Here is a 60,948-nt window from a genome sequence, read left to right as displayed (position 1 = left end):
CTCACATCCTGATACATCTTCGTGGTGTCTGGATGCAAAAAGTAAGGTGTAGTATGAGATTCATCTAGAATCTCTCGCCTCAAAGCAGTGTCCAGCGGAACACATATCCACCCCTTGTATCTCAACAAGCCTATCTCAGACACTGTATAATCTCTGGATGCTCCAGCCAGAACATCCTCTCTGATCTTGATCAGTTGTGGATCACTCAGCTGACCTTCCTTGATCCTCTTCAACAGTGTAGACTGTAGCGTAATGTTAGCCAACTGGCCCACCAACAAATCTATACCAACTCTGGTCATATCATCTGCTAACTCTCTAGCTTTCAGCCTCATACCATAAATCTATCCCGGACCCTTCCGGCTTAAAGCATCAGCTACCATGTTGGCTTTTCCTGGATGATACATAATCTCACAATCATAATCTTTTACTAACTCCAGCCAACGTCTTTGCCTCATATTAAGATCTTTCTAGGTGAAGAAGTATTTCAGGCTCTTGTGGTCTGTATAGATCTCACACTTCTCTCCATAGAGATAATGCCTCCATATCTTTAAAGCAAAGACCACAACCGCCAACTCTAAATCATGAGTATGATATCTCTTTTCATACTCCTTCAACTGACGAGAAGCATAAGTGATTACCTTCTCTGCTTGCATCAGAACACAACCCAAACCCTGATGAGAAGCATCACAGTAAATCACAAACTTCTCCTGATCTGTCGGAAGACTCAGAATCGGAGGTGTAATCAACTTCTGCTTCAGTTCCTGGAAGCTGTTCTCACATTTATTTGACCACACAAATTTCTGGCTCTTGCGTGTCAGCTCAGTCAAAGCACTAGCTATCTTTGAGAACCCTTCCACGCAACACCTATAATAACCTGCCAACCCAAGGAAACTTCTAACCTCAGAAGCATTCTTTGGCCTTGGCCAATCTCTGACCGTTTCAATCTTTGCTGGATCTACCTTAATCCCCTTCTTACTGACAATATGCCCAAGAAAGGATACCTGAGACAACCAGAACTCACATTTGTTGAACTTAGCAAACAATCTGTGTTCTCTCAGTCTCTGTAGAACCAACCTCAGTTGCTGCTCATGTTCTGACTCAGTCTGAGAATATACCAGAATATCATCGATGAAGACGATCACAAACTGGTCCAGATAATCCTTGAACACTCGGTTCATCAGATCCATAAAAGCAGCAGGGGCATTAGTCAATCCAAATGACATGACTAAAAACTCATAATGCCCATACCTGGTACGAAAAGTAGTCTTCGGTATGTCTCCCTCCTTGACCCTCAACTGATGATAACCAGAACGAAGGTCGATCTTAGATAATACCTTCTTACCTTGCAACTGATCAAATAGATCATCTATCCTTGACAAAGGATACTTATTCTTAATTGTCAGCTTATTCAGTTCTCTGTAATCAATACACATTCTCAGAGAACCATCATTCTTCTTCACAAACATAACTGGCGCACCCCAAAGTGAGAAACTAGGTCTGATAAAACCCTAATCTAACAGCTCTTGCAACTATACTTTTAATTCTTTTAACTTAGCTGGGGCCATTCTGTAAGGTGCTCTAGACACTGGCTCCGTCCCTGGTGCCAGTTCTATAACAAACTCAATTTCTCTGTGTGGTGGCAACCCTAGCAAATCTTCTGGAAACACATCCAGAAATTCACAAACAAGTCTGGTCTCTTCTGGTCTCACTGGCATGACCTGAGTGGTATCAACCACACTGGCTAAGAACCCAATGCAACCTCCTTGCAATAAATTCCTAGCCCTCAACGCAGAAATCATAGGGATAAGAGGTCCATGCACAGCACCAATAAACACAAAAGGATCCTCACCTTCAGGCTCAAAGGTGACCATCTTTGTAATGCCCTGGATAGCCAAGACCGTTACACTGTGTGTTTATAAAAGTGTTAGACTTGCTAATCAAGTCATTTAATTAAGAACCTGTTATTAAAACTATAATGGAACTAGGATTAAAAGATTTTGGTCTTAAAAGTCACATTTCTCATAAAGAAACATTCCCTGTTTACATGGGATCCCAAAAATATTAAGGTTAAAATCATTTACAAAAGATTCAAGAACTAAATATAGTATTAGCCATATTAAGGCAAAACAGACAATTAGGCAATCACTGTCTTGATCCACTCCTCGGCCATGGCGACCGAACAGCTGACTATGTACATTCAATCCCGCATCTCTCCATCTCAGGATTGGTCCAACTTTCCTTTGCCTTTACCTGCTGTTGCTAAATTTTAATACACGCAAGTGCACGTATCATACAAGTAGTACTCACACAGGTGAGGTCGAACCCAAGGGAATTGCAGCCAAGTACTAACCAAATTGGATTTATATTTCTATTTGGCGACAATAAAAATTGGTTTTTAAATTAAATTGCAGAAAACACAATGATATCGCCCAATAAACTCCTAAGCGATCGCAGTAGTAATCAGGCTATGTCGTATCCACAGAGAGGTAAAATACAAAATTAAAAGAAAGATTAGTAAATTAAAAATCATAAACTTTGGAAAAATGTGAATTTGAAAAAGAATATAAACATTAAATGAATAAAATCGAGGAATTAGAATCAGAAAGAAAGTATGGAAGGCATAAGTTTCATTCATGCGAACATATATATATTTTAAAAATTGATTCATAATACTCAACTATAATTCTACACCATTAATTATAGTTGGAAAATATATATATTAAAGCCCACCTTAAAATATGTTCTTTAATTAAATTATACTAACTTCTAATTTTAAAACCTATCATATTATATACTTTAGAGCGACAAAATACCAATGGCAGAATGCACTAAAAAGCATATAATATAACAAATATTCTAAATTAAATTAAAAACCTAAATTACATAAGAAGAGCATGACTAGACTTATGTAAAAGATAATAATAAATTTAGAACAAAAATTAGAAGAAAATAAATTTAATTGTAACAAATATATAGAAATGAAGAACAAAATAAAGAATCAATATATTAAAAATATAATGTAACACATGAACTCCACTCTAGCCTTTCCACAAGAAAATTTAGCCTAAAATAGGCATTGTTTTCACTCAAGAAAATGTAAAAGAAAAATAGAAAAAGTAAGTGTTTTTCTCTCCAATACTCTCTACACTCTCCTTACACAATCTGATATTTTACACTGGCTTTGGTTCTCTATTTATAGAGAAAATAGGACCAAAAACGTGTAAAAATCGTGTACAAAATAGTGGGGGAAGTGGCTCAAAAAGCTGGTGAAAGTGGGGAAAATGTGTTGAGCCGTGGGGAACAAGTGCTGACCGTGACAGGCGGCTGGTCGGGTTCATGGGGAGCATGGGCTGACGAGTGGGATGCGTGGCGGGCTGTGGTTCGCTGCTGGGCTGAAGGCGTCAGTCGTGGTCGGCCAGTGGGGAAACATGGGAGGCGCGTCAGGCGCGCGCGTCAGGTCGTGTCAGTCCGTGCAGGGACAGGTGGCGACTTCTGACTGGTTCCGCAGGCTGGCGCGTCAGGCGGTGTGGGACCGTGGCAGGCGTCAGGTGTGCCAGCGGCTGGCTTCGGCGCGGCTTGACTTCGGCGCGGCTTGGCTCGGATGGAGTGCTGACGGCTCGCTTCAGGCGGCTGGGCTAATGGCCTGCTGCCACGTGGCAGCGTGCAGCTGCTAAAAGCTTGGGCTGGGCTCCGTTTTTGGGCCATTTCATCTTCAAAAATGCCATTTTCTTCATGATTTCTTCAATTTTAATTCTTTCTTTTTCTTTGTGTCAAAAATATATTTTATTTCCTGAAAATTAAACACAAATTAAATTAAAATTAATATTTTTAAATATAAAATATATGACAATATATCCATAAAAATATTAATTAAAACTTAATTAATTTTACACTTTAAGACTAATAAAATGATATTTTTGAGCACTAATCACACAACAAGCAAAACAACAAATAAAAAAAATTAAGGGTTTAACAATGGATGTGAAGATAGGAATATGATTTCAATTGCTTTGATTACCCAATTGTTAACACTAGTCAACTATTCTTCTTCTTTCAATGAGATGACAGATTATAAAATCACCTAAACTCTTTTCAGATCATTTAGGTACTAAATTGCATTGTCAACTATTGCATTTCTGAGATAGTACAACAATCAATTCGCATTAAGCAATAATCTACAAGTCACATAAGCTATGCGAATACTCTCGTTTCGCATCAAAACCTATGTTCATTCATTTAGAGCATTCCTAATATTCACTTTTCAGATTTCACATTAGGATCATGAATCATGCTTAAGGTGATCAATCTCAAACATACATTAAGCACAAAGATGAACAAATCACATAAACAAGGAAGAAGAAATAATCAAATAGCATTAACCATGGGATAATCTCAGTCAATATCCATCAAATCCCTAAATAGGAGTTTAGCTCATATTCTCAATATTCATATCCATAATCAAACTAAACATAAACAATAACATAGGAAATTAAAGAAAAGAGAATGAAACTAGTTTGGGAATTGTCACAGATCGCCCGCGCTCGCTCCAAGCTTCGTCTTCTCTTGTTTTTCCCATTTTGTTTTCTGTCCCTTCTGTCAAAATCGCGATCCCCTTTTAAAAAATGAAGACCTAATTCTATATCTTTCCCAAAATGACAAAATTGCCCTTAAAATTCTAAAGTGTACGGACGCCAGCGCCGCGGCGCCAATTCCTGCGCCGCGGCCCTACTCGGAAATTACGAAATCTTGAGTTTCTGGAAAAGGGCTCGCCGCGGCTCTAACTCGCACTATCGTCGCAGCCCTAATACAATTTCAGCAAAACTTGAATAACCCTTCAGTGTAGCATATTTTCTCCACAATCCACTCCAAAAACACATAAACCATTAAAAAGACAATGATCAAGACACTTAAAAAGGTAGGCTAAAATTAGCCTAACACCTGCACCACGTAGCACCCGTGAGCCAAGGCCCAGCAAGAAAACACATTAATAGAGCATAAGCAATCAACATACAATCCAATATCTCATATTGCATGACATATTCTCAACCATATAATCATTCAGAATAATCAAGTATTCAGTATACTAAACATATCAACACATATCACACATAAATTCACAAATGATAACTAGGGTTAGCGCCCTCAGGCCGCACCCTCTGTTATCCCACTGACTCTGGCCCGCTTAAACCGTGCTCAGTGAATATTAAGCTGTCCTTGGCTACTAGTGGCCAAGCCACGCCTTGTGCGCAATTATTGTGTACGGCACCCTTAGGCCGCTATCACATGTCTCATGGCATAATACCATCATTGACATTATACAGATATCGGGAGCTCTTAGTCCCATCACATCACAAACATATAACCGGGTGCAATTTTCTTACCTTTAGATTCACTAGCTTTGATCACTTGACTCCTTAAGCACGATCCCTCTCGAGCCCTAGCGCTCACCTAATCACAACCATAGGTTAAAGTCATCAACAAACCTCAAGTCCAAAACCTAGCCTCGGGACCAATCCCGAGCCCCCGGGAAGTCCTAATTCCACCAAACAGGGTGGTGGAATCGAACCCCGAACCCTTGGTCAAAACCCCTTGTAAATAACCCTAAAATCCCTTTCTGGAAACAGGGCAACGCTACAACGCTCTAAGGAGGGCGCTACAGCGCTACAAGCAGAAAAAAAATCCCCCAGAAAGCATGGCCTAGCGCTACAACGCCCAAAGGCTAGCGCTGTAGTGCTAGTCACAGACAACCGACACCACATTTCCATTCCTGTGATTTCCTCGAGCCCAACTTAACCAAAACTTCTCCAAACCTTCACCAAATTCAAAATCAAGCTCACTAACATGTCTAACTCATTCCAAGCATCATAACCACATAAAATCTAATCACATGCACCTCTAATCCCAAAATTCACCATAGTCACTTCTAGACTTCAAAACTCAGTAGAACACAGCCAAAACTTCAAAGTTAAGAGTTCAGAATTTATACCTTTAATGAAAATTTGACCTTAAGATGCCTCTAGACCTCCTTAGCTTGCTCTTCCTCAATCCTTGGCTCCAACTTCCCTATAATTCCCCATCAACTCAGCTTAGATACCTTAGTTAAAAATCAAAACCAGAACTGAAGAAACTTCAAGGTCTTACCTCAAGCAAATGGCTTATACTTGCTAAACCCTTGCCAAATCTTCAAGCTTAGCTCAAAATCCTTGTTGCTCAGCCTAAACTAGCTCCCCTCTGAGTTTTGCTCCAAGAAAACACAAAGAAATGGTGAAGGAGATCACCAACCGACCCTTAGAAAAACAGCTATGTTTTCCTCCCCTTTCTCTTTTCTTTCTTTTCCTTCTTTTCTTTCTTTCCTCAGACTTCTATAGTATTCTACCACTTCCACTAACATAAAGCCTCAGTAATACCTATCTCTAAAAAGCCAAATGACCTTAATGCCCTCCCTTTTAATTCTAAATCCTTTAATCCACTTAGGGGCATTTTAGTCATTTTACCCAATTCTCGCTAATTCCTCAAGTGTCCCTAATATTTCCCCGTTACTTCTCGATACCTAATTATTCACCAATTATATTCCTCGATGTCAAAATAGATTCCAATATACTCACTAAATTCCCATTTATACCCCTAGGCTCACCCCGAGCCGGGTATAAATCCCCGCCATGAATTTTTCACTAATCTGCTCACTAGGATCGTCTCGAGTCACAGATCACAGATATATCCACATAATAATGTGGTCTCAACAATTATCACATATATATACACATTTATGCCCGCAACGGGCCAAAATTACGATTATGCCCTTCTAACCTAATCAGGGCCTACATGCATACTAATACACATAGTCATGCATCTCAAATATCAAATAGTCATACAACATGCTTTAAATCATTAAATCACATAGATTCCAATTATGCCCTCCCGACACACTAATCAAGGCCCTTAAGCCTTATTAGTAAATTTGGGTCGTTACAATCTTCCTTATGCAATCAATGGTTGCCCCATACTTTGCCAACCAATCCATACCCAATATCATGTCGAAGTCAGTCATAACCAACTCTATCAAGTCCACTGAAAACTCTCTGCCCTCCACTGTCACTGGAAAAGATCTAACCCATCTCCTGGATACCACTAACTCTTCAGTGGGTAATAGAGTACCAAACCCCACATCATAAAAATCACAGGGTCTACACAGTCTATCAATAACACTACTAGCAACAAAAGAGTGTGTAGCACCAGAATCAATCAAAACATTATAAGGGGTTCCAGCACTAAGAAGCTGACCTGTAACAACTGAGGGAGAAGCCTTAGCTTCCGCTTGAGTGAATGCGAACACTTAAGCTGGGGCTGAGCTGTCCGCTTTTCTGGGTTCTTCTTTTCTTGCCTTAGGGCAATCCTTTTTAAAATGACCCACTGCTCCACATGAGAAGCAGGCCTTTGCCCTACACTCTCCCAAGTGATGCCTCTTGCATCTTGGGCACTCAAGATAAGACTTCCAGGCTTCACTACCACCTGGACGACCCATAGAAATACCACGGGGCCGCCTTTCAGGACCTGGAACTGGGAAGGTGTCAAGAACCTTCCTCTTCTGATCACTAGGGCCAACACCCCTACCTGAACCCACAAATGGAGGACCTGTCTTCCTGAAATCCTTTCTGGCTGCGCTGTCACGCCAGATCCTGTTCTCTGCACTCTCAGCTGTGAGTGCCTTCTCAACCACTTGTGCATAGGTAGTAACCCCAGCCACAGTGGTGATACGTACATCATGGGCTAATATGGGCTGTAGCCTCTGAAGGAATCTCTCTCTCCTGGTCCCATTAGTGAGCACCAATTCCATGGCAAACTTTGCCAAACGATCAAACTTTAAGGCATACTCAGTGGCTGATAAATTCCCCTGAAGTAGCCTAATGAATTCCTCAGCTTTAGCTGCCCTGACAACATCATTATAATACTTTTCATTAAACAGAGTTTGAAACTCCTCCCAACTCAGGGCATTTACATTCTTGGTCTGGGTAATCACCTCCCACCAAATCCGGGCATCCTCTCGAAACATATAGGTGGCACAGCCCACTCTCTCATTACCAGATACCCTCATGAAATCAAGGATAGTGGTAATCATACTCATCCATTGTTCAGCCTTGGCAGGATCTGCACTGCCCTAAAAAACTGGAAGTTGTTGCTTCCTGAACCTTTCATAGAGAGGTTCCCATTTATTTCCAACCTCAGACAGCTGCCCAGCTGCTGGCACCGACACAGGAGGTGCCTCTGATACACTGGCCACTGCAGGCGCTTACTGCTGTTTCAGGAGACGAAGCTCTTCTCCCTGTCTTAATATTGTAGCCTGCAGATCACTTACTATCTGCTGCCAGTTTACAGGAGCTGGCTGTGGAATCTGAGACTGGTCATTTTCCTGACCCTGACTGTTATTATTATTCTGGCCCTGATCACTCTGGCCAGCTGAAGTATCTGTCTGCCCTGGATTCATTCTTATCTGACACCTTGCTGAAATAATGATCAATACGGCCAGTCAGGTAGTAATAACTAAACCTCTTGTCGCCTTACGATCGAAGAACAAGCAGACAATTATCATATTCCACAGTCGTACAATACACAAGCAGATGCATGTTTATAACATTTAACACTTAGCATGTATCACATAATAATTCATAATCAACCATACTTATAGGTATGTTCCAACAATCTCAGTACTAATTAGCACACATTTGCTGAGGATATAATATTTCAGGGCACAGGTTTAACATGGTATCTCATGCATACAGGTAAAGCATATATACTATATTTAAGCAGTTATACATATAACTACATAAATAGTTGCCAAACCATGAGTCGAGCTTGACTTCAGTGATGTGTGTACATACCCAGCCAGTCTACAGGAACCTTAACCTTGGCATGCTCTGATACCAAGTTGTAACCCCTAGTTACCCCAGAACAGTTACGGTGAACCGGAAATTTGACCCGCTATCCAAGTCCTTTGGTTAAAAATGTGTTCTAAGTGTTATTAACAGGTTAAGGTGGAAAAAAAATCAATAAAAAGGGAAGGATGTATTTTATTAAATACATAAAACTGTTCTTGGGCCCACAAGAACATTTACAAGTTATTTACAACTCAAAATGGTCATTACTGTTTCAAAATTACAATCCCGCTGACCTAAGCGGCAAAAATAGGGTAAACCCCCTAGTTCCTCTGAGAACTCCTTGGCCGTGGTGGTCAAGCGGCCGCATATGTACACATCACCACCTAAGCTCTCCACTCAAGGCTGGGTGAGCTTTTCTTTCCCTTTACCTGCACCACATAGCACCCATGAGCCAAGGCCCAGCAAGAAAACACAATAAAGCATGATATAATATCAACAATGATCATAATAATCATTCAGGACTATCAGTCCAAACAAATAGGTGACAGTCGCAAAAGTCACTAAGTTGGGTCTAGCTCCCTTTAGCCTTGTGACGATAGGGTCACCGAGGCTTAATAGATAGGTGAACCTTTTATAAGCTTAAACATGATAGGTGCATGGTGACTAGTCACCAACATAACCCTCCTCATGACCATAGAGTCATAACCTTAGAACATTGTTGTAACGACCCGAATTTGCTAATCAGGCTTAGGGCCTTGATTAGTGTGCCTGGAGGGCAATAAGTGGTTTAATATGCTTATATGTGAATTTATGTGTATATATGATTATGATGCATGTTTAATTGAGTTAAATGTGCATGTGGGCCCCGTCTGGATATTAGGGGCATAAATGTGATAAATGAGATGTATGTTGTATATGTGTGATATGTCTGTACAGCACGATCCGAGACAGTCTTGGGGAGCGGTTAGCCAGAGAGTCACAACGGGGTTGAGATTCGGACTCGGGGCGAGTTGAGGGGTAATCTGGGTAGTAGATAAGTTATGGGGTTATTGGGACGTGAAAATATATATTTGGAGATATATTTGAGGATAGAATGTCCAGGTGAGAATATTTGGGAAATTTACCATTTTGCCCTCGGGGACGTTTTGGTACCCCGAGCCTTGAAGTAACCATATAGATTTAAGCTGAATAAAACAAAATAGAGGAATTGTTTAGAAACTTAGGGAACCGACTCATATTTTCCTTGAACTGGAGAATAGCTCTTGTCTTTCTCCCTTTCACTCTCTAAGGCTAAACTTGAAGGGAACTCAAAGGAAATTGGCTAGGAAGTTAGGAGGATTTCAACTGGGATACTCTAGGGACTTGAAGCTTGAGGATTAAGGTTCAACATCAGGGGTTTAAATTCAGCAAGAGGTAAGCTTTTTCATGGAAGTTATGTTCAAGTTTCAGCTGTGTTTTCAAGCTTTGCATGTGGGTAGAATCTAGGCTGCTTTTGGGTGTTCTAGTTGTATTTTTGGAGTAGGTTTCTGTTGGGTTTTGGTGTTGAAATTGAGCTGGAGTGATGGTGTTATTAACTAGGATTGTTGGCTTGGTTTTGGTGGGAATTGGCTTGAAGGAAGGATGGAAAACTGGTGTAGAAATCTGGGTTCGCTGTATAGCGCCGCGACCCTAGGAGGGGTGCGCGCGCGGCCGTGGGAGGCCGAGAGATTCATGCGCACCGCGGCGCCTACTGGGCGCGCCGCGGCCCGTGAAGGGGTCAGTGAAGGGCTAGCCTCTGTTTCGAGGCTAGTCGCGGCTCTAGTGGGTGGGGCCGCGACCCTTAGTGTCAGATTGGGTTTTAATGGTATTTTAGGCTTGGGAACTCAAGGGGTAAGGCTCGGGATGGATTTTATCATCCGGATTGATATAATTCAAGGTCTCGGAGGTTAGGGATTGTGGCTCGGAGTTATTTATTGGGTTAGAATTTGATGGACGGGTATTGTTATGTGTTGTGACTAGGATTTCGGCGAGGCTCATGTTAGCGGACTGTGCTCGGGGCATCGGTGCTCAGGAAGCTCGGAACTCAGGTAAGAAAACCCCTGTTTCCATAGAGCTTGTGTGCAGGGCTGAGCCCAGTGTGTTGAATGGAAATGATATGTAGGGCCGAGCCCTATATGTTAGAATTGTAAAGCGTAGCTCTTTAACTGTTTATGCTTGAATTCTGTACTTGTTGATATATCATGTTTGATATTATATGTGTGATCGGCGAGAGCTGGGAACGGTGTAGACCGGGAACGGCGTGGGGCCGGGAACGGCATCAGGCACGTTGAGTGCAAGGCCGAGAACGGCAAAAGGCCGGGAGCAGCGTTGAGCACGTGGGGTGTAAGTTGCCAGGGCGAGTCCCCAAAAGGATACCTGGGATATTCTCACGGTGTGGTCCGCGAACCCAGGGCTTGGTAAACGCCTGGGACGACTAGGCTGTATGTGTTTAGCCATTGGTGGCCTGTTATATGTTTGACTTGTGTATTGCATATGTTATCTGTTATGGGTTTTCTTGTTGGGCTTCGGCTCACAGATGCTCTGTGGTGCAGGTAAGGGTAAAGAGAAGATCAACCAACCATGAGTGCAGCAGGCGTGAGGCAGCGTGTACATGTTCGGCCAGCCTGGCTGCCACAGCTAGGGGATTTTGGGAGATGCTTGTAAATGAACTTAGACTTTGTCGTTTAGTTGGCTCAGAACAGTTTTGTGTTGTAAATATTTTCTAAACTATGTTTTGGGATCCCAGGTGTAAACTTTTATGATTTGCTATGAAAAACTACTTTCTCTAATGTTTTCCTTTTAATAATGGCTTAGTTACACGGTTTGAATTAAAACCTCGATTAGCGAGTTGAAAGCATGATTTTAAACACACTTGGTAACGGCTCTAAGGAAGTAGGGCGTTACAACTTGGTATCAGAGCGAGCCAAGGTTATTGGTTCTGGAGATTGACTGAACATGTACACACGCAGTCAGTGACAGGCTTAACTCAGGGTTGGTTGGTAAGATTGGTTGGTATGTCTGAATATGTGTTTAAATGCCCTGTATGCCTGTTTATTTTGTATAGAGCATGATGAATTAGTTAACATATGCATGATGTTAGGGCATGGCCCGTTGTGTGTTATATGTTATATGAGTTGTTATGTGTGGGTTACTGTTGTGCCTGGGAGGTGGTTTTGGATGTTGTTATCATGCCTAATGAGCGGCGTCATTGGTTGCAGGAATATTTGTTGAGATGCCTCGTCAATCAGATAGACTCCGTGGCAGTAGGGTCGAGGATGACAATCAGGGTCAGGACCTTCCACCTGCCCCACAGAACTAGCAACAGATATTGGCCGAAATGGAGGCCAGACTGCAGAGAACAGAGGAAGAGCTGCGACAGATGAGGCAGCAGGCCCCGCCTCAGGTTACTGGGCTGCCAATGCAGCAGGCTGCAGTGCCAGTGCTTGTTCAGTCTACTTTGGAGAATAAGTGGGAACCTTTGTATGAAAGCTTCAGGAAGCAGCAACCTCCTACCTTTGAGGGTGGTTCGGACCCACTACTGGGGGAGCAGTGGATGAACATGATTTCCTTGATCTTGGATTTTATGAGGGTCGAAGGACATGAAAGGGTTGCTTGTGCAAGCTATATGCTTAGGGCTGATGCTCGCATCTGGTGGGATGTGGTGAGCCAGCGGAGGAATGTTGCGGTCATGACATGGGAGGAGTTTAAGAGTGCCTTTAACGAGAAATACTACAGTGTGGCAGTACGAGCCGCGAAGGTTGATGAGTTCATCAACCTGACTCAGAATCGATCGACAGTAACAGAGTATGCTATAAAGTTTGATAGATTGGCGAAGTTTGCGCCAGATCTAGTGTCGACAGATGTGGCCAGGAGGGATAGGTTTGTGAGGGGGTTGAATGTTATGATTGCCCGCGATGTGAATATTACTTTGGATCCAGCGACTACCACTTATAGCCAAGCGGTGGATAAAGCCCTTACTGCAGAGAGGGCTGAGGATCAAATATGGAAGGACAGCGCTGTTAGGCGCAATGCCAGGAGGATGGTGCCTCCTTTTGTTGGGTCCAGTCGGGGCAGTGGCCCCAGTGAGCAGAAAAGAAGAGTTCCAGATTCATTTACTCCTCCTAGTTCTGATAGGAGAGTGCGTGGTGCTACCACCGGCCGACAGGGTGGCAGTGATAATTAGAGGAGTTTCCCTATGTGTCCACGGTGCAGGCGTCGACACCAGGGTGAGTGCAGGATCAGGGCCTGCTTTGTTTGTGGGAGTGCCAGCCATTTGAAGAGGGATTGCCCTCAAGTTAAGAAGGAGGAGCAGAAGCAGAGTGACAGTCTTGCTCCTGCCAGGGTATTCACTTTGACACAGACTGAGGCAGAGGCTAGCCCCTCAGTGGTGACATGTCAGATTTGTAGTGCTGGTTCTTTGTATACTGCATTGTTTGATTCAGGGGCTACCCATTCATTTGTATCTGCTAGGGTGATAGATCAGATTTGTAGACCTAGTGGTGTGTATGCTAGGGGATTTCAGACTTTGTTGCCAACAGGAGAATTGGTAGTCTCTAGGAAGTGGATTAGGGCATTGCCAGTGGAGGTAGATGGTAGGAAGTTGTTTGTGGATTTGATTGAGCTAGAGATGGATGATTTTGACATGATCTTGGGTATGGATTGGCTATCCAAGTATGGGGCAACGATTGACTGCAGGCGTAGAATGGTGACTTTTGAACCAGAAGGGGAGGTACCCTTTGTGTTTGTGGGGTCGGTTAGTGGACCACGTGTACCAATGATTTCAGCCTTAAGGGCTAGGGACCTGATGCAGGGAGGTTGCATAGGATTCCTGGCAAGCGTTGTGGATACTTCTAGGGTGGTGTGTGAGTTTCCGGAGTTGTTTCCAGCGGATTTTCCAGGGTTTCCGCCTCAGAGGGAGATTGACTTTGTTATAGAGTTGATACCAGGAGCGGAGCCGGTATCTAGGACACCTTATAGATGGCTCTGGCGGAATTAAAGGAGTTGAAGATTCAGTTGCAGGAGTTACTTGATTTGGGGTTCATTAGACCGAGTTTCTCGCCATGGGGTGCTCCAGTGTTGTTCGTTAAGAAGAAGGATGGGTCCCTCAGGATGTGTATTGATTACAGGGAGCTGAATAAGTTAACCATTAAGAATAAGTATCCATTTCCTAGAATCGATGATTTGTTTGATCAGCTATAGGGAAGAACAGTGTTTTCCAAGATAAATCTCCGATTAGGATACCATCAATTAAGGATTAAAGAGGAGGACATACCAAAGACCACTTTCCGAACGAGGTATGGACACTATGAATTCCTGGTTATGTCCTTTGGATTAACCAATGCCCCAGCAACTTTTATGGACATGATGAATAGGGTTTTCAAGGACTATCTGGACAAGTTTGTGATCGTATTCATTGACGATATCTTGGTGTACTCTCAGTCAGAGATGGAGCATGAGCAGCATCTGCGATTGGTACTACAACGGTTAAGGGAGCATAAGTTGTATGCTAAGTTCAGTAAGTGTGAGTTTTGGTTGCCACAAGTTACATTTCCGGGCCACATTGTCAGTAAGGAGGGGATTCTGGTTGACCCAAGCAAGATTGAGGCGGCCAGAGATTGGCCTAGACCGAGCAATGTTCCTGAGGTGAGAAGCTTTATGGGTTTTGCAGGGTACTATCGGCGATTTGTTGAGGGGTTCTCCAGAATAGCTACGCCATTGACAGAGTTGACAAAGAAGAAGACCAGGTACGTCTGGACGGACAGATGTGAGAACAGTTTTAAGGAACTTAAGCGGTGGTTGATTACTGCGCCAGTACTTAGCTTGCCAACAGAGAATGAAAAGTTTGTGGTCTACTGTGATGCATCCAGGCAGGGTTTGGGGTGTGTGTTGATGCAAGCTGGCAAGGTGATAGCCTATGCATCGAGACAGTTAAAGGAGTATGAGCAGAGGTATCCTACACATGACCTAGAGTTGGCAGCAGTGGTGTTTGCACTTAAGATTTGGAGGCATTATCTTTATGGTGAGAAGTGCGAGATATACACCGACCATAAGAGCCTAAAGTATTTCTTTACCCAGAAGGACTTGAATATGTGCCAGAGGCGGTGGCTGGAGTTGGTTAAGGATTATGATTGTGATATCCTTTACCATCCTGGGAAGGCTAATGTCGTGGCTGATGCATTGAGTCGGAAGGGCCCAGGACAGTTGTTTAGCTCGAGGCAGATATCTGATAAGTTAGCTGAGGAGATGACCAGAGCGGGTATAGAGTTGGTGGTTGGTCAGTTAGCCAACATCACTCTTCAGTCTTCACTCCTTGAGAGAATCAAGGAAGCACAGGAGAAGGATTCTCTGTTGCGAGGTCATAGGGAGAGTGCTTTAGTCGGAGCGACAAAGGACTTCTCCATTTCAGAGATGGGATTACTGAGGTATAAGGGTCGGATCCGTGTTCTGATGGATTCTGATCTCCGGCGAGAGATCTTGGATGAATCGCATACCACTCCCTATTCTTTGCACCCGGGTACGACGAAGATGTACCAGGACTTGAAAGCTTTATATTGGTGGTCGGGCATGAAGAGGGATGTGGTGGATTATGTGGCTAAGTGCTTAACTTGTCAGCAAGTTAAGGCTGAGCACCAGAGGCCAGCGGGGTTATTGCAGCCTTTAGGGATCCCAGAATGGAAGTGGGAAGATATTACTATGGATTTCGTGGTTGGTTTACCGAGAACTGTGGGACAGCATGACTCTGTGTGGGTAATTGTGGATAGGTATACCAAGTCCGCCCACTTTTTTCCTATTAAGACAACTTATACTGTGGAGCAGTACGCTGAGTTGTATGTGAAGGAGATTGTTCGACTTCATGGGACTCCGAGGTCGATAGTATCGGACAGAGACCCCACCTTCACTTCCAAGTTCTGGGAGAGTTTACAGAAGGCTATGGGCACGCAGTTACGGTTTAGTACCGCTTATCATCCTCAGACGGATGGGCAGTCTGAGAGGACGATTCAGATATTGGAGGATCTGCTGCGGGCCTGTGTGCTTGACTTTGGGGGATCGTGGAGTAGGTATTTTCCTTTGATCGAATTCTCGTACAACAACAGTTATCAGGCGACCATTGGTGTGGCTCCGTACGAGATGCTTTATGGAAGGAAGTGTAGATCACCTATTCATTGGGATGAAACAGGTGAGAGAAGGTATTTGGGTCCAGAGATGGTTCAGAGGACCAATGAGGCAGTTGAGAAAATTAGAGCGCGTATGCTCGCCTCCCAGAGTCGACAGAAAAGTTATTCAGACCTGAGACGCAGGAGCGTGGAGTTTCAGGTAGGTGATCATGTGTTCCTTAGGGTTTCACCCATGAGGGGTGTGAAACGGTTTGGTGTTCGGGGTAAGTTGAGCCCCAGGTTTGTCGGCCCCTTCGAGATTCTGGAACGAGTTGGAGAGGTAGCTTACAGATTGGCGATGCCTCTAGCTTTATCGGGAGTTCATGATGTGTTCCATATATCTATGCTCCGAAAGTATATGTCAGATTCAACGCATGTCTTAAGTTTTGAGAATTTGGAGCTTGATCAGGATTTATCCTATGAAGAAAAGCCGGTTCAGATTCTTGACCGAAAAGATAAGGTCTTGAGGAGTAAGACCATCACCTTAGTGAAAGTGCTGTGGAGAAACAGCAAGATTGAGGAGGCGACGTGGGAACTTGAGTCAGAGATGAGGGAGCGGTACCCCGAGTTGTTCAGGTAATTTCGAGGACGAAATTTCTATAAGGAGGGGATAGTTGTAACGACCCGAATTTGCTAATCAGGCTTAGGGCCTTGATTAGTGTGCCTGGAGGGCAATAAGTGGTTTAATATGCTTATATGTGAATTTATGTGTATATATGATTATGATGCATGTTTAATTGAGTTAAATGTGCATGTGGGCCCCGTCTGGATATTAGGGGCATAAATGTGATAAATGAGATGTATGTTGTATATGTGTGATATGTCTGTACAGCACGATCCGAGACAGTCTTGGGGAGCGGTTAGCCAGAGAGTCACAACGGGGTTGAGATTCGGACTCGGGGCGAGTTGAGGGGTAATCTGGGTAGTAGATAAGTTATGGGGTTATTGAGACGTGAAAATATATATTTGGAGATATATTTGAGGATAGAATGTCCAGGTGAGAATATTTGGGAAATTTACCATTTTGCCCTCGAGGACGTTTTGGTACCCCGAGCCTTGAAGTAACCATATAGATTTAAGCTGAATAAAACAAAATAGAGGAATTGTTTAGAAACTTAGGGAACCGACTCATATTTTCCTTGAACTGGAGAATAGCTCTTGTCTCTCTCCCTTTCACTCTCTAAGGCTAAACTTGAAGGGAACTCAAAGGAAATTGGCTAGGAAGTTAGGAGGATTTCAACTGGGATACTCTAGGGACTTGAAGCTTGAGGATTAAGGTTCAACATCAGGGGTTTAAATTCAGCAAGAGGTAAGCTTTTTCATGGAAGTTATGTTCAAGTTTCAGCTGTGTTTTCAAGCTTTGCATGTGGGTAGAATCTAGGCTGTTTTTGGGTGTTCTAGTTGTATTTTTGGAGTAGGTTTCTGTTGGGTTTTGGTGTTGAAATTGAGCTGGAGTGATGGTGTTATTAACTAGGATTGTTGGCTTGGTTTTGGTGGGAATTGGCTTGAAGGAAGGATGGAAAACTGGTGTAGAAATCTGGGTTCGCTGTATAGCGCCGCGGCCCTAGGAGGGGTGCGCCGCGGCCCGCGTGCGCGCGCAGCCGTGGGAGGCCGAGAGATTCATGCGCGCCACGGCCCGTGAGGGGGTCAGTGAAGAGCTAGCCTCTGTTTCGAGGCTAGCCGCGGCTCTAGTGGGTGGGGTCGCGGCCCTTAGTGTCAGATTGGGTTTTAATGGTATTTTAGGCTTGGGAACTCAAGGGGTAAGGCTCGGGATGGATTTTATCATCCGGATTGATAGAATTCAAGGTCCCGGAGGTTAGGGATTGTGGCTCGGAGTTATTTATTGGGTTAGAATTTGATGGACGGGTATTGTTATGTGTTGTGACTAGGATTTCGGCGAGGCTCACGTTAGCGGACTGTGCTCGGGGCATCGGTGCTCAGGAAGCTCGGAACTCAGGTAAGAAAACCCCTGTTTCCATAGAGCTTGTGTGCAGGGCTGAGCCCAGTGTGTTGAATGGAAATGATATGCAGGGCCGAGCCCTATATGTTAGAATTGCAGAGCGTAGCCCTTTAACTATTTATGCTTGAATTCTGTACTTGTTGATATATCATGTTTGATATTATATGTGTGATCGGCGAGAGCCGGGAACGGTGTAGACCGAGAACGGCGTGAGGCCGGGAACGACATCAGGCACGTTGAGTGCAAGCCGAGAACGGCAAGAGGCCAGGAGCAGCGTTGAGCACGTGGGGTGCAAGTTGCCAGGGAGAGTCCCCAAAAGGATACCTGGGATATCCTCACGGCGTGGTCCGCGAACCCAGGGCTTGGTAAACGCCTGGGACGGCTAGGCTGTATGTGTTTAGCCATTGGTGGCCTGTTATATGTTTGACTTGTGTATTGCATATGTTATCTGTTATGGGTTTTCTTGCTGGGCTTCGGCTCACAGATGCTCTGTGGTGCAGGTAAGGGTAAAGAGAAGATCAACCAACCATGAGTGCAGCAGGCGTGAGGCGGCGTGTACATGTTCGGCCAGCCTGGCTGCCACAGCTAGGGGATTTTGGGAGATGCTTGTAAATGAACTTAGACTTTGTTGTTTAGTTGGCTCAGAACAGTTTTGTGTTGTAAATATTTTCTAAACTATGTTTTGGGACCCCAGGTGTAAAGTTTTATGATTTGCTATGAAAAACTACTTTCTCTAATGTTTTCCTTTTAATTATGGCTTAGTTACACAGTTTGAATTAAAACCTCGATTAGCGAGTTGAAAGCACGATTTTAAACACACTTGGTAACGACTCTAAGGAAGTAGGGCGTTACAATTGTTCCCTAGCCATGTGACAAACGGTCACCTGGGCCTTAGGCCCTGGCTCTAGTAACTAGTCTTAGACTAGCCAAGCGCTTATAAGTTCATCGACCTTAGGGTCGGTCCAGCGTTAATGCCTTAGAGCCATTCAACGCTGATATCGATTAGATCTAATCTTCATTTGGCCCCGCGTTCATGACCCTATGCCATTTCTGACTCTTAGGTCAGTGTCCCTGACTAGTCAGTACATATACAAGTAAACAACATTCGCTAGCATTTAATAGGCAATCCATGTCCACATTTATCAATCAACATGCCTCAATAACAATCACGCATGTCATATATTCACGGGGTGCAGTTTTCTTACCTCAGGTTCGAGCGAGAATTAATATAAGAATGACCCCTGAGAACGATCAACCTTTTGGTCCCTTAGCGGTTACCTCAAACTCAGGTTGTGATGCTCTTCAATGGTAGAACACTCTCCCAAACTCCCAAGGTCTACTTCCCAAGCTTGAATCCTCAACAAGTGCTCAAAAATCACAAAGAAGATGAATGAGAAGGAAGGTACGGGTAAGCTCAAGAACTTGCTCTATTTTCCCTCTGTTTCACAGCCAAAGGTAGTTTATATCTATCCTAGGGGTAAAATGACCATTATACCCCTAGGTCAATTAAGGGTTTCTAAAGGCTCCCAAGGGAAAATTTGTCCTTTCCAACCTATCTCATTAATCATAATTAACGCTCTCCAATTCCCGCTATTCTCGATAATCTCAAACACTAATAATTCACATCCCGTTACCCCTTAACTCCCGGTAACGCTCTAATCATTATAATCACCCCGAGACTCATCCCGAGCCCCAAACTTAAACCTGTTATGACTAGACCGCTAATCAATATTCCAAGATCGTCTCATGCCGAATAACTCGAACAAACCCACATTATAATGTGGTCTCAACAATATATCACCGACATGCATACAAATATACAATTATACCCTCAACGGGCCAAATTATCATCACACCCCTGTAATTTAAAATGTGGACCCACATGCATGCATTTAACATCATATTATAATATAATTCACATATACATGCATTCTATCAATTAATGACATAATTAAGCAAGTATGGCCCTCCCGGCCTACTAATCCTGCCATTAAACCACATCGGAGAATTTGGGGCATTACAGTTACACATGCCAGTAGTACATAATTAAATAAATGAATTCTTACATAATTTTACTTCATTAATTTTCATAATTAACACATTGCTTCCCTTACAATGTTTCAAAAAATACAAAAAGCTTTGTAGGAGGTACTGCACAGGGAAAATTATCCCCTCTGGCATTTAGAATCGCGTTGCGATCACCACCACTGGACCACAGGGTTATGATGGATGGAGTAGATGCGGTATACTACACAAAAGGAAGCTTATACTTATTCGACTCACGAAGTCCAACCATTAAAGTTATTCACTTACCCAAACAAATTCAAGATGTTTTCAGCATCAGCCTTAACAAAGAATTAGTCCTCCTTGGAGCACAAACTTCCGCTACGTCAAAATATTTTCCTAACCAAGACAAAGTTGTCGATATCAACATAAGGGGAGGTAGTTCAATGACGACGTACATGCTTCCAGCATCCCCACAACACTTACAGTTAGATACAAGAATGATGCAACTTTGGTCAAATGGTCAAAGAGTATTAATTAGCGCTAAACCAGATGGGCGTCTTCGTTTTCAATCATCACAATTTAAGATTACACTAGCGTAATATGGGACTTTCTACTGCCCCCAATTCGATACACGCGTAATATCGACACTTCACAGTTGGTTGACCCGATCTTCCACCCAGTCTGTGATAAAATAATAATTTCCTCATCAAATAAACTATCAATGTTCTCTCAATTTTAAACCTATGTATCTTACAAGCAATTTCACCTAAAGTTTGAAAAATGTAGTACAAATATTTTTTCAATTATGTATCTTCAAATACTAGCATCTTTTACTTTTATTAAAAAATATTAAAAAAATCCATAAATGAATCAATTAACAAATTTAATCAATGTTAAACATTCTATCATTTATAGAAAAAAATTGTTAAATAAACATCTAATTAATGTTATTATCACTTATATTAGCAAAATTAATTAATGCTTAACATTATACCATCTATAAAACTCATTTTTTTTTATAAAAATCTCCAATTAATCTTATTGTAAAAAATAATTGAAGCCAAACATTCTACTGTCTATTTTTTTATTAAAAAATTTAATTAATATTATTTGAATTCTTGGCCACTCTAATACACTATAAAACCAACCATAAAAAAAATTAACGGAAGCAAAAATAAATGCAAATTACTGCTAATTTCGCCAAAAAAATATAACAAGCAAAAATTGATAATGCAAATAATATCTCTTTTTCATTCAACGATTTACTTAATGGAATCTAATATCATATTCTGCTCATGCCTCCAGTAATCTATTAGTCAAAGAAATAAACCTCAACATTGAAACTTAATAAATAAATTCATATAAAAATAATTCAAAGGTATCAGTTTTTGTTATGTTACACTATAACAGTTTTCTGCAAAATCTTGTATTAATTATTTACCAGCGCCCAACACATTACATAGCCAATTTCCTAAATAACTCTAATTCATACTAATTTATGTAAAAAATGAAAATAACAGGCAAAATTTAAAAATGCAAAGAATGACTCTTGATCATTCAATGATTGACTTAATATACTATAATACTATATTATATTATGCTCATACTTCACTAATTCATCAGGGAAAGAAATAAACCTCACTATTGAAACACTTAATAAACACATTGATATAATAATACTTCATAAGTATAAATGTTTGTTACATTCGACTATAATAGTGTTCCACAAATTGAATTATTAAATTACTTATTAACATTCAATTTATTACGTAGCCAATATCGTAAATAACTACAACTTCTTACCAAAATTACTGTAATATCCTCACCTATACAATAAAATGCACATTCAATTACCTTAATGCTCTTATTTTTCACTGCCACCTCCTCACACATTTTTCACCCGGTTAACATCACTGACTACTATAGGTCAAAAACAATATTTCACACTTGCAAAATTAGTGGGACCCACAGGTGGACCAAGTTCTGTGAGGGACCACAGAAAAAACATTTTTTTAAAATTTGGGATTTTTTTTTTATGTAAAAGTTAATATTTTTTTAAAATTGAGGTTCTAAGTATGGACCTAGCCTGTCTATACCTACTGACACATGACCCTACTTTAGGAAGTAAAGGACCACTAACACTTTTTTATTTTTTATTTTTATATATATCTTATTAATTGTTTTGTTCATATGTTATTTGGATTATGTGAAATGTAAAATTCTAATAATAATAATTTATAATATAATTAAAAAAAAATCATATTTGAGTTGAGTTATATAAATGTGAGTCAGAAAGAATCTGTGTAAGTATTTCGTTATTATCTAACAAATAATTATATTCCCACATACCCTACGTATCACGTGAATACTCAAATCAATACTAGAGCCAAATATATACATATATAAATTTGTTTTATTATTTGTAATTGTAATGCTAGCTCTGTCTAACTCAATTGACCTCTATATATTCACTATATCAAGCAAAATGAGTTTAATACATGATATGCCATAAATATATGGTCACAACAATATTGACATTTTCGCATATATAATATTTTATAAAATTTAAAAATTACTTGTTCTTATTTAAATTTAGGTTAGTTGTAATATTATACTACACATATGTGACCCAATAAGCAAACATTCATTTGAGTAATTATTTAGTTTTTTTTTTTCATTTTCTATTCATGAGATCTGGAAGTGAATCAGCGAGAGAGATATGAGTGTGTGAGCTGTGAGAGGGAACAATTTGTTATCAGGTTAGGTAGTTTGGATACAATGGTATTCACCAAATGATTTTTTTTTAGCAAAATTAAATAAAATAAGTTAATAAAGAGCATATTAAAAACTTAGTGTGACTAAATATTAAAACTAGAACAATAAATTACTTTTTTGAAGAAAAAAATTGAAACTATAAGATACCCCCACAATGTTAATATCTCTTTATAATATAACTAAAATAAGAAAAATATTTTAGTTGAATTATATATAAAATTGAATAAGAAAAAATATATATATATATATATATATCCGTAGTATTTCTTTATTTATAAATAATTATCCCTCAACATGCCCTACATATATATCACGTGTTAAATATGTACATATAATTGCTTCTATTTTAAAATGTTATTGCTCTCTCTATCTACCTAGCTCATATTTGACATCTATAAATAGACATTCATATATCACTATAAATCATCAAGCAAAAATGAGCTGAGTGTCTCTCTTTCACTCTTCCTCCATTTTCATCTCTCTCTATATATATATATACAAAAAAAATGGAAAAGAGTACTAGTTTGGAGTTTGTAGGGAAAATAAGACATGTTCTTAGGGCTTATTCAGTGCTGTATTTTGTGTTGTTTTTGGGGATGAGTGTGTGTGGATATGGAGATGATGATTATAAGCACCCGTTGTCCATAATAGCCATACACAAAACCCAGTTGGCTCTTCACATCTCTGCCTCTGTTGAAGCTTCCCCAAATCTTCTTGGCTTGAAGGTACCCCCCACGTGACCACTCACGTGCTAGCTACAACCATCTCTTATATAAATAAATATCTCTGTCTCTGTCTTCATAATAAATAATGATATTGTCTCACTACCAACCATGCACACATATTACTTACTAACTATAAATTGATACTACTTTTATAACCTACAAAATTTCTATTTATATAGACCTTTGTATTATGGAAGCACGTGCCAAAGGATATAAATACAAAATTCCTTTCTATAATGTATCTCCACTTGGTCTAAAAAAGATATAACTGCAGTAGAAATAAAGGAAAATTTTGTTTTGGCCCGATATTTTTCTCAAATATGCATTTGACTCCTGGGTCTTGTTAAATAACAATTTAAATTTTGTATTTTACAAAATGAATCAAAATAGTATCCTAGATCTGATTTCGGTCAAAATATTTTCAATTATAAGATCAATTATCATGTCGTTAATGATACGATGAGTTTATAGAAGTGGAGAAAGTGACCGAAGAGTTGAGAATGAAAGATTATATTTGAAATTTCTTTGACCAAAATTGAGTATAAAAGACTATTTTGATCTATTTTGTAAAGCACATGGTCCGATTTATCATTTAACAAAATACAAGAATCAATCGTATATTTGGAAAATACACGGGTCAAATTAATATTTTTCCTAAAAATAATAATAATAATAATTAAATGGGGAAGAATGAAAACACAATACATATAGAGAGAGAACATTTTAAAAGATTGTTTTTTTATTGTATATTATGCGAATGATTCCTTAAAATGTTAATTTATTTGATTTGTTCGTGTGTTGCTTTCTTATGATTCATTAAAATATTAAAATGTTATTTTTATTTAATTTTATAGCGTATATTTGACCAATTATTATTTTTACAATATATTAATATTTTGTCGTTTTCTATATTATTTGAATTGAAAACTTCAGAATAGATGTTGTACAGCTGTACTTCTGTCAGACTGCATTTTGTTTTCATGATTTGTCGTTTGAAAACCATCGTCGGTTATTAAACTTTATTTCGTTTTAAAATAATATTGTCGTTTACTATACGTTACGTCGTTTTCAGAACCATTGTCGTTGCTTAAAATTTATGTCGTTTTTAAATAATATTGTCGTTTACTACACATTACGACGTTTTCAGAACTATTGTCGTTTCTAAAACTTTATGTCGTTTTAAAATAATTTTTTCGTTTACTACACGTTACGTCGTTTTCAGGACCATTGTCGTTGCTTACTTAGTATGTCGTTTTTGAGTAATATTGTCGTTTATTAACTTTACGTCGTTTTCAGGTTTCTTACATTTTATGTCGTTTTGTAATAATATTGTCGTTTACTACACATTACTTTGTTTTCAGAACATTGTTGTTGCTTACACTTTTATGTCATTGTCGTTTTGTGTGTTTTTCTCTGTCGCCCCTCCCCAATTTCAAAACTGCACATCCTGTGTTCGAAAAAAAATAGGGTCAACATAAGCAAAAGACGTTTGTGATAGGAGCAATATGTTCAATAAACGACAACAACAGTGAAAACAAGTTCTTAGCAAACGACAGTAAATTAGACGAGTACGACAAAACATTAACAATTTTGAGCTGCATGTTTCTAATAATCTGACGATGATTTATGATAGGGGGAAGATACCCAATGGGTAACAGTGACTGTAGAACACCCTGAACCATCTTCTGGTGATTGGATTGGAGTTTTCTCTCCTGCAAATTTCAAGTAAGTATATATATGCCAATACATCACACAAAGTCGACAAAGATCTCATTATATATTAAGCCATTTATGTAAATATATATTTATATTAATGTTTATATACGCACATGCAGCTCATCAACTTGCCCACCCATCGACCCAGATAATTGGAAAATCGGAAAACCATACATGTGTACTGCCCCAATCAAGGTTGATCTCTTTGCTCTATCAACTCAAGTTTTCTATAAAAACTTCTCTTTTGAAACTAACTTTGATTTTTTTTTTGTTATTATATTTTTTAGTTCAAGTATGCGAATAATTCCAACCCAAATTATGCAAATACTGGGAAATCTTCTTTGAAGTTCCGGCTCATAAATCAGCGGGCAGACTTTTCTTTTGCTCTGTTTTCAGGCGGTGTTTCAAATGTGTGTTTCTTTGGTTATTATTTATGTTTATATATATAACACTAAAATTTACACTAACATAAATGTTCAATATATTGGTGCAGCCAAAACTGGTGGCCATTTCAAATCACATAGCATTTTCCAATCCAAAGGCACCTCTCTATCCACGCCTTGCTCTTGGGAAGGCTTGGGATGAAGTAAGTAAACCAAAAGGTCCTTCTAAACTAAATCTAGCTATGTTTATTTTGTCTGCTTTTGAGCCTAAAATATTTCAATTTTTTGGTTTTCATTAGATGACAGTAACTTGGACAAGTGGATACAACATAGACGAGGCTGTTCCATTTGTTGAGTGGGGTCTTAAGGGAGAATCCAAAGTGAGATCTCCAGCTGGGACATTGACATATGATAGGAGCAGCATGTGTGGTAATATACAAATATGATCTTTTGACTACTAATCCATTTCATTTCATTTCATTTCTTTTCTTTGATTATGATTATGATTATGATTATGATTTTTTAGGTGAACCTGCAAGAACTGTTGGCTGGCGTGATCCTGGTTTCACACACACAAGTTTCCTCAAAGACTTGTGGCCAAACTCTCAGTATGCGTCTCAAGAGAATTTAAGCTTTTCAATCATCACTAATTAATAGTGCTGTTGTGATATATATGCAAATCTCTATTCTCTATGCAGGTACACATATAGATTGGGTCATCGTTTATTCAATGGAACATATATATGGAGCAAGAAGAACTTTTCCTTCAGAGGCTCCCCATATCCTGGACAAGACTCTTTACAGCGTGTTATTATATTTGGCGACATGGGAAAGGTAAATATAGAAAAGTAGAGATTTTGAGGCATATCTGTTAACAGTCAACGTCATGTGCTGTGGTGGTTTTCATGGTTTTTTTCTTTTCATTATGTGTATTCAGGCAGAGCGTGATGGTTCTAATGAGTACTCAGTGGAGCCTGGTTCACTTAACACCACTGACCAACTCGTCAAAGACTTGAAAAACTATGACATAGTTTTCCACATTGGAGATATGGCCTACGCAGATGGATACCTTGCCGAGTGGGACCAATTCACTGAACAGGTTGAGCCTATTGCATCAGCTGTGCCTTACATGGTTGCAAGGTTGGTTGGTTTATTGTAATTACAAACAAATGCATGCTCATCCAATTAATCCCATAATGCTTTGGTTGCTGAATCTTTTGGCTTGGTTTCTGCAGTGGTAATCATGAACGAGATTGGCCCAATTCAGGTTCCTTCTTCACACCTTTGGATTCAGGTGGGGAATGTGGTGTTGTAGCTGAGACAATGTACTATGTCCCAGCTGAAAACCGAGCTAAGTTTTGGTAAGCTTTTGAACTTTCCCATCAGGTTAAGATTGTTATGTATGTGCAGTTTGAACAAAGTAGATTTGTCTTGTTTTAGGTACTCGGCGGATTATGGGATGTTTAAATTTTGCATAGCTGACACTGAACATGACTGGAAGAAAGGCTCAGAACAGTACAAGTGGATTGAGAAATGCCTTGCCTCAGCAGATAGACGCAAACAGCCATGGTTGATCTTTGCAGCTCATCGTGTACTTGGATATTCCTCCAACTCTTGGTACGGCAGGGAGGGCTCGTTTTCGGAGCCCGAAGGAAAGGATGACCTCCAAAAGCTTTGGCAGAAATACAGGGTGGACATTGCCTTCTTTGGACATGTCCATAACTATGAAAGGATTTGCCCCATTTACCAGGTATGCACATTTTGTTTATATTGTTTCTCATCATGACAATTAATACCAGGAGGAGCGTTTTGGCTGCATGTATATATATTCTGCTCTTCAATGATACAAGCAACAAAACGAAAAGCAAAGAAATGTTAAGACTTGAGAATCTTGGGCCATTTCATTCCTAGCGAATTGGTTTTGAATTGGAATCTCATTGAATCTTAACACAGCTGGCAACAAGAGTTGATTACAGTCTCTCTTTTCAAAATGGTACATTAATTCAGTCTCACTACTAATCTTGGTAATGTTGGTGTTGCAGAGCCAATGTGTAAACACAGAAAGATCTCAGTATTCCGGTGTTCAAAATGGAACAATCCACGTCGTGGTTGGCGGCGGAGGACGCAGCTTATCAGACTACAGCTCACTCATCCCAGTTTGGAGTTTGTACAGAGACCATGACTTTGGCTTTGTCAAACTCACGGCGTTCAATCACTCCTCACTTCTGTTCGAGTACAAGAAAAGCCGTGATGGTGAAGTCTACGACTCTTTCACCATTTACAGAGAGTATAAGGATGTCTTGGCTTGTGTCCATGATAGTTGTGAGCCTACCACTATGGCAAATTAAATAATTTTAGTTTCTCTAACTTATCACCATTAGCAAGTACCACAATTATGATGGTGTAAGTTTTTGCCATTGTCTCAAGGGTCATATATATGTATGAACGAAGTGTGATCTTAAGGTGCATTTTATCACCTTGTTAGCAATGAGAAAAATCATTGTGCTTTTTATCTTTATATTCATTTTTATGTTTATTACGAAAACATAATCCCAGCCAAAATTAGAATTATTTTACCATGTGAAAAGGATAACTACAAATGATTTATAAGTAGTGCCAATAAAATTCATGATCCCTGGTTCACACTCAAATCAAATAATAAACACAAATTCACTCACGTACGCCTGACTCCATTTCTTTCTCACCCCAAGTTCAACCAACTCTATTCCCTTCTTCCCTTTGTTCATTTCTCTCTCTCTCTTTCATTTTTCTTTAATTATTATCATATTTTCCTCTGTTCCACTTTTTTCTTTTTCCATTTCTCATTTATTCTCTGTAAAGGCCATTTAGACAATTGCCCAAGGGCTAAGGCCCAGTCAGTGGTTATTATAGTGACAGTATATTGATTTTAGTTGTGATTAAATTAGATTTTTTTTTAAATACACATTTAAATCTTTTTTTTATTATTTTACAGTTCCTATTTTCTAAAAAATATGCACTTAAGTTTTTAAAAATACTATTTTCAAAGTTTCATAATTACAAAAATACGGTCTTTAAAGAAAAACAACTAAAAAACAACTTGAAAACAACTCACTAGACCAACTAAACATCAAAAAAAAAAAAAAAACCTAAAAACAATGTGAAAACAACTTGAAAAAACACAAAAAATGAAAAAAGAAAAAATCGTAAAAATATAAAAATTTCTTCAAAACCGTAAAATTAAAAAAAAAATGTTTGACTGTAAAAACATTACTTTTTTAATAAAAAATTAGTATTTTATGTAAAAATCTCTTTTTTAGGGAAGTTTGCATATACACCGTAAGTTAACAAAAAAGTCTAAAATATACGGTAAGTGAAATTAATTACAAATATACGACACCTAGATCTATTGGTAAATACGACACCCAAGCCCACTTAATAAGACATATATAATTTTGGGGCCTGGTGCAAAATGACCCTTAATGTTGTGTGAAAGTAAGTAAATGTCCATGTTTTTAATTTTGTAGTAAAATAGCCTAATCATTTATTTAATATCACATATTACCAAATACACCCTTTAACAAATTACTATTTTATTCTAAATATTTTAATATTATGGTATATGTATATTAGTTTTGTTTAATTAATTTTTATTTTAAAGTTATTTTGATTTTTTTTCATTTTTTATGAGTTGTTGAATGATATACCATACCACAAAATATATATACTGAGTTGAGAAATAATATAGCATCAAAACTTACAAAATTATTACTCAAAAATGTATATACTATGCTAACAAAGTTATATACTACCATTAAAATGTATATACCATAATACAAAATTATATACTACCACTATGTATAATAAAATATAAATTAAATATCACAAAAAAAAAATGATATACCATACCACAAAAAATATATACACTAATTGAAAAATAATATACCAACAACCTATAAAAACTTAAAAAATCAATATAACTTTAAAATAAAAACTAATTAAACAAAACTAATATACATATACCACTATATTAAAGTCATACAGTCCTAAATAAATAAATAAATTATAAAAAATGGCAATTTAGGTAATCAACAATGTAAAAGGGTAATTTATCTACAATTTAAAAAATGAGGACATTAGCTTCTTAATGGCTTTATTTTGGGTCATTTCCTATAATTTCTCTATAATTTTTCCTAATAATAAATTAATAATATTTTTAGAAACTAATAATTATTAGTGTAATAAAGATAGTTCTAATAATTTGAATACTATTTACTTAATTATATTGGGGAATTTTTTACTTTTACATAAATTGAAAATTTATAATGCAAAAATTCAGTCCATCGAAACTTTATTCAATTATACGACTTACTATAAATTTTAAATATTTTTTTTGCAAAATTACGGTTTGCTCTAAGAATGGGTCTTACGAAAATTTTGGAGTAATCTTCTCCTCCAGCTTCGGTGACGGTCATTGGCGAAGCAACTAACCATCGTAAAGCAACCAAAAATTGATCCTGATAATGATGACGACCAATGGCGGAGTCCTTGCGGGACAACCTTGCTGGGGTTTGTTGATCTCCCCAACCAAACAGTGGCCATTGGCGATAGCAGGTACCGTCGTTGAAGTTACATCCAACATAACGTTCTCAGAGGATTATCACAACCTTGTTATACTTCTAAGAACATATCATCGTTTTCACCATGCACTTCTCTTTCTTTGGGCGAGTCTCTCACATACTTTATCTCTATCTTTCTCTATCTCTCTTTGTCTCTAGATTTGGCCTTCGTATTGTTAACTAAAAATATAAAACTCAAATCAACTGCAAAGTATAAATCAATTATCAGTTCAATTTTCTTTCAATTTCCTCTCAACTCCAGTTTTCAATCTACTCCCTCTCAACACATTATATTTATATATATATATATATATATATATAGTAGAGGACAAACAATTTCACTCTCTCCTACCACTTTCATTGTCCCTATAAGGCTATCAGGGAATTATTGAGAAAAGTTTGAACTCACTTTATCAAGAAAAGTGTGAACTCACTCTACTTGTATAACATCAACGAAATCCTTGTCAAATTTTATTTATTTATTTATTTATTTTTTGTGTGGATATATTAGAGTGTGAAAGATTGTACATGCTCTAAGGACAGAAGAGAATGAGAGATGGTAGGAATTGCATATGTTTGAACCCAAATTAATTTTATCTTTCCTCTATTAAAGTGCACTATGTATGAATAATACGTTATAGTTCACATGACTTTCCTCTATAAATGGTGTTCACATGTCTTATGTATGAGGTTGCATTGGATTGCATGGCAGTTGCATTGGGTTGCATTTTGCAATTTGAAAAAGAGGTTGTTTTAGATTGCAATTACTTGCATTTGAGATTGCAGTGTGTTGCTTTAGGTTGCATTCTGCTTGCATTTCAGGTTGCATTAATTGCATAAGGATGAAATTTCAAAATGAGTTTTTAAAGTTGCTTTAGGTTGCATGGGGTTACATTTGAGGTTGGAGTGAGTTCCATGAGAATAGAATATTAGTTTTTTAAAGTTGATTTAGGTTGCATGAAGTTGCATTAAGCTTTCATTTGAGATTGCAGTAGGTTGCTTAAGTTGCATACAAATGAAATTAGCATGAGTTTCTTTTTTTTTTAAATTGTCATGGTTTGCATTGAGTTGCATATGAGCTTTCATGAGTTCTTTTAAGTTGCAATGAATTGCACTAGGTTGCAGTTAGTTGCATGGACTTGCATTTGAGGTTGAAATGGGTTGCTAAATTTTTCAAAAGTGCATCTGGGTTGCTTTAAGTTGCTTTTGAAATTACATTCAGTTGCATTCAGTTGCATTTGACATAAGAATTGGGTTACATTGTTTTGCATGTGTTAGTTTAGCTTGTGTGAGTTGCAGTGGGTTGCTTTAGGTTACGTTGGGTTCTTTAAGTTGCTTTATGTTGCATTGAGTTGTTTGGGGTTGCATATGACTTTTTAGATTGGGAACAATGGGTTAAATTGAGGTTGTATGGGGTTGTTGCAACGTATTCAACCTCTTCAATCTTTGTTGCAACTACTTTTGAAACATTTGCAACTTCTCTCGCCACATTTGCAACCTCTGTCGCAATATCTACAACCATTGAGGTTGTATAGGGATGCATGGACTTGCATGTGAGGTTGTTTTAGGTTTCATTGGGCTTGCATTTAAGGTTACAATGAGTTAGATGAGTTTGGTTCTTTTAGGTTGCATTTGAAATTGCATGGGTTGCATTGGAAATGCATAGGCTTGCATGTGTGGCCATGTGTTGTTTTAGGTTGTATGGGCTTGCATTTGAGGTTGCAGGGAGTTGATTTATAGTAGGTTGCATGAGTTGCATAATAATGATATTAGAATATGAGTTTTTATGTTGCCATGAGTTGCATGGGCTTACATTTGAGGTTGCGGTGGGTTCCTTCAGAATGCTTTAAGTTGCATCGGGCTTGCATTTTAAGGTTGATTTATGATGCATTTGACTTGCATTTAAAGTTGCAGTGGGTTGCATGTGCTTCTATTTGAGATTGCAACATTTTCAAAACTATGCAACCTCTTTTAAAATATCTACAACCTATGCAACTTCTTTTGAAACCTATATATCCTTTGAGGTAGCTATTGATATGCAACCAATGGAACTGTTGTTACAACCTCTTTTAAAATATTTTCTGTTTAAGGTAGCTATTGGTATGCAACATTTGTTGCAATGTAATATCTACAACCTTCATTGTAACCTCTGCAATCTTTGTTGATCCTTTGAAACCTAATGTGCAACCTTTGTAATCTTAATTTGGAAAGAATATTTTATAAGTTGCTTTAATTGCATACAAAGTTGCTTAAGCTGCTTTTTTTTTATTATTATTGTTTTAGTTGCATTTGAGGTGCATGGGTTGCATTAGGCTTGTATTTGACATATGAATGGGTTGGATTGGATTGCATGTGTTGACTTGTGTAAATTTAGGTTGCATTGGACTGCATTTGATGTTGTAGTAGATTAAATGCGTTGCAAAATGATAAAATTAGCTTATAACTTTTTTAAGCGGTCATGGTTGCATAGGGTTGCCTTTAGTTGCATATCATATTTCAGATTGTTAATATTGATTTAAAAGTATCATAAATGCAACTTAATTTACCCAAATGAACTTCTTGCTGCAGAGACGAAGCTTAATGACCCTATCTTTAAGCTTATACATGTCGTGGATGATGGGTGAGGAAATGGTAAGAGAATAGAGAGTGTGACAAAGGAAATAGGAAGAGAAGAGGGTTTGTGAGAAAGAGAAAACAAGAGAGAGAAGTGAGAACGTGATAGATAAAACTAGAAGAAGAGGAGAAAAAATAGACTGGATTGAAGAGAGAAGAGAGAAACATGGACTAGATTGAAGAGAAAAGAGAGAAACAGAGAGAAGAAAGAAAGACCTTAAAATTGAGATAAAATTTATTTTAACGTAAAAGTAAAAAAGAACAAAATATAAAAATGAGAGAAAAATATAAAGCCGTAAAACTGAAAAAAAATATAAATTTTGTTTGTTGGTTTGACTCTTTTCTTTTGATGTATTCTCTTAAAACTAAATTTGAAAAAGATAATCAAAAGAAGAAAATAATCACAAAGTAAAATGTTACTCATGAAAGCGAATCCAAATAAAGATGGATTTTTTTTGACAAATAAATATATATAAATTTTAATGCTTAAAAATTTGATAACCATTAATTTACTAATTTGAAAATTTATTATCACCAAATGGTAACACACTCTTTTCTTTTGTTGACATGTTTGTCAACAATTTTTCTATAAGGGCTTCACTTTAAGCTCTACTGGTGGGGCTCTTAGTGTTTCTCGACCCGTGAACAGTTTTCGACGCGATTTTTTTATGACCGTGTATATTGTAGCTATTTAGAGCATTCTGCAAATTTTCAGAAAATTCCAAATAGTTTACAGTACAAAAAACTAGGTTCAAACATATTGATTTCCACGCGCATAAAAAAAAATTAGTCACGCGTGCAACCACATGTTTGAACCTAGTTTTTGGTACCGTAAACTATTTAGAATTTTCTGAAAATTTGCAGGATGCTCTAAATAACTACAATATACACGGTCATAAAAAAAAAATCACGCCGAAAACTGTTAACGGGTCAAGAACACTGAGAGCCTTACCGATAGGGCTTAAAATGAAGCCCTATAGGAGAATTCCCCTACATATATATATAGATTTATGTCTTAAAACACCTTATATCAAAATTTAAACCATAAATTTGGCATGCATCGTGATGTCCGTAATTTTTCTTTTTTTTTTATTCAATAGTTGAGATCAATATTTAGAAGTTGGCTAAAAAATTTAAATCATACCAACTCAATATCTAAAACTAGTGGTAATATTTTTATATTTTTAATATACTGCTACAAGAAGAAATAATCATTAAAAGCTTTCATATATAATTAGAAATTTATTTATACGCTTCTGTATTCTTTTATTTTTGTCTCCATTGCCTTTTTTTTTTTACATTCGAAGAGGGGATTCGAAATTGGAACCTCCTCTTTATGAGAAAATGTGTAATATCACTAAATTATGTTAGACTATTCTCTCTAGTTTTGGTCATTTTAAAATAGAGAATTTTTTAAAAATATGGCTTTTACATTATTGTGCAAAAATATAGAAATTATACTTTTTCTAATTTGTATAAAAAAAATTATTAAAGAAAAAAATAAAGTATAAGAAATACAATCACTAGCTAACTAAAATATGGAAGCTAAATTTAAAACCAAAACACATCAACCAAACAAGGGTACTATTGTAAATTAGCATTCCACTCTTCTCTTTCTCAATCCTCAGCCATACAAACTCTTTCTCTCTCCAAACCCAGCTTCACGATTCTCTCTCTCCTATCTCTCTTCTCTTTCCTTTTGCCCTAGTCGCCACCTCCCTTGTCTTCCATTCGCATGCCTCACCATCTCCACCATCAACTCCGGCCACCCACCCTCACCACCTGCGATTCACCTTAGGCGTGCACCTCTGCGAAACCAAGGCCAGAACACCCAACTGCACCATCGACTAACCCAACCCCAATTCACGCATCTCTGTGCGATTCAATTCGCGAACCCCCAAATCCAAAACGACAGGGCTAGGCTGAGGCAAGGGATGTGTTGGTGGTGGTCAAAGGAAAGGGAGAAGGGTGGTGTCTGGGCTGAGTGCGATCTGTGGTGCTCGGAGCTACGCAAAATGAAGGGATGGCTGGGGTTGCGACGGGGTTTTGTGCGCAGGGGATGGGGGAAGAGGGTGGTTCGTAGTCAGATCTGTTTTTTTTTTCTATCTTCAAGTCAGTGGTAACTGGTTACCTTCACGTTCTTTGTGTGTATATTTCTGGGGGTAACTGGTTACCTTCATGTTTTGATGTGTGCGTATATTTCTGGGTTCTTTATGATAAATGGTTACCTATACTACTAAAATCATACTTACTTCTTCTTCATTTTTTTTTTCATGAAGTGTTATTCCTCTTTTTTCTTCAAATTTGATGTTTGTTTTCATTTCTATTATGAGTGACCTGCCACCCCTCTTATGGTAACTAGTTACCCCTCTTATGGCAGAAGATTACTCATCTTAGGGTAGCTGGTTACCCCTCCTGATACATGTTATTTAACCTAGCTCTAGGATTTTTCTTTACATACCTATGCAAAATTAATCAAGTAACTGGTTACCTTACCCAGACTTTGAAAAAAAATGTACAATATAAAAAAAGGAAAAAAAATGTTTATAATAAATAAAAAAAATAATAAAAACAATTTATATTACTAAAAAAATTGCAAAACAACTAAAAGAAATTTAATATAAAAATAGCTTTATAAAATTAATATAAAAAAAATCAAATAAGCTAAAAAAATAATCAAATTACAAACATACCCTTCCAAAATTAATAAAACTTGATTAAAAGTAAAACTATGCCATAAACAAACTCTTATACAAAAATATGGGAAACTAAACCCATAAAAGTGAAAATTCTTAAAAAAAGCCATAAATTAACTTTTCTTGAAAAATGCATATTTTTGCAAACTCTATTAAAAATCTCATATAAAATGTAATTTCTTCTTTAAATTATTTTTATAAAAAAATAACTAGTTTACCAAAACAGTATTCGGTATATATAATCATAGGTAAAGTGTCATGATTAATCCTCTCATATATGAAATCTGTAGCACCCACATTATTTTGATATAATATAACCAATAATCACATGATTGCATTGCATTGCATTACATTACATTACATATCATACAATATGTATAAATTGAGCATATGCATATTCTTATAAGTATTTTTCATGTACAAGTATAAAAGTTATGTATATGATGTTTATGTGTATGTTCAATATTATTAACTTTGTGGCGTTTGAGTTGTCTTTTATGGGTGTTTGATGTGCTCAAGATATAAGAAAGTATGAAAAATATGGACAAGACATGAAATCAAGTGAGAAAAGTGAGATATAGAAGGCAAAAGATGTTAAGCGGTGAAAAATAGTACAATGTCGATTACTAGTATTTTGGTGTAAAATTAAGTATTAGTGGATTTACCAAATATAATTAAGGTATGGTTAAGGTCTCATTGATGAAATAAAATGGTTTTAGAACCATTAGGTCAAGTCTTGATGGGAGGTATACATAATCAGTGGTGTTGATGCAAAGTCGAAACAGGCTTAGCATAAGTGCGCTACGCTCAATCTAACAAGCATAACTATTGGGTATGAACTCATATGGATCTAAGGTTTGGTGTGAGTGTTTCACACATAAGGAGAATATGCCTAGGAGATGATTAAGTTGAAATTATTGAAGTGATAAGGTTTTCATAAGTCAAAAAGTGAAATGATAAGGTGAAAGATGTCAAATTTTGATACAATAAGGCCAAATCATTGAAAATAAAGGATTGTCATCAACCTTATCACTTTCCACGACCAAGACTCTGAAAAACAGAGAGAAAAGAAAACCAAAAATATTTCTTGGCTGGCTCGAAGAGATTCTAAGGAGATCCAAGTGAAATCAAAGCCAAAGAAGTGGATTCAGCTTAGTTTTGGCCTTTTTATGGTAAGTTCTTGTACTTGGAAGTTAAACCATATTTTTGAATTTTTCTGAGAGCTTTTCTATGTTATTTTATCTTTTTTAAGATATTTCTTGGTGGTTTCCAAGTGGTTTGAGATTTAGAAAAGCTAGAAGAGATTGTTTTTGTTGAAAAGTTACTCGGTAAGTGAAATTTTGTGTTTTATGAGGTTTTTGTGGTTCTTGGAGTACAAACTGATTTTTTGGTTATTTGATTAAGTTTATAAGAGGGTAGATATGTTTATAAATGTTTAAATATACGTGGATACTCATTTAATTTGGGTGATGATCTTGGAAATTAGAATTTTATCAAAACCGGTATATGATAACTTTGTGATGAATTATGTTGGTATTTGGGATATGTGGTTATGGCAAGTTAGTTGATGTTGATTACTAATTGATTTTGATATTTGGGGATAGGTAAAACTAAGGGGAAGCTCTATCAAGATTTCTCCAAGTGTCTAAGATAAATCTAACGCTCGATCTAAAAGGTTTAAGTCATTTTAGGCATGATTTGGATATAAAATTTGATATGATGTTTTATGGATATTTTTTAATGATAGTTTAATGTCTTGCAGCCATGGTGTGAAATTGAATTTCTATAAATTGGATGATAGTAACCTAATTAAGTGTTCAAATTTATCATGGTCATGATTATGATATTATGAGGATTTTGAGATTTTTCTAAAGGATTAAAACATTGAGCTAAGTTTTTATATATATCATTAGAGATCCTAAGAAAAATCATATGTTTGAGGTGATGTGAAATTCATGCAATTGTCAGGATAAGCTCATCAACACCTAAGACACCACTTGTTACACGGTGAAATATATTTTGGACACAAGGTAAGTAAAGTACTTAACTGCAACACAATAATTACATGTTATGTGAAAGTATGCATTATATGAATATTTTGTGAGTAAGTGGTATTAACATACATTGACACTTCATCATAAATTTTTATACATGACATAATAGTGATATGGTGAATTATTGTATGATATAAGACCATGCATGATATTATGATGATTAATTATGTGATGCCTTAGCAAGTTTTATGCAACATAAAAGTAAGTTGTAATAAGAAGTTTAAGTTCAATGCCACTGTTTTGAAAAGACAAATGAGAGTGTAAGTAAGTGTAAACGAAGGCCTATAGTTAGGCTCATAGTGGTAGCCCAATAATTTGGGCTAGGTTTTAGTGAACCAGTTATATTGTTTGCCATGTTCCTGTTTTTATTTCTCCTCCATATGAGTTATTGTTATATGTATTGACACCACAGTGTGTGGTCGCCTTAACTCTTGAGCCCGACAGGGAAACGATGGAATAAGGTTTTTAATGTGTCCTACTGTGGTGATGGCTAGTCGGAGGTGAACCCGTGAGATTTTATATTATATGTGTAACAAGCCCTGCATGCATTGGCCTAATCAAACAGTATGCACAATATTAAGGGGCCCAAAATTTAAAAAGAAGTTGTGTATGCCCATTTACATTGGGTAATCATTAGCATTGCATGCATTACTTTGCTTACTGAGCTTTAGGCTCATAATTGTCTTGCAGGTAGAGAAAGAAATGAGTGAATGACAAATGAGAACTAAAGCATGGTCATGTCCCTGATTTGTACATATGAGCATATCGACCTTTTGTGGGTTATTTCAGTTTATCAGTGTATATGTTTGTAATAAAGTGTGAAGTTATGTTTTGAAAAATACTTATGTATAATATGTTTGAGACACACTTTATGTTTAATGTAAATAATGTGAATTGAGTTTTCTTTAAAAAAAATCCAGACTTTCGCTGAAAGTAATTATGATATAGTTTTAAAATGTAACACCTTAGATATGATTTTAACTAAAATAAGTGAGGGTGTTACAAGTTGGTACCAGAGCTATGGTTAAAATGTTCTTGTAGACCGTTCATATGTACACATTGAGGAAAGGATAATGCTTAGTTCGCCTGTAAGTTTTATGTATGCATTTATTATGTGTTGGTTGCATGCCTCATGTGCATTATTGGCTAAATGGCATAAGTTATGGACATTTTTTCTTAAGATATATATTATAACACATATGGATCGCGAATAAGCAATGGGGGCTACTGAAGGCTCTTCTAGTAATAAATATGGACAAGAAATGGCTGAACTTCGAGCAGTAGTGAATAGACAAGCTGAACAAATTGAGAAATTGTTAGCAGAACAATGACAAAGACAAGCACCATCACCACCAACTGAAACTCCAAAACCACCACCTCCACCTCCACAAGCTCCACCTGCATTGCACCCCATGGAACCACTATATGAACGTTTTCGAAAACAACACCCACCAGTATTTGAAGGTAGCACTGACTCACTTGACGCACAAGACTGGAAGAGTTCTTTAGAAGACATCTTTGCATTTATGCAACTAAGTGACAGGGAAAAGGTTTCTTGTGCTGCACATACACTGTAAAATGATGCTAAGATCTTGTGGGAAGTGGTTAAGCAGACTAGAGAAGTGAATCAGATGACTTGGGCAGACTTTGAACTAGTCTTCAATGAAAAGTTTTATAATGAAACTGTGTTGATTGCTAAAATAAGTGAGTTCAATAGATTGCAACAATGGTATCTTTCAAAGGCTGATTACACCAGGAAATTTGACCGATTAGACAAGTTTGCACTAGACATTGTTAGCACTAAAACTAGTAGAGTGAATCACTTCCTGGATGGTCTGCAACCAAAATTGGCCAGAGATGTGGATATGGGACGTACATGGTCTCTTTCTTATGCTCAGGTTGTGGAGAAAGCTTTAAGAGCTGAACATAGAGAAGAAAAGATAACAAAAGCTAAGGCTGCTACTAGCATGCCTCGTAGAGATACCTCGTTCAATAAAGAACAAAACCATTTTCCCAATGACAACAAAAGAGGGGTCCAGAATTTCCAATTTAGACAAGGGCAGAATAATAAATTTAAAAAAAGTCAGCAAAATAGGCAATCTAGATTCCAACAACAGCCATGATGTCAAACTTGTGGAAATAATCATTTCAGGGAGTGCAGGATTCTAAATAAGAGTTGCTTCAAATGTGGCAAGGGGGATCATTTTATCAAAGATTGTCCATTGATGAAGAACCAACAAAAGAAGGATGAACCTCAAAAGACAAATGCTAGGGTGTTTACGATTACTCAGGTTGATGCAGATATCAACAACTCTGTGGTGTCAGGTGATATTTTTGTATCTGGTATTCTCACTCATGCATTAATAGATTCAGGTGCCACACATTCATTTGCATCCTTGACATATGTAAAAGGGTTGGGTAGATCGTGTGAGAAATTATCAAAAGTTTTTAGTACAATGTTACCATCTAGAGAGATTTCATATTGTACTCATTGGTTGAGGGGGTTCCTATTTTGTAGAGTCCCATAATATTTACTTAGCTAGCTAAATAGTAGTAGTAGTTAGTATTAGTTTGTAGTATGTTAGTTACCGTGGATTTTGGTTCAAGTCGGGACTTAGTTGGACACTCATAGTAACAATTATGGATTTTATAAGTTTAACCTATAGTTTAAGAATATTAATTATAACATAAGGTTTGATTAATATCACTGGTCCTAGATATATATATTTATTATAACCTAAGGTTTAGATAGAACCATTAAGAGCATGACACTTCTCATAATCATGTTTATTAAGGAATTAAGTATTTTGATGAACAGTTTTAATAAAAGAAAGATCTAGAAGCTCTAGAACCTTCCAGAAACTGTTAGGATCGTATTATGACTCAGTCAAAGCTGTTACTCAATTCAAAATATGCTAAAAAAGTGCAAATACGTGTTTGATATATCAACGTATGCCGATATATCGCAACTATATGGGCCGATATATTGCCTACGGAAGATACGGAAAACACGCCGACTTTGCACGAACGATCGAACGGGGCTCGGGAATATAGGGGAAGGCGATATATCGCCCATGGGGTTTAGATCATCCATAAGATCATTCAAGGTATTCTTATCCCTAAGTTCAGTTCTTTATGATTCTATAGTTTTCTTTTATTCAGATCCTAACTTTTGTTTATGATTCTTGGTTAGGTATTTAAGTTTCTTGAAACTTAAGGTTCTTCTTGGTAAATTTCTTCTTGATGGTTTAGTTTTCTTTTCATCTTTATTCTTTAGAGATACTCACTATTTTTACTGTTGGCTTATAGGAGTGTTCTAATCCCATTCTTGTTCCCAAATATCCCGGCTGTTGGTAAGGAAAATATGATAGATTATATGTGTTTTTATGTATATGTTATTATATGTTTTACGTTATGATATGTATATTTATGTATGAATATGTCTTGTAGTCTTTGGGGCTTATAGTTGCTTAGCTAGCAAACCCCAATGTTTTTATGTCACTCGGGGCTTATAGTTGCTTAGCTAGCAAACCCCAATGTTTTTATGTCACTTGGGGCTTATAGTTGCTTAGATAGCAAACCACAAGATTATTTATCATTTTCATGGTTTAGAGTTGTGATTTACGCTACCTCGACTAGTAGAGGACCGAGATGGGTTTTCATATACTACCATGTGATCTAACCTACCTCGATTAGTAGACAGAGGACCTAGATGGGTTATCACATGCCATGTTAATGAGTTAATGGCCATTAATATTATAGTCCTATATGATATATGTTTTTATAGTCATATGTTTTATAGTTTATGTTTATGATATAGTCTTATGTTTATGTTTATGTTTTATGATGCATGTTTTTAGTAGATTTTCCTTGCTGGGCATTAGACTCACTCTTTTATTTTTAGCTTGATGCAGGAAAATGATTATGGAAGGCGGAAGGATTCCTGGCAGCTTGGCTTGTGTGTTAAGGATGAATGGAATGAATGGATTGCATGTCGATCGAGGATGACGTTATTTAGTTTTTCTGAATTATGTTTCTTTTGTAATTTCACACTTTATATTTTTATATTATCTTGTATTTGATACAATATTTTGGGCTTTTCAATAAAGTTATGTTATTTCTTATGTTGGTATCAAAATAGTAGCTATGTCCAATAGTTTTAATGGTCCAAGGTCTTAGAAATAGTTGAGTCATTACAGTTGGTATCAGAGCAACGGTCCATATACATGAAGTTCTCCTTGATACACACGCTCAAGCTCTGAATCTAATCGCCAATGTAAGTGTTTACGTTATAGTTATTATGTTTATGTGTATAGCTAACATTTTAGTCCTTATGTTTTCAGTTAAGAATGGATGGAGCCTTGCCCTATGAAGATATCCGAGCCATTAAGGCATTAAAAAGGATTAGAGAGCCAAGGAATACAGTAGGAGTGTTAGAAAGAATCACTCGGAGATTACTCTTATTTCACAAGGAGATAGTTCACCTCCAAACTACTAAGCAAATCATGATGAGAGCTACGAAGCAATATGTTTTAGTGATTAGGATTTTTAAAGATTATCCTTCTGTAATTTCAGCTTTAGAAGAAATATGGGAGACTATAGATGATGAAGATGAATTACCAGTAGCTATGAGATATTATTTTCTCATACTTAGGTTCACCTCTAAGATGGAATTCCAATTCACTAATGAGAAAAAACATAGAATCTTTACGAATCTTCCCCGAGGAAATTTTGAGGGTCAAGATAATGATGATTATGAGGAGATAGATGATGGTATGTTAGATGAAGGGTCAGATGTAGAAGATCCTGATTTTTAGATTAGTTTATTTCTTTATTTATTTATTTTATTAATTTATTTTTGCATTTATGATTGTATTTAGTGAAAACCTTTTTCCAAATGAATATTATTGTTATTTTTGAATGACATGTACGAGTTTGATTTTATTTTACAATCATAATAAATAATAAATTTAATAAATAATGACTGAGTTCGGTGATGGTGGATACAAATCAATGGATCAGGTTCTATATTGAGAGTTAGGGGGCCATGGTAGTGGGAACGATTTTACTGATCCCAGCCCTCCCTCAATATGGTTAACTTTGGAACAGCGATGAGTTTCGAGCCTGAGAATTAAGTCATATAGGATGATTAGAAACAAACTTAGAAAATAATAAAGATGGCTTATTTTTCTAAGTATAGAAACACACCCTAATTATAAAGAAGGCTTACATAATTTTTCATAAGAAATCATAATTAATAGGTCTGAGTTATGTTTGCTTAGATTAAGTTTTTGCATTAGAGTCTATTAGGGTAAGTTCTAACATGTTTTTTCTTGACTGTTAGAACTCTGCTGAAGATGTCGCTCAGAAGGTCTGCACGCACAAATGCTAATGCCTCCAACGCCACCCATGAGACTAGTGAAGCCCCTCCAGTACGAAGAAGGGGAGCGCGTGTTACCAATACTGCTGCTAACATAAGTGCACCGCCACCTCTGGCTAACAACACCACATAAATTTTCAGGCTACGAAAATAAGTGGAGGAATTGCTACAACAACAGCGACAGTAGGCCCAGCCGCAACTACAGACTCAACCTCAGCCTCAGCCACCACCGCAGCCTTAACCAGCGGTTCAAGCACCCCAACAAGTAGGTCCTTATGGGGGTTGGCCAATGGCGAACTATGCGCCCTACCCAGCTTAGTACATGGAGCCAATCTACGAGTGGTTTCATAAGCAACACGCTCCAAATTTTGAAGGGACAACGGACCCCTTCGAGGTAGAAGAATGGCTCAGAAATGTAGCTGATCCTAGCGCACATGAATCTCGGCAACGCGGACCGCATATCCTGCATTTCGTCTCTTCTTAAGAAGGATGCTAGAATATGGTGGGATTTAGTTCAACAGACTCACGATGTTGCCATTATGACATGGACCAGGTTTGTAGAGTTGTTCCAAAAGACAACTCGACAGTCATCGCTACAAGGGTTGAGGAGTTCACCAGTCTAAAACAGGGTAACTTATCTGTAGCAAAGTATGCTCGACAGTTCGATCGACTAGCCAAGTTTGCTCCAGAGCTGGTCCCAACCGATTTTCTGAGGGTTACCAAGTTCGTTAGAGGACTCAGACCAAAGATTGAGCTAGGGGTTAAGCTAGGGGTTAAGCTAGCAAACCCTGGAACTACCACTTATGTCGATGCTCTAGAAACGACTATAGAAGTAGAAAGGCTTCAGGCGAATGTTAGTAAGGAGGAGGCCAGTAAGCCTGAGCCTAAATAACAGAGTCAACCTCAGAATGGTCGGAACAGCCACCACAACAACAACCATCAGACTAGCAACAATAATGGTAAGAAGAGAAGGCATCCTGACAACAAGCAATTCGACAACGATAAAAGAGCACGAAAAAACAATGGAGGTAGTAGGTTGGGTTATGTAGAATACCCGCAGTGCTCTAAGTGCCAAAAGAAACATCCTAGTGAATGTCGCGTAAACACCAAGGGATGTTACAAAATGTGTTCAGGAAGGTCACCAGAAGAAAGAATGTCCCTAGCTCAAGCAAGAAGAGAAAAGGGACAACAAGATGGTTCCTGCTAGAGTCTTTGCCTTGCCCAAGGAAGAAGCTAAAGCTAGTAATAAAGTGGTCACAGGTCAGATTCCTATCCTCAATAATGTATGTTTAGTATTATTTGATTCAGGAGCCACACACTCGTATATCTCGTTAGGAATGATGGAGAAATTAGACAAACCTTGTGAAAGATTTAGAACTAGGTTTGTAACAGAATTTCCTTTGGGTGAAGTAGTCCTATCGTCACGGATAGTACGAGGCGTACCGATCAAAATTGAGGATGTAGAACTAGAAGGAGACCTGATAGAGTTAGAGATCAATGACTTTGACGTGATACTAGGCATGGATTGGCTAGCAAGGCATGGCGCAACCATTGACTGCAGACGTAAGCAAGTGACGTTCGAGACTCCTGACAGTCAGAGACTATGCTTTATGGGAAAGGTTTTAGGACTACGTACGTCGCTTATTTCATCTCTCAAAGCTTAGAGGTTGATAGAGAAATGATGTCACACATTCTTAGCCAGCGTCACGAATGTGGTAAAGGAAACACCACTAAAGGTTGGAGACGTCCGCATCATAAAATAATTCCCAGAAGTCTTTCCTGACGACTTACCAGGGTTACCGCCGACTCGGGAAATTGACTTCACAATTGAGCTAGTACCGGGAACCGAGCCCATCTCAAAGGCACCATATCGAATGGCACCTACCAAACTTAAGGAGTTAAAGACGCAGCTACAAGAACTCTTAGACTTGGGTTTCATTAGACCGAGCCATTCGCCATGGGGAGCACCGATTCTATTTGTGAAGAAGAAGGACGGAAGCATGCGGATGTGTATAGATTACCGCGAGCTGAATAAGGTGACAATTAAGAATAAGTACCCGCTACCCCGGATTGACGACTTGTTTGATCAACTTCGAGGAGCGACCGTGTTTTCAAAGATTGATCTATGGTCTGGGTATCACCAGCTCAAAGTACGGGAAGAGGATATTCTCAAGATAACTTTTAGAACTCGTTATGGACATTACGAGTTTCTAGTTATGTCTTTTGGTTTTACCAACGCTCCAGCTGCATTTATGGATTTAATGATGAAGTTGAGCACGAGGAACATTTAAGAATGACCATGTTGCGACTGGAAGAGCATCAACTATACGCCAAGTTCAAGGAGTGCGAATTTTCGCTTTCACAAGTAGTGTTCCTCGGGCACATCGTATCCAAGGATGGAGTTGCTGTAGACCCAACTAAAGTAGAGCCTGTGAAGGATTGGCCAAGACCTAAGAACGCGTCAGAGGTAAGAAGTTTTTTGGGGCTAGCAGGTTATTATCGGAGGTTTGTAGAGGGTTTTTCTAAGATAGCCACTCCACTTACCAACCTGACCAAGAAATATCAAAGGTTCAACTGGATGGATACGTGTGAAGAAAGTTTCCAGTTGCTTAAGGATAAGCTATGCTCAACACCAGTGCTTTGTGTACCGACACCCAACGACAAGTTTGTAGTCTACTATGATGCATTGAAGCAAGGTTTGGGTTGTTTGCTGATGCAAAATGACAGAGTGATAGCCTACGCCTTAAGGCAGCTGAAGGAATATGAGCAACGCTATCCAACGCATGGTATGGAGTTGGCGGCAGTGGTCTTTGCATTGAAAATCTGGCGCCATTATCTTTATGGAGAATGGTGTGAGATTTATATGGATCACAAAAGCTTAAAGTATTTCTTCACTCAAAAGGAGCTCAACATAAGGCAGCACATGTGGTTAGAATTAGTAAAGGATTATGACTACAAAATCCTATACCACCCGGGAAAAGCAAACGTAGTTGCTAATGCACTAAGCAGGAAGAGTTATGGAAGTCTAGCAGGGTTAGTTGGAATAGAAAAGATGCTACATCAAGAGCTGATCAATGCCGGAATAGAAGTAGTCATTGGTCAACTGGCTAACTTGTCCATCCAGCCAAGTCTGTTAGAAGATATACGGATCAGGCAAGGGCATGGTGTCACATTAGTATCTCACATAGCTGCAGTTAAAGAAGGCAATGCCACAGATTTCTCTATATCAGAACAGGGGTTCTTGAGATATAAGGATCGGGTATGCGTGCCGAATGATCAAGGGATTAAGATAGAGATTTTAGATGAAGCGCACAATACCCCATACTCAATTCACCCAAGGTCGACAAAGATGAATCACGACCTTAAGGCATTGTATTGGTGGCCAGGAATGAAGAAAGATGTAGCGGAGTATGTGTCTAAATGCTTAGTATGCCAGTGTAGAGTACAGGAACTTTACTTAGCTAGTTAGATAGTAGTAATATAGTATTTATAGTATTATCTTTATAACTGGGGATTTTTGGTTCAGACCGGGATTTATTTGGACACTCATAGTAGTACTTATAGATTTTCTAAGTTTAACCTATAGTTTAAGAATATTAATTTTAACCTAAGGTTTGATTAATATGACTGATATTAAGGATAATATTTATTATACTATAAGGTTTAGATAAGAACCAATAGGATTTTAAGCACATGTTATGTATGGGTGATTAAGGATTAAGTATTTTGAGGATTAAATTAAATAAGGGTAAAGTTTGAATGCTCTAAGGCCAGTCAGCAGCTTTGAATACGTTTAAGGGCTTAGTCAAGGCTGTTTACTCCATTCAAATTTAGCTAAAAATGTGTAATTTCGTGTTTAAATAATTAGCGTGTGCCGATATATCGCAGCTATAGGGGGCGATATATCGCAGCACGTAGATACGGAAAACACGAAACGATGCACGACTACCTCGGGCATACTGGCCCAGGCGATATATCGCCTACAGGGGGTGATATATCGCCCCTCTCAGCTTATTTTGAAAGTTTTTGAATTCTTTTTCCATTCAACCATTCAACCTCTTGATAAGTCCAGCACCTTTTTGAATGAGTCTTCAGCCTCTGCTGAACAACAATTCATATTATTTTCACCCAAAAAGCCATTATTTTTATTCAAGTAAAATTAAGATCCTTTCATTCCTAAACTCTATAAATAGGACCTAGTACCCAGCCATTATTCACCTTTTACTCTAAGTTCAGAGGCTGCAAGTTGCTAGGTGAGTGTGAGAGTTAAACACTTGGGTGGGGAAATCATAAGCTTGATCATCATAAGCTTATCAAACACTTGGGGAAGCAAGGTTTCATAGTATTTCGGTTCGAGGTTTAGATTGGTCTTACAAGTCTTCAAGGTATTTCCACACTCTAGTTCATTGGTATTATGTTATTTTCTTTCTCATAGTCTTCTACTCAGCCTTCTAACCTTAATCTTTATTTTGGTTAGGAAATCTAAGAACTTGCACATAAGTTTTTGGTAAGTATGTTTCTCAATGGTTTAGTCCTTCCATTCCTTTCATTTCTCTTTTTCTTCTATAGACTCACCCTTTCATATTTGTTATTAGGAGTGTTCCAAAGTCCCAACGCTGTCCTCTTATCCCGGTAACTTTGGTAAGGAAAATAGGATAGGATTTATGTTATATGTTTTATATGTTATCTTATGTTTTTATGCTACGAAATATGTTATAAAATATGTATGTTTGTAGGCTTGGGCATATGACCCATTTGACTAACAAGCCCCAAATAGATTATGGGCATATGACCTGCTTAGCTAGTAGGACCCCACTAATCTCATGGGCATATGACTTGTTTAGTCTATGGGACCCCAAGTAATAATGGCCATTATAGTATGTGTATGATATAAGTGTAATGTTATGTTTTTATGTTTCTTATGAAATTTATGTATATGAACTATGTGTTAGATTTTCCTTGCTGGGCATTAGGCTCATTCCTTTTTGTTTATATGTGCAGGAAAATAGCTATAGTGGCGGTAAGGTTCGTGGATGCTTGGGGAATGTGTATCGGTGGTGAATGGATTCAAGGAGTCGAGAGTTCGATTTTCGAGGATGTAGTCTTGTTTTATGGTTTTACATGTATTTTTCCGCATTTGCTATGTAACTCCTTTTATTTTAAATTATGTTTTGTTTTTAAGACAATGGGATCCCATATCCTACTTGATATTTTATGTAAGAAACTCTTATTTTTACAAGTTTCCTAATAAAGTTATGGTATTTTCACAATGTAAGTTTTATTAAGGATTAGTATGTATAGTTTCGTTAATGGTCCAAAAGTCTAGAGTAGTTGGATCATTACAGCCAGCAAGTGAAAGCAAAACATCAACGGCTTGCAGGCTTATTGCAACCGCTTAGTATCCCAGAATGGAAGTGGAAGATATAGCCATGGATTTCGTGACAGGACTACCACGAACAAATAAGCCGCATGACTCGACTTGGGTGGTAGTAGATAGACTAACCAAGTCAGCTCACTTCCTGCCTGTCAAGACTATGTACACAACAGATCCGTATGCAGACGTTTATGTCCGAGAAATACTAAGACTGCATGGAATCCCTAAGACCATAGTATCCGATAGATGATCAGTTTTTACATTGAGATTTTGGGGAAGCTTGCAGCAAGCCATGGGTACCAATTTAAGTCTTAGTACAGCATTTCATCCTCAGACCGATGGTTATTCCAAGCGTACCATACAGATTTTAGAGGAAATGTTATGTGCTTGTGTACTTGATTTCGGAGGATCATCGAGTAAGTATTTGCCGCTGATAGAATTATCCTACAACAATAGCTATCAGTCAACAATCAGGATGGCACCCTATGAGTTACTTTATGGAAGAAGATGTCGATCACCGTTACATTGGGACGAGGTAGGAGAAAGGAAACTTCTTGGACTCAAAGCTGTTAGAGAAGCTCAAGATGCAGTAGCACTGATTAGAAAGCGTATGCTCGCTGTTCAGAGCCGACAGAAAAGTTATGATTCCTAAAGATATCTCCTATGAAAGGTGTGAAGCGGTTTGAGAAGAAAGACAAGCTTAGTCCCCCGTTTATAGGTCCTTTTGAGATATTGGACAAGGTGGGAACAGTTGCATATAGATTAGCCCTATCGCCAGCTCTAGCAGATAGCCATAATATGTTCCACATCTCGATGCTGCGTAGATATGTGTCAGACCCATCTCACGTCCTCAAGTACGATACAATAGCACTCTAGAAAGACTTGAGTTACAAGGAACGACCGGTTAGCATCCTAGATAAGGGGATGAAGGAATTACGATCTAAGAGTATTCCGATAGTCAAGGTCCTATGGAGTAATAGTTCTGAACGGGAGGCAACGTAGGAGTTGGAGGAAGACATGTTAGCGTGGTATCCATAATTGTTTGGTAAGTAAATTTCGGGGATGAAATTCTTTTAAGTAGGGGAGAATTGTAGAATCCCAGAATATTTACTTAGCTAGCTAGATAGTAGTAGTAGTTAGTATTAGTTTGTAGTATGTTAGTTATCGTGGATTTTGGTTCAAGTCGGGACTTAGTTGGACACTTATAGTAACAGTTATGGATTTTATAAGTTTAACCTATAGTTTAAGAATATTAATTAAGTTTAAAAACTAAACCATTTTGGGTCCATCAAGTTTTTGGCGCCGTTGCCGGGGAGTTGCAAGAAAAAAAGAAACGAAATTTATCTCAAGGTTAGTGAATTCTTCTACTAGTTATTTTAATTTTTGCACTTAAAAAAAACTATATATACTAAAATATTAAAAAATATATATTTATATAAAAGCTAAAAAAAAAAGATAAAAAGAAAATTTGGGACAGTTCTACCACCCATAAAAAAAACAAAAACTTACTTATATTTTTATATTTATTGTTTTTTTTAGTTGACAGCACTTGTGCCTCCTTTCTATCTTTTTAATTTTTATAGTTGACGACACCTGTGCCTCCTATCTATCTATTTAATTTTTATAGTTGATGGCATTTGTGCCTCCTAATTTTGTTATAACTTTGTTGTAATTTTATTTCGTTTATAACTTTGTTAGTTGACGGCACTTGTGCCTCTGTAGAGTCCAAAGAACTTTACTTAGCTAGTTAGAAAGTAGTATAATAGTAATAGTAGTATTATTGTTATGACTATGGATTTTTGGTTCAGACCGGGATTTATTTGGACACTCATAGTAACACTTGTAGATTTTCTAAGTTTAACCTATAGTCTAGGAATATTAATTTTAACCCAAGGTTTAATTAATATGACTGATATTGAGGGTAATATTTATTATATTATAAGGTTTAGATAAGACCCAATAAGATAATAGCACATGTCATGTGTATGTTTAATAATGATTAAGTATTTTGAGGATTAAATTTATTAAGGTTAAAATTTGAATATCCCAGGGTCAGTCAGCAGCTTTGAAAACGTTGGAGGGCTTAGTCAAGGCTGTTTACTCAATTCAAATTAAGCTAAAAATGTGTAATTTCTTGTTTAAATTTTCAGCGTGTGCCAATATATCGCAGCTATGGGGGCTGATATATCGCAGCATGGAAAAAAAAAACGTCACACGATTGCCTCGGGCATACTGGCCCAGGCGATATATCACCTCCTTCAGGGCATTTTGAAACTTTTTGAAAATGTTCTCCATTCAAATCTTCAACCTCTTGATAAGTCCAGCATCTTTCTGAACGAGTCTTCAGCCTCTGCTGAACGATAATTCAAATATTTTTCACTTAAAAAGCCATTATTTTTATTCAAGTTAAATGAAGATCTTTTCATTCCTAAACTCTACAAATAGGACCTAGTACCCAGCCATTTATTCATCTATTAAGCTAAGTTCAGAGGCTGCAAGTTGTTAGGTTAGTGTGAGAGTGTAAACACTTGGGTTGGGAATTATAAGCTTGATCATTATAAGCTTACCAAACACTTGGGAAGTAAGGTTTTATAGCATTTTGGTTCAAGGTTTAGATTGGCTATAGAAGCATTCAAGGTATTCCACACTCTAGTTCATTTGGTATTATTTTCTTTATGTTCTTGTAGTCTTCTACTCAGTATTCTAACCTTATTCCTTATTCTTGGTTAGGAAATCTAAGAACTTGCACATAAGTTTTTGGTAAGTATATTCTTAATGGTATAAGTTCTTCCATTCTTTTCATCTCATTCTCTTTAGTATACTCACTCTCCCATTTATGGTTTTTAGGAGTGTTCCAAAGTCCCAAAATCTGTTCTCATATCCCAGTAATTTGGTAAGGAAAATAGAATATGATTTATGTGTTATATGATTTTATATGTTATCTTATGATTTTATGTTATGTAATATGCTATGTTAAGTATGTTTGTAGATTTGGGCATATGACCTATACAACTAACAAGCCCCAAATAGATTATGGGCATATGACTTGCTTAGCTAGCAAGCCCCACTAATCTAATGGGCATATGACTTGTTTAGTTTATGGGACCCCAAGTAATAATGGCCATTATAGTGTGTATGTGACATAAGTGTTATGATATGTTTTATGTTTCTTTATGAAATTTATGTATATGGTCTATGTGTTAGATTTTCCTTGCTGGGCATTAGGCTCACTCCTTTTATGTTTATATGTGCAGGAAAATAGCTTAGTGGCGGGAAAGGTTCTTGGAAGCTTGGGGAATGTGTATTGAGGCGGAATGGATTGAAAGAGCTGAGAGTTTCGATTCGAGGATGAAGTCTTTACTTATGTTTTTATGTGTATTTTTCCGCACTTATTTATGTAATCTCTTTTAATTATAATTATGTTATGTTTTGATTTTAAAACAATGGGATCCCATATCCTAACTTAAATTTAATGTAAGTTTAACCTTTATTTTTACAAGTTTTTAATAAAGTTATGATCTTTTCACTTGTAAGTTCTATTAAGGATTAGGGTCTATGTGTAGTTTTCATTAATGGTCCAAAGTCTAGAGTAGTTGGGTCATTACAGCCTCCTAGCTTTTGTATTATTATTATTGTTCTTTTGTGATAGTTGATGGCATTTGTGCCTCCTAGCCTTTTATTTTATTATATTGTTATTAGTTGATGACACTTGTGCCTCCTAAATTTTGTTTAATATCTTAACATTGTTTATGTTCTCTTAATTTTATTTTATTTTTCTTTTTACCTTAATTGTCATTTGAAAAAAAAAAAAAAATAATATCATTTAGTTTTTACCATATGAATCATTTTAATTATAGTTGGAATTATGAGTACAACTATTATGTGCAATCAAATTTAAATTATGGAAAAACTAATGATATGCATGATTACGGTGAATCCTTTGATATCCCATTTGCCCCCACCTATAATCCAAAATTTTCATAGAGCCATACCCAATCTCCAATGAATCAAGAGCATGAATTCAACATACCTAATCAAAGTTATTCCCAATCCGACCTATCATATCCCATTCAACAAGAAACGGGCTCATCTTTGGAGGATACCCTACAACAATTTATGCAATCAACCTACCAAATCTTACAAGTCCAGTCTCAGTCAATCTCAAAAATTGAGACAATAGTAGGACAACTTGCAGCTGTTATAGAGTCGGAAAAACAAGTTTATCCCAACCAACCCATTCCCAATCTAAATAGTCAAATTGAAAGTGAAAAAGAGAATGAAGTTGTTGAAGAACTTGTAATACGCATCCAACCCCCTAATGAAATAAAAGAGTTGAATGAAATAATTTCGAGGCTCATGAGGAAAATGAAAAAGATATAATTATATCTCAAGAGCCCATAATTGAACAAATTTGTATATTTACTCAAAATGAAAATGAGTGTAATATAGATATGCAATTTTCTTATTTTATTGATATTCTATTAAAATTGCATATTTCTAATTTTCTTGTAGGTGTGATGTTATCAATTATTATTTATGACATTGGCATCAAAGTCATAACTCATCCTACTAATGAAATTTTACACCATCGATTGGGTGTAGGTTGAAAAGAAAAAAAATTATAGTCGAGCTAAAGACTATAAACTAAAGCGCTTTGTGGGAGGCAACTCATACTTTTTATGTTTCATTTTATATTTCACTTTTGTTGTGTGTTTTTGTTTCATGTTTTTAAAAAAGCTTGAAGGAAACTTCTTGCCCAAAAAGAAAAGAAGAGAAGAAAACAAATGAGTCAAATCAATGAAGCATACATCCAAGGGAGTAGTTCTTAACTTTTTCCATTTTATTACTCATTGAGGACAATGTTTCATTTAAGTTTGGGGGTAGTGTTGTGTATTTTTCTTTTTGTTTTTATGTGATTTTCATTTGTTATATAATGTAAAAAAAAAATTATTTTCTTTGTTTTGTTTGAAAAAAAATATTGGTGATTTTCATTTTCTAATTGTTGACGCCGTTTTTCGTCAACTTAAATAGTAGAGCAATTAAACAAATGAAAAATGGAGCAAATGAATTTAAAGAGGAAGAAAAGAAGGTTTTTACGTGGTTCAGCAGTTAATTCTGCCTAGTCCACGAGTCTATGTTATTAAGACTTGGAGTTTTCTGGAAATTCTTCAAAGATGAATTCCCAAGAGCTTTCTCTCAAGAAATCAGGAATCGGTCCTTTACAAGTGGTGATTCCTTCTCTATTTATAGAGAAGGTTGCAGAATTCATTCCCACATATTTCGGGAAGATATTCTGTATATCAATTGAAATAATGATATTAAATGTATTATCTCCTATATACACGGAAACGTCCCATTAAGATCGGGAACGGATAACAGATTAAATGACATCCCTCAAATATTGGGATTACACAACAATAAATATGTTCACACGTAAGGGGCTATCCTGGGCCATTCATCAGGTCTTCGAGATTAGCGATTGGCATTGAGTCTGTCAGGACTTATGGATCAACCACGAGCTTGCCACCCAACTTCATGTTACGCTCGGGATAGGTAGGTACTGTCGAGGTTGTCATCCCCGAGCTTATACCTCCCAAGCTCGAACTATCTCGCCTGAGGACACTCGGCAAAAGATATATTCAAGTGTCGTGCCATTGCCTGTCGCGAGCTCAGAGAATATCCGAGGTTACACATCCTCGAGGTCGTTGCTTTACTTCAGAGGGTTCTACGGCTGGACCATATGATGTTTTCATACATTTCGAGCTTACACTTGAAAAGCCCAGTTTTCAGAGTCATAACCCCTTATCTCGAAATCTGGGTGTAACACTAATGATAAGAATTATGATCGAAATTGTTCTTAGTTCTTAGAAAAATATAAATAATTATTAAGCTTTAGTTTTAATTTTTAAGTTAGTTTTGTTTAAATATATATATATATATATTTGTCATAATATGTCCATTTTCTATTCTATTCGAATTTGTGATATTTGGATATAGTTTATTTAAACATTAAATTATTTAAATCTCTAAAAAAAAATTGAAAAATCCTAGAATATGCTTGATTATCTCTTGAGATTTAATTTATTTTTGTTTGCATAAGCTTGTCTAAATGTTCACATGATGATTTGATGTTTTTGTGTTGGTATGTTAAGTGTCTATTTTGAAAACAATTTTAACTTTTCAAATTAATTACATAAGCTTTACTTTTATTTGTGATTTTCTTTGAACTATTTCCATTATGTAATTTTTGAAGAAAACATTAGACATCACCTGTTAAAAAAAAATGTGTGTGTGATTATCTCTTGAGATTTAATTTATTTTTGTTTGCATAAGCTTGTCTAAATGTTCACATGATGATTTGATGTTTTTGTGTTTGTATGTTAAGTATCTATTTTGAAAATAATTTTAACTTTTCAAATTAATTACATAAGCTTTACTTTTATTTGTGATTTTCTTTGAACTATTTCCATTATGTAATTTTTGAAGAAAACATTAGACATCACCAATTAAAAAAAAATGTGTGTGTTTTTAATTTTTCTTTTGCTCGAGGACTAGCAAAATATTAAGTTTAAGGGTGTGATAACTATTCAAAATAGAGTTATTTTACCACTTTTTATGTGCTAATTGTTGCTTAATTCTTGAGTTTTTAATTGATTTATTAGGTTTTAAAGTAATTTTGAATTTATTGGGTTTATTTTGATTTTATATATTTTTGTGTGTTTTTATAGTTATTTTGTTGTAAAATGTTGTAGTTAATTATTTGAATTATTGTAGTTTAATTTGAGGTAAAAAAATGTTGTATTATTGAGCTTAAATGTTAAATATAAATTAAGTTATAATTAATATTCTCAAAGAATTAACTTGATTTATTTTATAGTGAATATATTTTATTATGATTTATTTTATGTTTATTTTGTTAGGGAATTTGTGGTATGTTTGTGTTCGGAAAAAAGGATAAAAAGCTAAAGAAAGAAAGGAAAAATGACATTTTTAAAATGCCATAAGCAAGCAAAAGCTCACCTTACTTGGGCCTGTTTGCCTCAGCCGAAGCCCACCACATGCTCCAGCCTCCAGCTCCCTTCAGCAAATCCAACTCGCCTCCTGCACCTGCACCCAAAGGCCCATGCCTGCCTCTCCAAGGCCCGTCTCCACCTGCCAGCCCACTAGAAGCCCCAGGCCCGTTCCCAGCAGCTGCCACTACCACTGCCACTGCCGAGTTCGCCCAGCCTCAACCTGCACTCCAACGGGCCAGATGCACCTATTCGGCCCAAACCCCAGCAGCTCCCCAGGCCCAACCGAGCCCACTTGCGACCCAGCCACTTTCCCACCTGCCACAACCCCCTCTTGAGCCCAACATAGCTTATTTGTCCCCTTTGCCCAAAAATGCCATTTTTTTACCCAAACTTTTCTACACATTTTACCCCAAAATCATCATTACACCATATAATTTACCCATATTTCCATATTATTATTAATTTAATTAATTTCATCAATTTAATTAATTTAAATTAATTATTTTAATGCTCTCATTTTGGCTATAAATAAGGAATTTTCAAGACCATTTGGGAGTGCTTGGAAGAGCTTTACACTACAAAATTCCTACACTTTCAAGACCACTCCATTCTCTTCATCTTTTTCTTCTTTTTGGTCATTTTTTCTATGAGCTTTTAGAGGAAAAATTTGGGGGTTCCTCCTCCAAATTTTCCTATTTATGTTTGTAATTTCTATTCTAGTTATGTGCTTCTAATTTTTTTTCATAAGATTATTAAGATCATGATAAAGCAACTTGTAACTAGATAATATTTATGTTGTATGTTGATTTCCCTTGTAATGCAACAAAGTTTATGGACTTTTCTTCTTCATATATGTCTTTCATCTTTAACGTCTCATATTTTGGATTGTTAGATAATATGCACTTTGTTCTTCATTTTGCAAAACATAATATTCTTTGTGTAAGACGTGTCATTAAATTGTACACATCCAATGCTTAGAACAAAAATATTATGTTTTGCCTTATAAATAATGTTATTTGATTTTTTGTTGTTTCATTAGGTTGATTCACATTAAATACTTTGAAATTATACTTTTTGAAAAGTGAAGAAAAATCCTATCTTTTTAGAAGTAATTTATGCTTAAGATTATAAATCTATTTGGAAAATGATAGTTTAACTTATTTTAACTATCACTAAACTTGGGAATCAATATACTAATAAGTATTATTAAACTTACATTTTGTGGATTCTAGTGTCTAAATAATTTTTCTTTTAACACTTATTTTCAAATCATTATTGGTTTATTTTTATTCTCTTAAATAGCTTTTGTTGACGCGGTTATTCGGCAACAGATAATTATACGAATAAACGGGATGGATTAGTGCTAGATGATGAACCGTAATATATAATTATTTATATTCCAAACTGGTGAAAATAGTATAGGGGGGATGTTATAACTCCTTTCCTTTTAGGTGGTTCGAAGGTTAAAATCCCTCTAGTCCACCAGTCAATATTATTGATATCTCTCTAGTATTCCTTATAGGGTGCTTCTTTACAAACTAGACGCCAACCCCTTGCAACGCCCAGGGTCTCCATATTTATAGGGAGAGGACACCTGGGTGTTGGTAAAGGGGGTCATCCCGTGACCTTCTTACCCATCATGTCACTTATGTGACACTTATGATTAATTCCTAAAATCTGACAATGAAGTATTGTCTAATCAATAGGTAAGGGGGATAATGGGCCGCATGGCCTAAACTAGTCGTGGGGTGCCTGAACACGCACGTTTATGCTGCGTGTCTGAGAATTCAGGAATGGAGTAGACATGTGATGTCTGATGTGCGCACGTTTACATTGCGTGGTTGACTTCATAAATGGTCGGGGGTGTCAGCTCTATGTCGTACCTCGAGCTTGATGTAGTTCCAGCTCGTGGTGTCCACACTGCTTACCCGATGCCTTCGAGTATTCTTACTAAACCTTTGACTACCTCGAGCTAAAGAGGTGGAGACTCGTAACGGCAGCTCCGGGTAGGTGGCTTCGACGTGGCTGATAGAATTATGTCCTTTTCCAACTCACTAATAACCCGTGGATGTTTAGGGCGTACAACTTTATTTTCAATCTTTTATTTTATGTTCATAACATTAAAACTCATCAATCTTTGGAGGTAGGTTAGAATTTATTAATTTTGGTTAAAAATAGTTTTCTTTTTGAATTTAGACAACTCCTTTGGGTTCGATCTCGTGCTTCCACGAACACTATATTTCTTGTACGATTCGTGCGCTTGCGAGTATAAATTTTTAAAACATACTCGTTTTGGGTCCATCAACGTTATTTAGTTTTTTTTAATTATGTTTCTTTTGTGATTCCGCACTTAGTTTTTGAACAATTGAATTAAAGTTTATGTTTTATGTTTTATAAATAATGGGATCCCATACCCTACCCTACCATATCTATCACATTTTATATTTTTATATTATCTTGTATTTGATACAATATTTTGGGCTTTTCAATAAAGTTATGTTATTTCTTATTGTGGTATCAAAATAGTAGCTATGTCTAGTAGTTTTAATGGTCCAAGGTCTTAGAAATAATTGAGTCATTACATATTTGCATTGATGGTAGGGAATTATATGCTGATCTAATAATGTTAGAGATGCAAGATTATGAGGTGATTTTGGGTATGGATTGGCTTTCAAAGTATAATGCCACTATTGATTGTAGAAAGAAAATATTGATATTTAAGCCTTTGAAGGAAGATGAGTTTATGTTTATTGGAACGACATCAAAAAGTAGCATTCCTTTAATTTCTACTATGAAGGCTAGGCGACTGTTGGAAAGTGGATGTATGGGTTACCTCACCAGTGTGGTTGGCACTTATAAGGAGCAAAAGTTAAAACCAGAAGATGTATTGGTAGTTAGAGATTTCTTAGAAGTGTTTCCAGAAGATTTACCAGGATTGCCTTCAGACAGAGAAATTAAATTTGTGATCGAGCTATTTCCTGGTACAACCCCTATTTCTAAGGCACCTTATAGAATGTCACCAGCATATTTAAAGGAATTAAAGGAATTAAAGATACAGTTGCAAGAACTCCTGGATAAAAAGTTTATCAGGCCTAGTTTTTCACCATGGGGAGCTCCAGTGCTATTTGTGAAGAAAAATAATGGGACAATGCGAATGTGTATTGATTATAGAGAATTGAACAAGTTGACAGTCAAGAATAAGTATCCACTTCCTAGAATTGATGATCTTTTTGATCAATTACAAGGAGGAGGAGTATTTTCAAAGATTGATTTGAGATCCGGGTATCACCAATTAAATATTAGAGAAAAGGATTTACCAAAAACTGCATTTTGAACTCGGTATGGCCATTATGAGTTCCTTGTGATGCCATTTGGATTAACTAATGCTCCAGCTGCATTCATGGACTTAATGAACACGGTGTTTAAGAACTACCTTGATAAGTTCGTAATAGTGTTTATTGATGATATTTTGGTGTATTCTTGATCCAAAGAAGAACATGAAGAACATTTGAGGTTGACATTGGAGAAATTAAAAGAAAATCAACTCTATGCCAAATTTAAGAAATGTGAATTTTGGCTAGAGAAGGTGGCATTTTTGGGCCATGTAGTCTCAAAAGATGGTATTTTGGTGGATCCATCAAAGATTGAAGCTGTTAGTAAATGGAATCGACCAACAAATGTTTCAGAAGTAAGGAGTTTTCTGGGATTAACAGGCTATTACCGAAGATTTGTTGAAGGATTTTCCAAGATAGCTGTAATGCCCCAAATTTCATAATAAGGTTTAGGACCTTGCTTAGGAGGCCGGGAGGGCCATAATTGATGTATTATGATATTTAATGATTATATGCATGTTTATGTGAATTATATTATTATATGATGGTAAATGCATGCATATGGGTTCAATTTTAATTATAAGGGCATTTTGGTAATTTGGCCCGTTGAGGGCGTGATTGTGTATTTTCATGCATGTGGGTGAATTATAAATAATACCATATTATATGTGGATTGGTTCGAGCCATTCGACATGAGACAATCATGGAATGCAAGTTTTCGGTCTAGTCATAATGGGATTAAGTTCGGGGCTCGGAGTGAGTCTCGGGGTAATTTGGTGATTAGAACGTTGCCGGGAATTAGAGGGTAACGGTATATGAATTATTGGTATTTGAGGATATTGAGAATAACGGGAATTGGAGGGTGTTAATTATAATTAACGAGATAGGCAGGAAAGGACGATTTTACCCTTGGGAGTCTTTAGAAGCCTTTATTTGACCTAGGGGCAAAATGGTCTTTTCACCCCTAAGATTTATATCAGCCCTTGAGTTTAGAAGATTGTGGAATTGTTGAAAACAGAGCATCCTCATCTTCATTTCTTCTCTCCTTCCCGTACACCATTTCTCCTCCTTCTTCCTTTCAATTTTTGAGAGCCAACTTGAGGTATCAAGCTCGGAGATCAAAGGTGGGGGCTTAGGACTTTGGTTCAATCATTGAAGGGGATCTAAATCAAGCTTGAGGTAAGAATTCATCCTTGAATGTAGGCTATACTCTGTTTTTCCTTATGGTTTTTCAGTTGAGAATTTGAGGTGTTAGTGGTGAGAATTCATGGAAGTTTTTATGTAAGTTTGAGTGGGTTTTGATGAGGGTGTGATGTAGATGAGGTTTGGGGGTTGAATTTGATGTTTTGATAATGTTTGGAATTGGTTTGAAGGTTTTTTTTTCAAGGGGGATCGCAGGGGAGAAGACCAGAAAAGTTTTTGGTCTACTGATGGCGCCCCAGCGCTAGGCAGGGCTGGTTTTGGGCCTCTCTGACTTTGGGGCAGCGCCCCAGCGCCACTAGGCAGCGCCCCAGTGCTAGTGCATTTTCCAGCAACCTATTTTTAGGGCTCGGGAGGACATTTAAGGCTCGGGGGTTGGTTCCTTTACCCCGTTTGGGTAGATTGAGAATCCTGAGAGTGCAGGATGGATCCCGGGAGTGAGGTTTTAGATTATAAACCTTTTTATGATTTATTTTATTGATGGGATTCCATATTTGGTTATGACTAGGTGACCGCTAAAGGACCAAAGGATTCATCGTTCTCAAGGGTCGTTCTTTTACTAATTCTTGCTCGAACCCGAGGTAAGAAAACTTCACCCCATATGTGACATGCATGGTTATTCTTGATGTATGTTGGATGTTTAAATGTAAACATTGATAGCATATTGAATGCTTATCAATCTTGCTCATTTGCATATGGTTATTATTGAGGCATGCTGGATTATTAAGTGTGATGCATGTGATGCACGAGAAACATGTGATTAGGGCATGCCATGAGTATTGACTGTGAGATTGATCAGAGCTTGAGTCTCTGTGTTTGTGCATGATCATAATTGTGCTAGCAACTGTTAAGTAAGCATGTTGAATGCCCTACGTTTGAATATGCAACATATGACATATGTTTGGTAGCAATGCTTACTTGTGCATGGTACTGACTCATTAGTCAGAATTGGCAAAGGTGTTAGTATCAACTGTGAAGCTGTGACTCATTAGTCAGGTTCGGCAGTCGTACTGGGCACTGGTCACATGGTGATGACTCATAAGTCAGGACGACCTTAGCGTGTTCAACATAAGCCAA

At 37.2% G+C, this 60,948-nt stretch overlaps 1 protein-coding gene across 1 annotated transcript; it reads left to right on the top strand.

The window, feature by feature from the left end:
- Positions 1-23,219: 23,219 nt before the first annotated feature.
- Positions 23,220-28,129, top strand: LOC133830060 (probable inactive purple acid phosphatase 27). Its single transcript, XM_062259964.1, has 12 exons — positions 23,220-23,512; positions 25,146-25,237; positions 25,348-25,423; positions 25,516-25,638; positions 25,722-25,814; positions 25,911-26,040; positions 26,138-26,219; positions 26,310-26,445; positions 26,549-26,751; positions 26,847-26,972; positions 27,052-27,361; positions 27,654-28,129. Exons 1-12 carry the CDS (start codon positions 23,294-23,296, stop codon positions 27,957-27,959), a joined length of 1,896 nt encoding a protein of 631 aa, XP_062115948.1. The 5' UTR covers positions 23,220-23,293; the 3' UTR covers positions 27,960-28,129.
- The last annotated feature ends 32,819 nt before the right edge of the window (positions 28,130-60,948 follow it).

The sequence above is a fragment of the Humulus lupulus genome, chromosome 4 (genome assembly GCF_963169125.1).
Source record: "Humulus lupulus chromosome 4, drHumLupu1.1, whole genome shotgun sequence".
Taxonomy (NCBI): domain Eukaryota; kingdom Viridiplantae; phylum Streptophyta; class Magnoliopsida; order Rosales; family Cannabaceae; genus Humulus; species Humulus lupulus.
This window is presented reverse-complemented; position numbering and strand designations above follow the sequence as displayed.

What these genes read in the sequence shown, in the direction of transcription:
- LOC133830060 (XM_062259964.1), top strand. Translation starts at nt 23,294, where the DNA reads ATGGAAAAGAGTACTAGTTTGGAGTTTGTAGGGAAAATAAGACATGTT. An exon ending in TTCTCTCCTGCAAATTTCAA is followed by an intron (nt 25,238 to 25,347) that starts GTAAGTATATAT and finishes ACGCACATGCAG; the next exon opens with CTCATCAACTTGCCCACCCA. An exon ending in GACTTGTGGCCAAACTCTCA is followed by an intron (nt 26,220 to 26,309) that starts GTATGCGTCTCA and finishes TTCTCTATGCAG; the next exon opens with GTACACATATAGATTGGGTC.